Source organism: Dicentrarchus labrax, unplaced genomic scaffold (assembly GCF_905237075.1).
Source record: "Dicentrarchus labrax unplaced genomic scaffold, dlabrax2021, whole genome shotgun sequence".
Classification (NCBI taxonomy): domain Eukaryota; kingdom Metazoa; phylum Chordata; class Actinopteri; family Moronidae; genus Dicentrarchus; species Dicentrarchus labrax.
In genome coordinates, this window is record NW_026136710.1 from 5,674,087 (window position 1) to 5,746,175 (window position 72,089).

General features: G+C 40.0%; 1 protein-coding gene across 2 annotated transcripts; it reads left to right on the forward strand.

Annotated features, from left to right (window-relative positions):
- Positions 1-1,609: 1,609 nt before the first annotated feature.
- On the forward strand, positions 1,610-21,393 carry olfm1b (olfactomedin 1b). Of its 2 annotated transcripts, none has more exons than XM_051411728.1 (6): positions 1,610-2,149; positions 8,789-8,938; positions 9,688-9,843; positions 11,949-12,168; positions 16,387-16,493; positions 19,218-21,393. In XM_051411728.1, exons 1-6 carry the CDS (start codon positions 2,084-2,086, stop codon positions 19,890-19,892), a joined length of 1,374 nt encoding a protein of 457 aa, XP_051267688.1. In that variant the 5' UTR covers positions 1,610-2,083; the 3' UTR covers positions 19,893-21,393. The 2 variants fall into 2 exon arrangements, with proteins under 2 accessions (XP_051267688.1, XP_051267687.1); XM_051411727.1 differs by lacking the exon at positions 1,610-2,149 and adding an exon at positions 6,615-7,364.
- Positions 21,394-72,089: the final 50,696 nt, after the last annotated feature.

The window sequence follows — 72,089 nt, forward strand, 5'->3', positions numbered from 1 at the left end:
CACACACACACACACACTATGAGTGGAACAAAAATTGATATTCAGTTATTTTTGTTTAACCCCCAAACTTAAAATGAAAGGCCCTGCACACCCCCACAGGCGTTTTCACTTATTCTGACTGATGAGACCCTTTGCTCGCAGTGAAGCTGTGGAGGGAGCTATAATGGGAATTATATTAGGTCACCGGACTCCTCAGTAAGAAAGATGAAGATGTGATTTGTCCCACCCTTACAGGTGTAACAAAGCTAACATGGGGGTCAGGGAAATGTCAATCAAACTCTGCACATGGCCTCGCAGCCCTGAAGGGTTCTAATGAGGCAAAATACTTTTCACTATCACTATACTATCACTCTAATAACTCCATGCCTCCGGCCTAATTCTAATGCCTGATTTTCATAGGTATAAAGTCATACATTCAAGTACACTTAAGTGCTTGAACATTTTTGAGGTACTACTTTACTTGAGTATCCTCCTTTCATACTACTTTATACTTCTACTTAACAACATCAGAATATTCTTTATTTTATTTTATTCTTTATGCCATCATATTTGCTTGGCAGATAAAGTGACTACTACTACTACTTTGATCAAAACACAATATAACCTGATAAAACCTGCTTGTACGCATGAACAAATGACATAATGGGTATTATTCTGTATCCAGTGATATAACAGTATAATTTCTGTCGCCTAATGAATTTTACCTTTGATACTTTTAGTATATTTTGCTGTTAATACTTTTGCACCTTTACTTAAGTAAAATTATGAATGCATGACTTTTAACTGTGTGTTTATAGTGCTCTATTGCTTTTACTTAGAAGAGTTCATTAGTTATAACTGGGCAATCCAATGGAGTAACCCAATATTTGAAAAAAATAAATAAAACAGTGTAAAAGTGGCTCTTATGGTAGATAAAAAATGATAAAGTGCCCTCTAAGGTGGTGAGATGTGCAAAAAAGCATGATGTAGTGCACTAAAGAATGAAGTCCGGTGTGTTTTATTACAGAGGTGTAGTCGTATTTTAATCTTAACCTGGGTTTGCGACTGTTTCACAATAAATACAGCCCCCCAGACAGCCACCACAGTCCAGCACAACCACATACGCTCCAAATAACAACACTGGACCACGAAAGATCCCTCTTCCAGGGTTATAACTACTGAGGATGCATGCTTTTTTAATCTCTTTTTATTATTTATTTATTTTACATAGCTACAGTATTGCACGATGCACCTTAAAAAGATTTGGCATGGGCTTTTTGTGGCGGTCACCTTTTTGTGTCCCCTGCAAACAGTTCCTAGTGCACTGTGCCACTTGCAGCCTGTTTTGTGTAGCCTGTTTAATTGTGATTTCTCACTTGGCAACATTTTCTCTAAATGCTAATCTGCCTGTCTAGTTGCACGTGTTTCCTTAAATTGCAGTGCATTCAGCGTAAACAAGGTTATTATTTATTATTAAATTGTTTTGTGGAATCATTTGTTTTAAATTAAAAAAAACAAACAAAACGAAACTAACGAAGAATTTATGTTGAGGCAGCATCCCCCCCCCCTCCCTACAGACTTACAGCAAATCATGTACTGAAGGCGTTCTCCCTCCTGTATTCTTGCCAGTTTAAATCTCCCTCTCCCGGCGATGCAACTTCCGTTTTCAGAACCATGTACAGCGCCGTCACTCTCATTTTTTTCCCATCGAGAGCTTAATACGGCAGCTTGAGGCGGGGAGGTAAACTTTTGGCAATATCAGAGTGAAGGTTTTATAGCCGGGTAATACGACAGTGTTTGCGCGTCTTTAGCCCGATGTTGAGCACAGTCCGTCGCAGCGATAAATAAGTGCGGCCACGAAGACCGAAGGGGAGAGGCAGCGAAGATATAGCCTCCCGATATGAACTGAATATGCACAGAGACGATTCCGTGAAACAGAGCTTTCCGCTGCTGGGTTGCTGAGGGATCAAATAATAATAGTAATAATAAAAAAATAAAGAATCCAGCGAAGAGAGCCGGGGAGGAAAGGACTGCTGTGCGGGGGGACGCAAAGGGACTCGATCTGCATGTGAGACCGCTGGTCCACACACACCGGAGGCAAGAGATGCAGCCTGCGAGCAAGCTCCTGACTCTGATTCTCCTCATCTTCATGGGCACAGAACTCACCCAAGTAGGTTTTCTTTTTTCTTTTTGGTATCTTCCCTTTTTGTTTAACGCCATTTTCCATCTCTTGTATTTAAAAAAAGAAGAAGAAAGAAGCTAGAACCAGCCTGTTAATTGGCATCAGATTCCGCTGAGAGATTACCCGGTTACCTCGCATAAAGAGCCCCGGTGAATTAGCCCTCTACCCCGCTTAAACAGATTAACGGGTGGGATTACATGATGTGAATACATTGTGCTTGACGGGCGCGGATAGATCCAGCAGAGAGCCCTATTCAGCGTCTCCACCGCAAACGGGCCAGATGTAAGGGGATATATTGCATGATCTGTCAATTTCCTCATTAGCAAATGGTCAGATTAATTCAGCTGCACCGTTATTCTAATGCAATATGTTGCCTGTAGCTTTCTCTAAAAACAAACAAACAAAAAAGGCCATTGTTGTATTGTGCTCTTAAATCACGGCTCCACAATCAAATGCAGTGTCTCAAAGAAGGTGTTTTGAGCATGCTCAATGACCACAGTGTGACTTACTGTTTGAGTGCGTGAGGGGGAAAAGAACATTTAGTCCAACAGCTTTAAAGCCACCCAGCTCAGGAGTGGTAAACAAAATTACTGGTCAATAAAATGCATCCCTGTGATTCTTTAGTGGAACTAGTAATTACTTCCTGCTCTCTAAAAGGCCATTTGCAGCAATAGATATAATAGTTAGTGTTGCATTAAACTGTTGCCATTATAAATCCTTACAAACAGTATCAGAGCGGGGTGGTGGGGGGGAGTGAGGAAGTGAATGTATTTCTTCCCAGGCCCTGCCACCACTGGATTGAACAATTTGATGGTTTAATTGCCCTTGCTTGAGCAGAGAGACATATTTCATGAGCTTCGCTGTCGTGTGAATCCAATTGTGGTTGGTAATTGGAGACTAAAGGAGATTTTTTTTTTTAAATGTGCTGAGGTACTATCAATAAATTAATCTCTGTTCCCAGTGTATCTATAATATACTGCACTCTGAGTGACAAACTCAATAAAATGTGTTGGAAGTAGGTTGCTGCGAACCCTGCTGGCCCTGATAACCAATGTGTTAGAACAATATTGATGTAATATCGCTTTGGCAGAAATAAGCCAGCAATTGATTTCCGCAAATTTATGAGAAATGTCAGTGTGCTGTGAGCGGGGCGTTTTTTATTCATGGAGCAACAGCTTGCTTTTGACATTCACATGGAGTTTGATTTGTAATTTGATCCAAGCTGTAACCTTACACACATACAGTTATTACAATTTTTAGCTCCCTACACCGGAGCATCAAATGTGCAGGCTATAATCTGAACTGGACATGCAGTGCAGCAGCAGTGCGCGAAAAAAAATGCTGACACAATGGAACAATGGGGCTATTTGCACTGATTGATGGAAGCCATCAGTCTGAGGAGAGAGGGAAAGGGAACGTGTTTCACTTTGGGTTTCATGACAAGTCAGTTCGGGGTCCTGCGCGGCGCAGGTCAGGGCCCAGCGTTAACAGTGACAGTCTTTTCTCTGATGGCCTGTGTGTGTGTCATCCGTTTGAAGGTAAGTCGATATTAGTCCACAGACTTGCCTGTCTGCTCGCTTCCAGGAGAACAGAAACACAAGATACACTGACAGGCTCTATTTATACTGCCCCTGCTATAGAAACCTACAGTACATTTCACTGTAGGGAGGAGAGGCCTCTCCACATCTCAGATATAAAAAGTGAGAGGTGTATCTAGAGAGAGAAAGATGGAGAGTCTGTTAATGCCACGTTACCCGTGAGGAGAAAAAAAGGCCATCCAGGCAGCATGCCCTCGACCTTTGATGCTGGACAATGACGCTCCCTTAATGACCGCATTAACTACCTTGCTTCAAAAGTCTCACGCAGTTTCAGACAGTGTGGCGCATATTTTCTTAACATCTGGAGAGAGAGCAGGGAGACACCTGATTAGTAGCTCACTCTACTCTTCCATTCCGCCCTCATTTATTCACCTCTCTATCCCCTCCGCTGAAGGATTTGGCTACTGCCTGGCGTTCACACAGAGAAGAATAGTAAGCAGCCAGAGCGGCATCTGTTCCTCACCTAGTGGCTCCCCCATGGCTTCAGGCCCACATCCTAAAGCATCTCACAGACACCTGACAGAACAGATGGCACTGCTATAGCCACCCCTTTGACACCAGGCAACCTACATACCATAGCTTATTTACTTAATTACTGTAAAACACACACGTGATCAGGTTTTAGATTTGTATGCATGGACAATTTAAATTTTTTTTTAATGAATGTGTGAATTCTTACATTAAAAATCATCTAATTCACATGAAAAGACCAAAATCTACTTTGCCAACACGTCCACAGCAGGGGAACATTTTGAAACAGTTAGGGGTTTTTAATGTATAAACCCCCACCCAAAAAAATCAATCTGGTTTTATGTGAGAAACTGAAGATGGAGTTGAGCTGAATTGCAATATGCGTGGTGTGATTGGCAGCTGGGGTTGAAGCTATTTATTATTCAGTATGGTTGGTTGAGTGACGAAGCAAGGGTGGGGAGAGAGAGAAAGTGAGCAGAAGAGGAGTAGGTGGAGGTACGGTGCATTTTGTAATTCACTCTCAGGCTGCAAATGGGATTTTTCACTACTTCATGAGCATTTACTACATTGGATACTGAGTGTGTCAATGTGGTTCTCCTACAATCTAAACACCTGTTCGCTGTAATGCAGTACAGTGCAATAGCCAAGCCAGAAATACTGCTTCAATGAAGCTTTTTATGCTCTATTTCTTATGTTTATTGGTCATTTCTGAGGCTGCCCTTTGTTGTGTTTTTAGGATTATTATTATATTGCGTTATTGTCAGAGGTGCCTGCTTGTTTGTCCCTCCAGGCACATCTACACCTTTCACCCACTCTAAATCAGAATGTGTGTCCTGTATTATAAAGTGAAAATAACTTGAATAGCTACAATATTATACAGCTAAAAACACCACAGGCTACATTCTCAAAAAAATTGTAATTTGATAGAAACCTCTCTTACACATCTTATTTCTGCAGGGTTATTATATCAGACTGCATAACTGATTATTGTGCAAGTGTTTTGCACATTTGAGATCTTGTATACAGAATTATACATCAATACTTCTGCAGCCAATGCAACACTGTGGTTTTAATTTACACAGTTACGATAAATCACTTAAATTGTCTGACTGTCTGAAGACTGATTGACTAATTGATTTTTTCACTGAGTCAATCGTCTTTTATCAGTGCACCTGTGGAGTTCCTCAGGCTGGTGGATTAAATACTGAGAGCTTTATATGAGACTGACTTTTGATCATTTGTTTCACCTCTACTGAAACCAAATTGGATTGGATTCCACCTGTGAAGCTTAGAACACTAACTGTATCCATTTTAAAGCTGTGTCATTAGAGACTAGAGACCGCTGTGCTGCACTGAACTGCACCGTATTACACGAGACTATAGACTGGACTGTGGACAGCAAGTACACAGCGGTGAGCTGACCCCTGCCCACACTCTCGCAGTAATCTGTGGAGCCATCACTCCTGTGAGCTCTCACTTCAAAGGTCATAAAGAAGAGAGGGAGATAAGAGAGACAAAAAGAGGGAGGGGAAAGAAATAAGAGAAATATGGAGGGGCAGTGAGTGTAAACTTCACTCACTTCCATCTTTCAGTTTACCAGAGAAATGCATTATGGAGCTGACAGAAATAGCTGTGGATGTAGAGCCACTCTTGCTATTCTAGGGAGCTCATGTATCATGCAGTGCTGCAATTTAGCCCATAGGCTGCAGCATTAGCCTCTAAGCCCGTTGTTGACTTAGACATGACAAATAATGCATTTGTCCAGAGCCTTAGAGATTTAATTCTGAACAAAAATAGGCATCATTTAACTGCACTTGTTAATGCACCCACACTGTTTTTGTGTCGAATACTGATATATCCAGTGCATAAACATGGGATTTAATCTTGTAAAGGCAATACAAATGGAAGAGTTGTTTTTTTAACACTGAGCTTTTTTTTTTCTAGATTTAAGAAGATTTATATATGTTTTTGAATGTTTTGTGCCGCTTCCATGCATATTAAAAGCCCTTCAATTTGGATTGCAGCAACGCCAAAATCAGCTACACGATGGCGCCAGAGTCCCACGAATTGAAAGCGCATCCTCTGCTTGAGCTCAAGGCTTCCAGCAGCCCCTCAATAAAACATATTCGGAGTCCTTAACGCCCGACTCTCACTGAAATGCGACATTCTGCTAAAGTGTGTTCGTTTAGACATGTGGGCTGTGTAGCCATACATTACACTGGTTGTTAATAGTTAAATGAAAGGCCAGCTTTACCATGCACGGTCCACTATGAATGAGACTCCTGTCCTTTTGGGGCAGTGGAGAAAGAAATGTCACTGTCCGTTTTAAATAATCCCTCAGCACCAGTGTCAGCCGACCTCAGCCGCACTGCTCATTGTCATTCCCTCTGGGGGCAGCCTAGTGTCGGGCAGCTAAGGGCTGAATCAGGCGCAATCCCAGATTTTACCACGAACGGACCCCAACCTGGCTGACATCATTGCGTCTGGTGATATAGATAGATCCGTAGTACCTCCTCCTTCCTCCTCTCATCCATTTGGAGCAGCCTGTGTGTGTGCAGTCAGTGGCACTTAATCACAGAGCGCACCAAGGCAGGAGGCGGACCGTCGGGCGTGAACGAAATAGTAACGGTGCACCGGAGAGGCAGCAGTGTGCGGGACAACGCAGGGAGAGGAGCTATCCACAGGACGTTTTTTCAGCAGCCGCTCTCGGTTGTTCCTCGTCTTCCTCCTCCACTGGATCAAGTGTTGCAGGTTTTATTTTATTTTTTAAAATCTCCGTCCCGTTTCGGTTGTCTTCTCTCTCTCTCGCGTCCGACTCGTTCGCCGCCAGTGCTTCGTTGGAGATGTCCAAAAAAAGACCAGCCGAGCCGGAGTCCCGGGTGAAACAGCAAGCTTCTCTGGGCAACATGACTCGCCTCCCTTGTTTCTCACCGGAGTCTGTAGAATGAAGACGGCTTAAATAAAGTCCGGAGCAAAGCGCAAAGATGTCGGTGCCTTTGCTAAAGATCGGCGTCGTGCTCAGCACCATGGCGATGATCACCAACTGGATGTCGCAGACCCTCCCCTCTCTGGTGGGGCTCAATACTACCAAGCTCACGGCGGCGCAGGGAGGGTACCCAGACCGGAGCACCGGAGTAAGTGCGCAAGTTTCGCATATTTCCTGCGGCTGGTTGGCTTTCTCTCTGAATGAATGAGTGAATCGGCTGCTTGCACTTTAATCACAATCCAAAGATCAGCAACACATGTACACTTATGGTTCATAATTAAGAGGAGAAATTCCGGCAACGTGATGCGCTTGCAAGGCGCATGCAAAAGTAAAAAAAGATACTTGGAGAGGCATCATAGATACGTTCCTCCTGCGTTCTGATGTTGCTCCAGCTGCCGAGGGCTGCTGTCTCTGTCAGTATGAGTTGCCTGCACTAAGTGGAAAGTTATCGGTTGGTTCTTTTCTTCTGGTTTTGATATAAGTAAGAGATCCATGGTGGCAAATTAGGTGGTTGGCATGACAAATTTCAAGGCAATCTTTTCTCTGTTTTTTTTTTTTTGTGTGCCTCCTCTGAAACAGCGGGAGTCCTCATTCTTCCTTTCACCGTCCGTGTGAATGAGATAGAGTCAAGATGAAGCGTTTCTTTGTTCCTCTGTCGGGCTCCTGGCAGATTCGGAGCTGTTTATGTGCGAGGATTAACATTGCGAGCGCTCTGTCAAGTGGATGTTTGCACTGAAATCCAGAACAAAGGATGTTGAAGGCAAATAAATAAATAAATAGTAAAAGCAGAGGATGCAGTGAGCTGATATTGACTCAGTAATTTTGAATGAGATATGATTATTTAATGGCTTTGAGGAGAGTCCGGCATTTTTATGTCACTTGTGAGATTTTATCTGGTGAGCTATAATAGTACAGACTGAGTGCACAAGACAGCTGCTTGATAGTGATTTTCTTTGTCTTGTCAGCACAGAAAGCAGCAGACTGACAGTTGCTGTGACTGCTCTTTTTGGATTTTTTGGACACACTCCTCACTAATTGAATAAATCAGCAGTGTTTTTTGTTTTTTTTTATTGCTGATGCAGTGATGATGAATATCTTTTTCTCAAAGTCACTCTCAGTTTTATCTGATCAGCAGGTTAGTAACTGGAGTTGTCTTTCTTGGGGGGGAAAAAAACCCTCTTTCTGACGTCATACACGTCACACTTTACACACTTTTACAACGTTCACACACCCAACCCACTGGATAATGCCAGTAGCTTCAGCTGTCTTCATTGGCTGCATCTTTCCTTTGTGTGGCTGTAAGATATCCTCTCTGATGCTGCAAAACGGGTGGAGCCTGGTGGTTTGTGGTGGTAATGAATTCAATACAGCGTTAGCATCAAGCATGCACAATACACTTAGGAGCAATGTGTCCTCCTCCATCATGTCCCACAATGAGGTGTTTTTATGGTAACATGTCCACCTTCTGTGTCTTTCTGTTTTTGTCTGAGATGTTTTTCCTTGCTCCGCTCTCCTCCAGCACTGCTGTTCAACTGCCCCTTCTTCTCTCGTTATCCACTCCTTCATCCTCAGGTGTTGCCAGCAAACCCAGAGGAATCGTGGCAGGTGTACAGTTCAGCCCAGGATAGTGAGGGAAGGTGTGTCTGCACTGTGGTGGCGCCCCAGCAGTCCATGTGTTCACGGGACGCCCGCACCAAACAACTGAGGCAGCTGTTAGAGAAGGTAATTACCGCTTAACTCCTCAGCAACACATGATGAACCGAACAGTCAAAGTCATTAAGTGCCCATGGTGACTACCTTTACTGCTTTTACCTACAGTACTTAACACAGAAAGTGCGCACACACACATAGACTTACCCATGTTTGTGGTCTTCCAATCACCTCTCTGCCCATTGGACAAGAATAGGAATCATGCTCTAATGAGCTCCCTGGAGACCCAACAGGTATCATGGGAGGCAGCTATACACTCACTCACTGTGAGTTTCTATTCTACTGCACGCATCCAAAGCAACACGTCTAATGATGCAACCCGGCTCAATACCCATAGACCGGTCACAAAAGGAACATTTAAGCACATTTTATGACCAAATACCTTCTACCCAAAGATGGAGATAACCACCAACTAATGTGGAGTAGCTCGCTGATTCACATAAACTGGCAAAAAATACAGACTTCAACAGATCTCCAATGAATGAATAGATAATGTGCCAGGTTTATGGAGTTTCTGGAGCAAAACAGTTTTGGAGAAAACAAATGTCTTAACAGTATGTATTCTACACTTCCACCATGTGTCTGAGGCCCTGACTAGTTGGCCTGATGTCAGAGTTTGTGAATCACTGCAAGAGGAATGCCAAGCCAAAGCAACATATTGAAAGTCTGTTGCGTTTTCTCATGCTCATTGCTCTAATTAGACCATTAGAAATAGAGATGTATTTCATTACTCAGTCCAATGTACCCGTATGTCCCCTCAGGTCCAGAACATGACCCAGTCCATCCAGGTGCTGGACCAGCGAACCCAGAGGGACCTGCAGTACGTGGAGAAGATGGAGGTCCAGCTCCGCGGCCTGGAGACCAAGTTCAGGCAGGTGGAGGAGAACCACAAGCAGAACATCGCCAAGCAATACAAGGTATGGAACCAGGTCTCGAGCCATTGACCCAACTGCCATTCTATCACAGCTGCTCTGTAGCCCATGATACATGACACAGCCTTACCCATTTTGTGTTTGTGTGTTCCCATTGCCAAAAACAACTTACCACATACCCAGAAATCCATACTGCATGCATAATCAAACAGGCAGAATAATTGGATACATAAACCGCAAGAATTCATTTCCCTATTTCACATAAGCTCCCTTTCGAAAACCATGTGATGGAATCCTAAATCAATTCGGAAATAAGGAGATTTGATAAAGCATTTTATGTTGATCACGAAGAGTGGCACAATGAACACCAAGCTATCTGCACATGGGACACACATCTTTAATCTAATCTGATTAAAGAGCAGACACTAAACCCTTTTTCCTAAAGGGTTTACTGTCCAATCAAAATAAAGAAAGCTATGTTGAATAAATATCTTGCAGGTATGATAGGGTATCATTTGGAATGTTTTGAAACTAGTGCTGGTATATTTGTTTCTATACCAAAAGTTTTTTCTCTATAAAGTGTTTTTTATCTAACTAGGACTGCAAATAACAATTATTAACACTATCAATTCATATGTAAACGACTCTCTCAGTTCATTGATCAATAGTGAAAAGATTGTTAAAATTCCCAATTTGAAGTCCACGACAGAAAAGCAGCACATTTCCACAATTAAGAAGCTGGGATTGAGGAATTACGAGCATTTTTGCTTTAAAAGTGACTTAAACGATTAACCAATTATCCAAATAGTTGTCAGTTACTTTGCTAATCGTTTAATTGACTTAATTGTCCCAGATCTCCATTTAACAAATGCTAAATGTTGTCTAAGCACAAGCAGCCATAGAAGAACTTCCACAATCAAAGGATAAGAAACCAAGATTATGAATTTGACATTTGATGCCACCTTTAAGTACTTCAAAGTTTTTGCTGGTCAGATGGCACCAAAATAATTTTGAGGGTCGATAGCTAGCCCTATTTGCAGCTAGTTCCACAAGTGCATTGCTTCAGTTAGAATTCTTATCTTCAGCACTCTGAATCAAAAGCAGCTTCATTGCTTGTATCATCTTACCTGCACCAGCACAGTTGTGTGATCCCATCATCCGTGCATGCTCACAAACCTCATGCATCCAACGCCCCATTCAGTGCATGTGTGCAATTTTTTGTAACATGTCTTAAGTGCATATATACTAAGTGTGTGTGCGTTTGTTTGTGTGTCTGTTAGATAGGTTAGCAAGATCTAGCCCCTGTCAACAGTTTGTCATTTTCTTGCTTGCAGGGCTAACTTTAAGACATGTAAAGAGAGCCACAGGGAAGAAGAGGCAGGTCAATTCCAGATTCCCCTGAACTGGGCCACAGTACTGAGAGCATTTGGGCGTCAAACAGTTATTTTACCTTTAGCACCATTAAGACTAAGAAACCCCACCCCTCTCCCAAACCAACCCACCACTGATCTCTTCCTGCATGTTACTGCTGTCAAAGTTTTCCATCTAAAAGCTTTTTTCAAACGTAAATACATTTATTATTATTACTATTATTACTATTATTATTATTATTATTATTTTTATTATTATCAATTGCTGTTATTCATTTTATTTTCTTTTGGCTTTTGTCTATGCATATTTGGTTACTAAACAAATCTATACGTAAAACTATAGACGTAAAATTCGAGACACTTTGTTGTGTGTGACATGTAAAAGCATGTAACCCTTAATACGATGTTGCATTTTAAACGATGATGACCAATAAAGAGCTTTCCCAATTGTTGTCGGTGTACCGAGGGCTTGCTTTTTAACGGCTGGTCACTGCCAGGGGACGGAGCCACCTGCTCTGCTCGTCCAGCGGGTGGAGAATATTGCTCCGGGTTTGTTTGCTCAGACACACACCTGCACAGACAAAAAACACAGCTGTTCACACACAAACACTGAACATGGACACAAACAGGGGGTCATCATGTCAGTGGAGAGGCAGGCTAGAGTCAGAGTAGTCAGGTTCAGACAGGTGTTTTGTTTTTTTTCCCCTTTTCTTTTTCTTTTATGGACAGTCTCCTTTTGTCGCGCATGACACTCAACCGAGCTTATTCTAATCCTTTCAGGCCATAAAAGCGAAAATGGAGGAGCTTAGACCGTTGATACCAGTGTTGGAGGAGTACAAAGCCGATGCCAAATTGGTATTGCAGTTTAAGGAGGAGGTCCAGAATCTGACGTCAGTTCTAAACGAACTTCAGGAGGAGATGGGGGCCTATGACTACGAGGAGCTCCACAACAGAGTGTCAAATCTTGAGGAGAGACTCCGAGCATGCATGCAAAAATTAGGTAGGCACAGAAAGTTGTTGGCACACACTTTGCTTCAAACACGTGCATGCACAAACACTCCCACTGACGTACAGTATGTTGTGACTGACCAGAAAGAGATCCTCAGGCATATTCACATGATTCAGAACATCACAGGAACATTATGTGTTGTTGCGATACTCTACCAGTCAAATGCATATTACAGTCTTATAACACACTTGTCATTTACACTTTATGGTTTCCAAATTGAACGTGCTTGCCCTCTAACTGACTTTGCCATTGGTATACTCTTATTGTTGAGATAAACCAATTAAGAAGTCCATTAGATGGCTATGCATGCACTCATAGAACTGGAGTTACACATCTTCTGTACTTTTTCCTACAAACAAACAAAGCACTAGTGCTGAAACCATTGGTCGATTGACGAAAAAACCTGTTTCATAATTGATTAAATCATTCAAGTCATTTATAAATCAAAAGGCTGGGTTGCCGCCCCTTAAATTTAAGGATGTGCTGCTTTTCTCTGTTTTATGTGATTGTAAATTGACTGGGATTTTGTGCTGTTTATCATACAAAACAAACTATCACTATTTTATGAGAATTTATAGAACAAATAATTAGTCGAAAGATGAATCGATGAGGAAAATAATCATTATTGGCATTCCTACACGGCCCACCTTTTAAGTTTTAGAATTCTGGAATCTATGGTAGCATCCCACAAAGCTGGCTTCCTGTAATGAAATACATGATTAGGTGTTAAATATGGCTCCACAGGTACACACACTAACACACCAATGTATAGCATACAGAGGAAGAGAGCCATTGACAGCGTTCTCAGCTTGCAAGTTCCTATCACAGGCTTATCTTTGCTTTTAGCCCCTGTCTCTGTCTCTTCACACCTCTGTCACAGACCGCAGTGCTAATAGATGCACACCCACACCACAGTGACTAAGATACAAGAGCAAAGACACTTACATGCCGCACATCTCAGGAATATTGTGTCCCTGTTTCAAATTATTAACAGCGCAAGATGACAGAAAGAAAAGCTTTTGGTTACAATGCCTACTGTTCTTTTTGAAAAGCTAGTCCAGACACAGTGATTGGATTTAAATTGAATATATAGAGTACAAAAGTAGACAATCAATCTCAGCTACCCGGTTCCGTCTTCTGTCTGTAGTTTTCTTTATCGGTGCATACAGGTTTTTACTGACTACCTCTGCTTTCACCTTCCATACTGGAGCAGGAGTCTTGGCCATATTTTCACTCAATGCACATCATCGCTCCTCACATCAGCGGTCAGACTTAGGAAAGCAGGGAACTGCGGGAGTTACTCCGGTGTGTGCGAGATCACACCAGATAAAGGAGAGGTCAGCCAGCGAGGGACTGGCTCAGGAAAGAACAGAGGGTGGCTACTCCTTTCATCTTCACACGAACGCAGAGGCACTCAAGCATAGTGCACACAAATACACCCCAGCACACTCCCGTTATTGAGATTAAACTTGTGAAGGTCACTTGCCAAATTTGCATCAGCAGATCAACAACAGGGGGAGGGGAAAGAGAAAAATAAGAGAGGGCTGGAGAAATTTGAGTATTGAGTAATAGACAGAGCGACGGGAGAAATTGATAGAAGGTGGTAAGGGGGAAGGAGAAAAAGTGATAAAGTGAAGGCGAGCGGGAAAAGTGAGAGAGAGTAACTAGGGTCCCTGCAGAGCTGTCCTTCAAGCTGCTTTGTGCCGGAGAGACTAACAGCCCGGTGGCTGCTGGGACACAATGGCCATCGATCAAGGGGACATGCCAGCTTGCTGGGCAATAATCAAATAAATAAATCACCATGTGTCGTGCCCCGGCAATGTGGAGGCACAAGGAGCTTCAGGCAAATCCAGCTCCTTCGCACTGAAATGCTGATGAATGGAGCAGGAAAGTCATACCAGCACATAAACCCTTCTGCTACCTGCTCTGCAACCATTGTTCTCACCTTTCATTTCCTAGAGAATAGAATTACAGGGCATAATGTTATAGCAAGGTTCACATGGCACAGAATCAATAGTTCTCTCTTTACAAACAACCTCACTGTGTCTTTTTGTGAGTTTTCCCTCTCCCTCATCTCTATTAAAGAACAATGGGTCTATTAACTTTTTTTCTGGCTGTCGTTTTAAAGCCAGGTTTGAATATTACTCTATAACGTTAATTAAATGAATAGCTCAATAAGCTAATAGTGAGTTTAAAAAACAGCTGTAGGTATTTATGCTTCTTCAATACTGTGTGGGTGTGGTGACTAATTTGCTCAACAATGGCCATCAGAATAATTCAAATGTTACTAAATATAATAAATAATTGGTGCAAAGAAGTATGTGACATCACCTATTTCCAAATGGGCCCCACCCACTTCAAACCAGCAATACGAGCAATACAAAACTGCTGGCTGGGCAAACTTATTTGGCGGAGAAACAAGCTGTCAGTTGTAAACATCCGCTACAGTTTACAGATCGATGTCCTGGTTCAACTTTGACCTATTATACTTGCCACAGTTGTTTGCACAGTTCGTCTGTGCAGTGAGTGATGACTTTAACAGAGCTCAACCAATTAGCCGATTAATCAATTAGCTGATTGTCAGGAAATGAATTGGCAAATTAAGCTAAAAGAAAAAAGTTCGCTGGTTCCAGCTTCTCAGATGTGAGGTCTTGATGCTCTTCTTTGGGTTTTAGACATCATGGTCAGACAAACTGAGACATTTTAAAGTGTATTTGAAGATGAAAATGATGAGCAGATTAATCATTGCAATGTTCCCAGATCTCACCAATTACTTTGGTGAGTAGAGTGTTATCATAACCAATACAAGTTATAGCCAAAACTACAAAAATAAGACCTGTGTTGAAAATATCCTTTCAAAATCAATACTCCTCCTGCGGAAATGAATTTTCATTCTATATCTAAATCCTCACATCAAAAAGCTGATGGTGGTTTTTTTTTATATCAGCTCCAGTTCCCATTAGGTTTTCCATTTGCTCTGCCCCTCTGCTTCGGCCCAGGCAAATTCAGGCCAAAAGGGGATTAGACCCTGTGTGCATCTCCAGAATGCAGATCCATCAGCGGGCTCCCTGTAATAGTAGTGTCATCTAAAGATAGAGGCATGATTAGAGAAAAGAAATAAATAAATCAATGCCCAATGTATTACAGTGGCCTCTAATCCTACTGTGGGTTACGTAAGGGACTCAACCCCCACTGGCAATAGTAGATGCTGCTCATGTGACCATTTGTTTGTCTCTCGGCCGCCTCTGAGGTGTGATGCCCACACATACTCACAGGCACGACATATGTTGCACATAGAGACACACAAACACATATGCAAACCCACAATTTTCATTATGTAAGTGAAAGAAATTTGACCAGATGAGAAGGCAGATAGCTGAACGAGGTTAGCGGAGGAAAGGAAAATCAAATCTGGATTGTATGACAAATTAAAATGACATTTCACAACAACGGAGAGCGAGGGAGATGATAGGGGTTTAAAAGAAAGAGGTATGATGAGTGTTAGAGTGAGGGGTTAATGGATGCAACACTTCATGGAGAAGGATGCTAATGAAAACTTAAAATGAGCCATCGTCACAGTCCCACTATTTAAATTAGCATTTCAGAACGACTCATTACATTCATGAGATAAAATTGACTCATCTAATTAACCTTTGTCTTGCCGAAAAATCATCGTCTGAAGAAACGGCCTGTGTCTAAATAAATGGGTGCGCTGCAGCAGTGTTGAGAAGTGTTGTTCTTGGCTAAAATCGTTGTCTCTCATTTCTGTCTGTGCTCATCAGAGAGGATACATTAGTCTGGCCAGCTCTCAGTCACGAGGGCCACAGAGCCCAGTGATAGTTTTGTCAAATTCGCATTAACACCTCAATCAACACTAATTAACACTACAGCGGCTTACAAGCAGCACACAGGAGCAGAATACACAGAGGCTCTCCCTTTCCTATTCCCTCTTCCTCTCACTTTCTCACACATCCACACAGAGAGAGTAAAACAGGCATTAGCATGTGTGAACTGAATAATAAGCACCTCTTACACAGTACATTGCGCAAAGAGAAAGGCAGAGACACAGCAACAAGCTGGACATCAACTCCCTCATCCATTTGGATTTCAAGCAAATGAAACCGAATACCTTGTAAAAGATTTTGAATTAGACTAAATACCCAAATGGGTGTTGCTCTAGATGTTCCTATCTCGCTTCTTTCCTTGCAGCATGTGGCAAACTGACGGGCATCAGTGATCCCATCACCATCAAGACGTCTGGATCCAGGTTTGGCTCCTGGATGACTGACCCCCTGGCGCCTGAAGGAGATACACGGGTATGTACGGCTGTCACACAGTACTGATGGGAATATAATATTGAATTCACAGATGGGTATCAAACCAAAATGTGTCTGTTGCACAAACTGTCATTACCATCAGCTGAAAATTCTTGCTCAGATTTGTAGTTATTCTTTGATCATTTTATGACTCAAATTATAATTGAGTCAATTTGAGTCTTTTATTTTATTCAGGGGAAGTTGATAAATTGCTAAATGAAAGAGCTTTTGTAGAAAAACATGTAATTTTTTTCCTAATAAGGTACAAAAATAGTTGTGTTGTACTTAATCTTAGGTATCGTATCGTATCGGCACTGGTCTTATTCTTGAAGCCACAATCAATCTATTTGTGGTAGATCGAATAACCATGTGTTGCTTACAGTGACAAACCCTCTCTGAAGTTCCTTTCAGCTGTAAGGAGCAGCTGATAGTGCTGTTTTGTGGTGGGCCACACTACCTACCCTGCACCGAACAGCAGACAAAGTTAGCAAACAGCTGGTGAACATAGTGGAGCATTTAGAGGCTAAAGAGACAAATATTTCCTTCAGGAGACTAGATCTGAGCTACAGGTAGAAGGAGAGTGAACTTTAATCAGGTGTCCAGAAACATCATTCCAAATAAATACTAATGTACTTTTTATGGTGAGATATTTGCCAATGTTGCTCCAAGTGGCCCCCAAAAAATCAATGCATTAAGTGCCGTTTAAACTAGTTATATGATCCTCCAAGTTTTACAATACTGTAATATTCAGTTTGGAGTATTACATTACCAGATTGTAGCTATATATATAAGCTTGTTTCAGTTGATATTTTGAATTATATTATCCTTAAGTGTTTCTACATAGCTTTTAACTTTCATAAAACCCCAAATAGCAGTTCAGTTTGCTGTACTGTAACCCTCCATATTTGGCTGTGCTTTCCATCTCCTAATTTAAATTTAGTTGGTGCCTGCTCAAATGAAAGCTGTGGACATATTTACTTTTTTATTCCCAGCACATTTCAGTGTTACGTTACGCACTCATCATAATTTGAAATATAGAAATCGTCACATAAAACAATGTAATTCATAATCCTTACATTGTTTTCACTGTCCATGTCACACATAAAAAAACAAACACAGCTTAAATGATGAGTTGATTTTTTAACATTTAAACGTAATGTTTTAAGCAAAAATGCACTGGTTTCACCTTCTTCCATGTGAATAGTTTATGATTTTCTAAGTCTACAGTATGATAGCAAACTGAATTTCATTGGGTTTGAAACTGTCGGTCAAACAACACAAGCAATTTCAATACATCATCCTGGGCTTGGGAAATCGTGATAATAGGCAGATTAGTCATTAATTAAAATAAATGTTAGTTGCAGCCCCAAAGTATTTAACATGCACACTTTGGGGCAAGAAAATGAATGCAATCACACTGGCTGGAAACTTTTATTGGTCTCTTATCTCTTTGTTCAAGAGACAAGTACCTAAAGATCTGCAACACAAATAGTTTTCCTAAATCTAAAGAAAGAGTTTACCTTGATCGTACTGTATTTGAAGGTCAACTCTCGCTGTGAAATATAATAACAGTCGGTTAATTGGTCACTGTCCTTTTATCAGCTGATTGCGTCTGATTTCCCTTTGCAGAGTGGACGTCTGTTGGCTCAATAAATGGGTTTGCTTTCATTACTAAAACACATTAAAATGAAAGGCCAAGGATAAATCTATATGGTTTTAACGGGAAGCTGCCCAGCGGACAAGCATCAAGGGAGGGAGCTGGGAATAAAGAATGTTTATTTGTCGGCTAAGGATGAACATGCTCTTTGTGCAGCAGCTTTATGAGACACATTAATAGGAGACAGAACTCTCAATGTCACATGGGAAGAAAAGGGATAAAAACTTGAGAGGAACTTCAGCATACAGTACACTACAGTAGCTGTGTAAATTTGCAGTTTGCTTCCTGAAGGCTAATCGTTGTGACAACAGAGGCTGTATAATGTGTATATTTTAGATTCTCAGCAGCAAGGGCGAAGCTTACTGCTGACTAAGATTATATTTAAAATACTGTAAAGGCTACTTTTTGTGTAGAAACTAATACATTTTGAACAGAACACATGAAAGATGTGCTGCGTTTTCAAAGGGCAGAAAAATAAGAATGAGTGTAATTGACGGGAGCAGACAGGTCTGCTCCATTTCTTTTTATCTCTCAGTTTCCTTATGTTGTTTTTTGGGGGGCCCTTGGAGACCTGCTTCCTTGATGTGAATCACTTTTTAAGTCAATCACAGCAGCACATGGAAGCTGGTAGGGGAAGGGCTTCAGGTGTATCGGCCCCACTGAGACTAAAGAAGTGTTTGAGCCTCTAGCAGCTCCGGAATAAGAGCTCTCTGCCCACCACCGCAGGGGCCAGCAGGAAGCAGGGCCGAAGCAGCTGAGACAGGCCTTTTATCTGGAATGACGGGCCTCATCCCCGCGGGGCCGAGCTCGTGCCACCCCGCGGCTGTCATTCTGACTGTTTGTATTCAGAAGCTGCCGGATCTCAGCTTTGTCTGCTCCTGGAGGAAGTCTCGGCACTAACTTAATTGGGATGCTTGTTGACAGTGTGATTTGATTTAATCGGTGTGTGATCTGCATAGAAGATTCTGATAGCATGCTGACGAATGATGATGATAGAGGTTTCTATCTCTAAAGTACTGCTGTGTTAAATCCCAATTCCTCTTTCTCCCTCTTGTCATCATGTTTAGGTCTGGTACATGGATGGTTATCACAACAACCGCTTCGTGCGGGAGTACAGGTCGATGCAGGACTTTATGACGTCGGACAACTTTACGTCCCACCGGCTGCCCCACCCGTGGTCAGGAACTGGTCAGGTGGTCTACAACGGCTCTATCTACTTCAACAAGTTCCAGAGCCACGTCATTATCAAGTTCGACTTCCGCACTTCTTCAATCAGCAAGTCCCGGCAGCTTGACTACGCCGGCTTCAATAATGCGTATCACTACGCCTGGGGTGGCCATTCCGACATTGACCTGATGGTGGATGAGGGAGGCTTGTGGGCTGTCTATGCTACTAACCAGAACGCCGGCAACATTGTCATCAGCAAGCTGAACCCCAACACGCTGCAGATCATCAAGAGCTGGACCACCAACCACCCCAAAAGGAGTGCCGGCGAGTCTTTTATGATCTGTGGTACGCTCTACGTCACCAACGGCTACTCAGGAGGCACCAAGGTCTACTACGCTTACTCCACCAACTCTTCTACTTACGAGTACATTGACATTGCCTTCCAGAATAAGTACTCACATATCTCCATGCTGGACTACAACCCACGTGACCGCGCCCTCTATGCCTGGAACAATGGCCACCAGGTCCTCTACAATGTCACATTGTTCCACGTTATCCGCTCAGAAGAACTGTAACTACGGAAAATGGATTACATACATAAATACATATTGTCTGTGTAGAGATCTCCCTATATACAAAAATATATCTACGAAAGAAAAAGACTCTATGGCAAGACCATTCTATTTATAATATCAAATAACTTTTACTGAGAGACTGCATCAACAGTGAATGCAAAGTGGATTGAATGTGCATATACATGAGACTGAAAAAAATCTAAAATTGAAGGGTTTCATTCCAAAATGTGATATATTTGTTATAGAAAAAATTAATTTATCAATTAATATCACAAACTCACAGATGATTGTTAGAAAAACAGAACTGTTTTGTAAATAAAGGTCTTAATATGACTTCTAACTTTAATAGTTTCCCATAGTAGACTTTATTTTAATAGCTGCCATCTTTTTGTTAGAGGTGTTTTATTTTGGAATGAAACTCTTTAATTGTTTGCCGCATAGAAAATGATTGTAAAAGTAGACTAATATATAAGATTTAAAAGAACAAGAACAGATGCCAAAAAAAAAACATCACGCCTTTTTTTTTAATATGATGGAATATCAACCTAAGCTCATTCCTGTGGCTCCGGTTCTTCTGCAGAAACCCTCCCAGCTGAACTTTTCTTTTGGTCAATGGGGGTCCTGAAAACGAAGACTGTTGGTAATAAACTGTTGGATCCCCAGGTCCCATGGACAGACAGAGAGGTGGGGGGTCAATCTTGTCAGAAGACTTGATAGCCTAATGGGTGACGTCTGTCATATTGTTTTTATCAAGTACAGTAGCAAATCAAAAGTCTGTAGAGAAACAGCAAACAACAATAACAACATCCACTAAAAGACCTGAAGGCACTGACTGTTGACAGCGCTGTTTTTTGAGATGATTTTCCTGTGTTAGTGACTATGTGTGAAAAAGGCTTTCTTTGCATGAGTGTTTTCTATCACTCCGGTCTGCTCTTCTGAATGTCTTTTGCTGTATGATACTATTAAAAAAAAAAAGGAGGGAGGGAGGGGGAATGAGGTAGAATACCTTTGGGATTTGAGGATTTGCAATAATTATTAACTTTTTTCCTGCTTCTTTGTATTTAGTTCATGTTTTGTTTATTTCTGTTTCTTTGCAATCATTTTATTTTTCAAATGTTCTTGTATCACTGTAACTGTTGGCACCGGTTCTGCCTCTCTGTATTTGTTTATTTGGACTGCGTGGGAGGAATCTATCTAGCTCACATCTCTCTGAAGAAGAAAAAAAAAATAATAACAGAATGTATCAAGTATTGTATCCTGGGAACCTGGTCCTCCTATCATCAATTCACATCATGCGCCTGTAGTAGGGAGAGTTTTCTTTTAGAGGATAATCCTGTCTCATGTCATGTTTCCCCCCCACTGCTAGTGAAGGATAATGCTGTTTAAATGTATACCCTTGCCGAGGGCAAAAGCTTTTCACTCTTTTTGCGCTTTGCTGGACATGTGTTGTATCTGAGATGAGATAGTTAATGATTCGTGTCAATAAAACAGAGAAATCTAATGCTTGGATTGTTGCCTTAAAAGCTACAAGCTGCCATGTGACGGCACACTTAGTGCATGACTGTTGTAACTAATGCTCTTTTTTCCCTGCCTTTTGGCTTTATGATTGCACAGAGCGGACTTTCTGTCTCTTTGTTGAGTTTGCGGGAAAAGAGTATTTAGCTTTTAGCTAAGGCTAAGCACCTTTTCAATGAAAAATATATTTCTCGTACTAACGAAAAGTTTTAATTCATAAGCAAGTAAGCTTGGTGTACTGTAGCTTTTTGTGGCTTATGTTAGCAACCTTCCGTAGAAGTTATATTGGCTCACTTTAACCTTTTAAAATTGCATGGCAGCATTTGATACTAATCACTAGATATCAAAAGGTTTTATTCGTTGCTTAACATTTCTTTTAAATTACAAAGGTTTTATCTGTAATTTTCTGACAGTGTTACAACTGGAATAACCCTCGTTTGTGTTTCTTCACTACTTGACATTTCTTTTATTTGTTTGTTGTGATGTCTTCTTCTTAAGGCAAAACTGTCTTTTTTTTGTTCACTCATCAACAATTTTCTCTCCTGCTTTGTTCTCCACTCCATTTCACTTACCCCCACCACCCTTTTTTCCCCCTCCCTTATCCTCCAGCCAGTCTATCTTTCCCGCTCTTTGTTGCTCCCACTCCCTCACTGCCTCTTAGTCCTCTGATGTTTCAATCGATGAATAAATGATTGCTTCTATTTTCACTCCGAGTGCTTGGCCAACACAAGCTGCTTTGCTCCCCAGAAAGAGTTGGAGATAGAAATTGGGAGACGGATAGACAGACAGACAGAAAAAAAAACACACAGGGAGAAACATGTTCAGCGGAAGGTCTCACAGCGTATGACACGGTGAGCTGTCAGTCAGCAGCTGAATATATTTGCATCTTTAAGCAGTGATTGGCGCATCGAGAGACATAACAGCACTCCCTCTTGTCCCAGTTCCCCCACCCCCAGCACACACACACACACACACACACACGCCTGTGAACCTGACAGTTGCATTTCATTTCATCATTTTCCATGTCGGCTCTCTCTTTTCATTTCTGCACCAATCTCTTGTTTACTGCAGACTTAAATAGGTGCAGTAAGGTAATTATCTTGTGCATACCTTGCCCTCTAAATGCCACGACTACCGCAGAAGCACTTCTGGGAGTAAAGGACGGACACAGTGAGAGGTTTGACCTTGCTTGGGCCAGCTGTAAGGTGCATCATTCCCCCAAGGACAAAACCACTTATCAGTGATAGAAAGCTAGTCTGTACGTGCCAACAATAGGCTCGCCAAAATGTTGCATAGCATCGCAGTTTACGCCTCACATTGCTGCACAATATTTGATGGCATGCTGTCACGACTGTAGACTTTTCCCCACACAATATTACATAATCTACTTTTGCAACTGATTCTCTTTGTACAGTTAAAGGTTGAGTTATATAGCCTTGAAAACTGACTGACCACTAAAGCTGACACAAACTGCGAATTGATATTCAGCTTAAATAGGAACTATTATGCTCATTTCCAGCTCTATATTCTTAGTCTGAGACTGCACTAGAGTAGCACTTCAAAAACATCCTTATTTATCTTATACTAGCCATTCATGCAGCCCCTCAGATCATCCTCTGTCTGAAACAAGCTGACTCTTTAAGCTTTACCATACTGGTTATTTCTTTCTCTGATTGTGTCTGCACATAGACACACACAATGCAAATACCGGCATTTTTTGCCAGTGTATAACATTTAAGAAGATCTATTTGCAGAAATGTATAATCATATGTATATTTTGTGAAATCACCCGAAAATAGGAATCATGATGTTTCTTGTTATTGTATAATGAGCGTTTTATATCTACAGACATTGCAGTTCGCCTTTCATGGTGTCTGCCATGTTTCTATAGTAGCCCAGAAGGGACAAACCAAACACTGGCTCTAGATAGGGGCGTTTTTGTGCATTTCACAGCCATTGTAATTTTTCCTTTGCACTTGGAACGGTAAGGTAAAGCGATGGAGTTACAATCTGCAACTACACCGCTAGATGCCTCCTATACGGCGGACCTTTAATGCATGTAAAATAATTTGAACCATGTGTCTGTGGCATGAAATATCTATTCAGAGAGCTGCGTTTAGATGTTGTTGAATACTTGACTTGAAAATGGCCTGCAAACTGCAAAAAAAAAAAAAGGCGGGGTGGGGGGGGGGGGAATCATTGCTACTACAGTATTAAAGCTTTTAGTTTTGATTATTCCATTGCAACGAGAAGTTTCATCTCAAACCCGACACACTTGGTTTGGTTCCCCCGTTAAGTTCTGCAATCCACCAAATGGTTAAAGTCTCATTTAAGATATAAAATCCTGATTAATCCCTAACTGTCAAGAGAACCAAAGCAGTAATAACATTTTCACAGCCTAGGACCTCCCCACACTCAAGCAATTACTGTGAGCCCTTTCAAATTTAATGCAAGATGACACATACCGACAGTTTCTTGAACACACTCCTTTTTTTACTGTTCCATTACAAAATTTTCCATTCAGATTCATCACACTGGCAGGGGAGCAAAACAGAAATAAAGCCTAGGTCTCACGTTTTCATTGTAGCTGGGAGCAATCTCAGAGCTAACTATTACAAGCCCGGTGTGGTTTGGAATAACAGCCAATAATAAATCAATAGAACCATAAAGAATAGGACTGAGAGAGAAAAACAACAGCAATAAAGACAATTCATTTTAATTATGGTGCAATAAAAAGGCAAAGTAAAAAGAACTCAGATGTCCCCCTCTGCGATTCTCAGTGCACTGGTTTAGTTTACAATTGTGTCCTTGTCAGCAATTCAAACACCTGCTCTCTAACAAAATGACTCCTTAATTAGCATTTTCTTTTAATGTACTGTTCTCATAAGGGCTTGTGCATTCTAACACACAGCTGTGTGTACCACATAGAGACACCACACCAAAAGCCAAACTCAATCTTTGTACTGTGCACAGAACTAGATCACAATCCAGCTTTCTGCAGGACATTTACAAGTTCACTAGTTTCCATTGCCAAAGCATTTTGGAGGAAATGTAAATACTGCCTGGATTACATTGTGTGGCAACATGTTTGTCCAATGCAGGAAGGTTAGGGTAAGACTGTAGTTTTAATTAAATATTAAAAATGTCGTCTTGTTATGTCGACGATATTTTCAATATTTACACCTGCATTAACTGAAACAAGCTGTAAACCCAACATTGACATTGTATCACCTTGTTAGCAAACAGTTGCTTATTTACACATCCAGCAGGCACTCAGCAACATTAATATTTATTTGGAGTCGTGTTCTGGGCCATGTGATAAATGCAAATTCAACTTTTACTCTGTTTTTAGCTCTGTTTTAGTCGCAACCAACTCCTGAGGGAAACAGCTGGCTCTTTAGTGGCTAAATGCTTCAATGTTAGCTAGTTCCTAACTCTGTCTGTCTGCTTGTTGATACCGGGCAGGTAATATACGGGTGTTTTAGAGCTTTGCTGCAGAAAACAGCTGCCTGCTGCTACTATTGGTAGATTGACTGATGAGAGAGACTAAACCAAAAAGTTGTGGAAAACCACAACAATGAGCTGAATGCACTACAAGACTCTGCACAGAGATACTTTGTGGATTCATTACTGCAAGCGGTCCCTTATATATACAAGTAGTTATTTGATCCATGGTTAATAAAAAATATAATAACTTTAACCAAGACCTCATTCTTTCTCTTTCTTCCAGTGTGTCTATTGTTTAACATTTAGGAGGATTTACTGGCAGAAATGGAATATGATGATCATAGATATCTTTCTTATCTTTTCATTATTCTATAATCACCTGAAAAAAAGAATAGTTGAGTAATTGTTACCTAAGAAGGAGCTGTTTTTATTCACAGATGCCGTAGGTCGCCTTCCGTGGAGGCTTCCATGTTGAATGCCAAATCATCAATGGCATGTTTCTACAGGAGGTTAGAATGGACAAATCAAACACCAAACCAACTCCTTCGCACTTGGAAGGGGGCGATGTAAAGAGGGAGTTTCAACCAGCAACTACACCACTTGATGCCACACACTGCATGCACTAAACACTGGACTGGACTGGTGCTCAACATGGCCATGAAAATGCTAATCATACCAATAGCTGTCAGAAGCTGTTAGTGGGAAATAAATAGTTCAAATTCACAATTAGTATTTTGTAGATAAGTTTATGATGAATATTTTCTCATTATGTCAATAAAAACAGAATCTGTGCCGCATTATATTTCTTACAAAACTTATTTCCTAATTCAAATTAGGTGTATATGTCACTTTTTTAGGAAGCAGGTTGACAAGCCTTACTGTCCTTGGGTTCAGCCCTTTTAAAGTATAACTGTAAACATATATAGGAGCACTGAAGTCTGCTAGGTCTGACCTATTAAAATTGCACTCTGTAATAAATGCTCAGCACAGCAACAGAAACTACTCAATTACACATCAGGTTTTTTGGATCTAATTCTTCCAGACCTAGGAAAGAGTCTGCTTTGAACCTTTAAACCCCTGACTGCCTTCGGATTTACTGAGGACTAATGAGCAAAGCACTGTGAACATATTTCCCACCATTTCTATACCTCAGTTAAAAAGCTTTGGGGAATGTGTGTTTGTATAGTAATGAGTGCACAGTTTGTGTATATTTGCAAATTTTGTCTTATGTTTATGTATTCTGGTGTGTAACTAACCGTAACTGTGCTCCATCAAGCATACAGTACACTAACTTTCACACTTAAGTGGCCACATGTAGCGATGACAGTTGTGCCGCATACAGCATTTTGCCCGGACAATATGGGTGGTCTTATGCCAAGGGTCAAGCCTTATGTGTGTGTGAGTGTACTTGCACATGCATGTGTATTTGTGTGTGGGTTTGTATTACTAACAAGCTGTGGTGACAAAATGCATGCCATCTGTGCACACGGGAGATTTCACACTCTTGTTCATGTTTGAGTTGTGCCAGTATTCTCATCAGGGACACTGGCCAATCATCACAGGGAAGCAAGGAGCAACAAGCTCCAGCCTGTTAGCCAGTCACATGTTCGCCACACTGATTTTCAATAATATATGGTCTCCACATGGGGAGAAAGTGTTGTTTGTCCTTAGTACTTGTTTGAGTTACATCTTATAATAGTCAATTTGGCATATTGGTTTTTCCCAGCCTGAAAATGTTCTATCAGCTAATCAATAGGTGTTTTTTCATCTTAAGAAATGTAGTTTCCCCTTTTTTGGCATGCAAGTAAAGTGTATCAGCATCTTGTGTAAGTAGATAAGGTGTGTCATTCAGACAAGTCTTTTGTAACTAAATCTGTGAGAAGCAATTGAAAGTTTGAGATTAGGATCTTCAATGACTTTAAATTAGACATTCGGTGAGGTGTGATCCAGTAGAGTATCCTGTGAATGGTGACTCATGGGTTCTGATTCAGTACAGCCATTTCTAATCCCTGCTTCCAGATGATTTGAACACAGGCTGCGACAGAACGATGAATTATTCAGTATCGGCTGTTCACCTGGAACGAAGCCAAAGGACAAAATCAAAATGATGTGGGTGATTGAAATTAAAGAGTGGCGTTGACAAAGAACAATCTCCCTTCCTCACTTGTTTCACAAACCAACATACTTTCTTTTATTTTTCACTACCTGCGTGTGATAAATGACTTAAAACGGAGCCACACAAATTCCTCACCTGTGGAGAGACTCATTACAGCTGTGCAGTTTTTGTGTCTTCTCAGATTTGTGACTGTCTGGCAACTCCACCATATGATGTCAATATCACAATTACTTTAATACCGTAAGGGCCTGCTCACATGGCATACCCAGCTATTGTCAAATATCTTCAATTTGGAAACTAATTCAATGCTGTGTCCATCCATTTGCCTCAGCTGCTGTCCTGCAGCAGTCCTGTCAGTGCAGCCTGATTACTCTGTTTCACCTGACACCTCAAGTCCCAGCAGGAACAGAACTGCATTAGATGTAAGCGGATCAATACCTCCAGGGCAATTTTCCCCTTTTGCACCATCAACGCATAATTATGTTCTCAACCTCTCCGCCTCAATCACATGTACAATCTCTGACCTGCACTCTAAAGGTTGCATCAGATGCATAAGCACCTCATGCTGCTCTTTCTCATCCCTCATAGAATCGTAATCGCGTTGCTTGTCTCCGTCGCCGACTCCCTGCCACATTTTATCTCTCGCCGTCTCAGCCTCAGTCATCAAGAATGCAAATTGGGAGTGACAGAGCAATCGTGAATTCCATCACAGAGAGAGATAGAGTGAAACTGCTCTGCCAAGATCTATGGGAGAAAGTCGGCCAAGTGTTAGTAATTGACCTCTCTGGCATTTGATATTGTGTGTCATTTTGTGTGCATGTTTTGTGACTGGTATTATCTATAAATCTCTAAAAGTTCAGGGCATGAATCTCAGATTAGCTTCCAAATCATGACAAGCATGAGTCCTTATTCTAACATGAAGATGATGCACAATAAATCAGCCTGAAATTAGATCTACAGAGCAGTGCAGGTTAATACTTATCTACTGATTCTTGAACACCAATCAGCATTGACCGATGGACTAATCCTTAACCAATTTCACATTCCAGACTAAACCCCACTGATCCCCGTGCATACATCTGTGCAAATGCACATGCATAAATTGGGACATCCACATGTGCTTATGTGTGTATGTGTGCAACGATTAGACCTTCTGTGGTGCAGTTTCAAAACCCCGCAACATCCACACACTGCTTAACGCAGCCCTATACAGCTCTCCCAGACCCCCATCTCTGCCCTCAGGTGCACTGAGGCAGAGAGCAGAATGGAGCAGAGCCGTGTGCGGTGACAGTGACATCCATCGCATGCAATGAATAATCAATGAACACCATCTGGTGCATACAACAGGGGAGCACAGCTCCAATCGTTTACTCCAGGATGTCTCTCTCTCACGCTCTCTCTCTCTCTCGCTCTGTCCCACACACTTTCTCTCACTTTTTCACTGTCTCTCTCACCTGTTCTCTCACCCTCCCTTTCCCACTTTTCCCACACATATTACCACTACACAGTTACTGTCTCGCTTTCTCTCATCATCTCCCCGTGTTTTTTCCATCTACATCTCTATGCCCTGTTCTGCACCACCACCACCACTCCCCATGCTCCTCAGTGGCCTCTGTGACAGGCTAGTCATGGTATCCCTCATTCTAATTCAGCAGTACAATTCCCAGGCAGCTAATAAGGTGACCTATTGCCCTTTAAAGGACATCCGCTTTTATGATTTATAGTAACTGAAAAGCTTATTAGAGTGGTCTAAAAGTAGTGTAAAAGTGCTCCAATTACAGGACACTTAGTTTAGGAAAATAATTTCTTACACAGAACTTACAAAGGTTCGACTACAACAGTTATCTTTTTATCCTCCATTCACCTTTTCTTAATTTGACAGCTTTTTTATTGCTTCAGAATTTAAGTAATAATACCGGTACTACCAGCCTTCAGCAGCTAGGTAGATTTGCATTTCACATTTGCATCACATGCTGTCTAACCTCAGACTTATATGCAGCGACTGTATCTAGAGTAGCTGTCTGGGCAGGTCCATAACTCCTTTTTGGTTCGGCTTGGCACTCTATTTAGGGTCCTGTATTTCTTCAAGAGCTGCTGTCTTGACTTGCTGTCATCTTCCCTAAACCCTCCACTGTCACCCATCCTTCAATTTCCTCTCTATGGACGCCTCTATCAAACTCATAATTTGGCATATGCAGCCCATGGGGTTAAACTCATAGATGCCTAAAGAATTCTAAGCACAAAAGTTAGTTTGAAAAACAATGTGAATGATGTCTTTATACTTGTTATTATAACAATAAAACAAGGGTTAATTTGTTTTAGGCCAAACAGAAAACTAAGAAGGCCTTCTGTAGTAAGAGACATTAAACATTTAAAGAGTTTGGAGGGTGGTGTCTGTGGTTTTTAACCTTCCCAAAATCAAAAAAACAGGAGCAGAGATATAAGGAAGGGATTAAACAGATGCCAGACAAGGTATCAGGAATAAATGGATGACATGGGCTCACGGTTGCTTCTGCGGAGTCCATCAATTCCTGCATATGGACAACATGAAGGGCACTATCCTGTTTATACCATGGTCACTTGCCCCCCCCCCCAAAAAAAGTACAGGGTACTGACTTGCCCAGAGATACCCTTTATACCATCCAGTATAGTCCTATAAAACAAATCCTGGTGATTGGAAATGTGTGACTTGCTTTTTGTTGTATTTAATTCTTAATTGTTGTTCTTAATTGGTGATGTTGTTGAGCATTTATCCCTTCAGAAAGTCTGTGTCTGTGGCACTACAGTTAATAACAAACATTTAATAAAAAAATTACAATTTTGAAAAGTAAATCCGCCACTGTTATCATTGTAAACCTCATATGTGTAAAAACAGAAAGCTTAGCATAGCAATGTTGGGTGGATCGTAGTGAATGGTCAGCTGATTATGTACTGCCAAACCTCTAATAATGGCTCATCTCACACTCTTGTCCAACACTTATTGTAGATAGCGTTTTTTCCAATAAAGAGGGCTGCACATTGATGAAAATGCTCACAACTCCCAGCTCTCTGGTGTGTGACTAGACTGTTAAGGCCATGCTCCAGGAAATATAGCATCAAATCTAATCTCTGTCAATTTCATTAAGTTCAATATTGTCTCTGAAATGCTGAGCAAGCCTGAAAAACTGGCTGGAGGTATCACTTGATCATCCCTTTGGCTTTGGTAGAAATTCAATAAAGTGTTCAATCATCATTGCAATTGTTTAGACCAAAACATAACTACTAATGTAAAGTGTGTTATTAATGTTAAATTGTTGACTGACAAGTTTTATATTGCTACTGATTTAATTTTCTGAGTAGCATTTCATCAATTAGGTTTGTGCCGTCAAAGCCGTACCAGAGGGGCTGTTTCAATTAAAGCTACAAGTGTTCTCTTACCAAGTGATGCTGGTGAGTGTTTTGTACATTTTTTGTAAGGTGCTGGCCTACAATAGACACTTGTGCTTCTTTGTTTAGTGATACCCTCCTCTGCGGCTCAAGATTTAGTTTAGATTTCGTTCTTATTTTGTTGCACAAGGTGTTGTGTTACTAGGAGGCATTTAAATTTGTTGAGGCTCTATCCGTTCAAGCAAAGCTACAAAGCAGGAGATAGATGAACACTTAGGAAAGGTGCATATGCATACAAATAAGAAAAAGAGAATTAGGGTTGGCCAGAGATATCAAACCAGTTGGAATGATCAGTCGCCCAAATTGAAAGATGTGCAAAATGTGGGATGGCAAGCAAAGGCTTCATTAGCCCCAGGGCTGCAGGGAGAACTCTGCCAGCTACAGCATAGTGCACTGAGACTTTTGTGAAGGCTCATCAAGTCAGCATGCATAGAAAAGGCTTTCATTTCATTCTGGTACAGAACAGGTGTAAATGTAATTTACACATGAAAAATATATGTTTTGGCTTTTTATTAAAGAGAGGGAAAGTAGGGGTGGAATATTGCAGCCCAGCTGCGATCTGTCATGCAGACTGTTCAATGTAAATACATGTAAAATGCAGCCTTTATATGTTTAAGCTCAAATAAAACTTCATTCAGATGCAGGTCCTTCTCCAGTGTTTTGCGCTCGTGAAGGGAAACTGCAACAACTGCATTTGGACTGACTGAAAAATAGATCTGCTTGTATAAGTTTAGGGTGGGAATGTCTGCAAGCTGCAGATATACCCTTGTTGAAGAAGCTGATAGTTACACGGGAATGTCACAATAAAAAATCATATAATTGTCCAGTGTGCACCCATTTAGTAATAGCAAAAAAAAATCCAATCACATTTATTTCTGGCAGCACATTTTCTTTAATACATCTAGGCTTAGATTAAAAAAACAACAACTAACTTATAATGGACGGAAGCATAGATCTTAACAACCTCACCCCTCTGCTGCTTTCAAAATGAAATTGCAGTTTTCTATATATCCTATTAGTTTACACTTAAATGACCCCTATCTGCATCATGTTCTGCCCTAAATCCCATTTCACCAGTGAATACATCAGATTAAGGAAGCAAAATGCTATCAAAATGTCATTTTTTGCCCTGAGTGTGTCCCATTATCCAATAAATGTTTCCTCCTTTTCTTCTCCTTCTACCTCCTTCTTTATTTCATGACCCAGGAATTAATGTACCATATTGCTGAAATCAAACCACAACTTTGTTATCTCCCTTGTAGCAGCTTTATTAAAATCCTTTTAAGATGTATTTTTATGTCATGCTGCCCAAATACAAGCTACTACACCCAAATGTTACACTCTAGTAACAATGAATGACAAGCATTTTTTGGTCACAGTAATGGTGCAGGGTTGGCACAGGCTCTGAGACCTAACTAGGTGTTCCTACTCTATAAAGTGGAGATTGAAACAAGGTGTTACTATAGCCTTTGTTGTAGCTCAGTAAAACAAAAGGCTATTGAACTGTTAGTAGGGTACCTTTTTGTTCTGCAGTTGGCTAGGACATGGTCTGTATTTGATCTTCATTTTGTTTAATGTGGACTTAGGTCACCAACAATAAAGTAGAAGCCTCAACCAATGGCCTGTGGTTGACCCCACTTGCATTTTGTACTTGTTTTCTGCCTACCTGACCTTTCGCCTGTTTCCCGAATTGATGGTTGACTGCCTGTCCCCTATTAGTTTCCCTGTTCTGTCCGATTACCTGGTTGACTTGGTCTTGACTTTTGACTCAAGTAAATGAGAACTGATTGATTGTCGGTGTGTTGTGTTTCTCGGTTCACTCTTGGATTTCCTCTGAGCCATTACAGTCAGAATGTATAATTCACTGTATGATTTACAACCATTGGGCGGGCTCACAGCAGCGTTTGAGTGTGTAATACACATGACAAAGCTGTCCCTTTGTTTTCTGAACAGCCGTTACTGTGAGCTGGTCTTCTGCTGAGTGCCAGGTACTCTCCCAGAGAGACAAGGCTTTGCCTTTAATTAATTTCCTGAATGATTGAGCACAGTTTAACAGTCATTTCCTAGCTATCCAGTGGTGATACCGATGAAAGCAGCCAAATTGAAGGGAAAGGCTGTTTCTGTAAAAACGATCCTATAAATTAACCTTGACTCTATTAGTTCTGTGAGTTTTTGTAAACACTGCTGTGCAAAAGGGGATACATTAAGATGACAAGCTCAGGATAAAATAAGTTGCACATGGTGATCAGTTGTTAAAATGGTAAATAGAATATTAAAAAATATGGCAAGTGACAGCAGATCCAAATGTGTGAATTCACTGAAAATGTAGCCAACTGTAAAAGACAGAGCCTGTCTTTATTGCCGCTGAGGAACTATGAATGTCACCCTGTGACCCGCCGGGACTTGTCTTTTGTAAGGCAGAACTCCCAGAAAACACCAGGAGGGACTTGTCTTGCCCCAAAATTCATTGGGGCGAACTGCTGAGTTGTGCCTCCATTGGCCTGTGCAGACTGATCTGGCACACAGCCCCTCAATGGCTGGCACACACAAACCAAATATGGCTGGAAGACAGGAGAAGAAAAACAGTCCTTCGTGTTTAGGTAATCCCAAATGTCCCATTGGTCTGAAATGATTTCAGCTTGTGGTTCTTGGCTGGAGATTATGAGGGGAGGATTTTCAGATACCTCGCCATCTGATTGCTTATGTTCTTTACGGGATGAACTGATCCAGACGCCACCTAGTAAACACTACATCACAATGGCCCATCATTTATATCCACACACGTTAATGAGACAGTGGCATTTTTTTTGCTATTAGTTACAGAAACCATACTCTGCTTAAAAAAATCAAAACGGACTCACCACTTTACCCCACTCCCCATACAATTAAGATATATGCTGCTTTTAACTTCCTGTTCTACATTTCCTCTCAGTTGGTGCACTTTTATCCTTCTTTAATTAAGGCAAGTTAAGGGACACCCCCCACTGCTCCCTGGGCTGAGAGCTGCCACTGCTGCCGACCTCTATGTTTAAGGAGGAGAGCGATGGCAACAGGGTAGTAGGTTGCTTTTAATTAGCTGGGTAGCACATGAATCAATTATTTTTTTCCTCAAAATATAAAAAATGCAAACTCAAGGTTGCCCCCTCTGTCCTGGTGTACCTGCAGTTCTGTCAAAACTACAATGTTAAGCAGTCAATCAATGCCACCAAGTGCTGCAGTTTGGTGAATAAGCAGGGCCACCAGATATTATTTTGCAATTAAATTAAAAAAAGTTTTTTACTGCAGTTCACCTTAGGCCGCCACAAAAAATAACTTTTGTTATTGGGCAGAAAAATGTAAAACATGGTTTTACTTCTGCCTTACCTTGTCAGTTGCATGTTTGTTATGAGGTTGTTCCTGTTTGTTCCTGGTGAATACATCCTGTTTCTTTGGCCTTGGACGAACAGGTTTGACTAACCAAGCAGGATTTGACTCTGTATCGCCCACACAACACTATGTCCTTGCAAGGCTGGTGGTGATAGCCATTGGCTGGTAGGCCTCTTCTGTATAAGGTCAGCCTGCTCCATTCTTGGTAAAGCCAATTCAAGTCTTATTTTGTTGTATGGTTGTATGGCAAAGTTCCCGGTTTCTTTCTGTCTCAGTCTGGACACTAAAATCAGATTTCAAAGTGTCTTTTGTGTCAACACAACACATGACAAGCCTCTGCTTTGCTGAGTTTCTCTGGTGAAACGGAAGAGTTCTGCATCACGATTTGATAGCAGGATTGTTTGGAAGGCGAGATGATGGATCTTTATTTCTCTCACTTCTGAATTAGAAAGCCGGATAAACAGTTTAAGTAGTTACTGACGCCTAGGTCATCACCCCAGCAACCCATGAAGATAGGTTGGTGATGTCTGAACACACAAATCCATAGATATAGACAACGTATAGGCTGGGAATGCAGAATGGAGAGAAATGCGGAATACAATGAGATTTGCTATTTGACCACCACGGCTGATATTTAACCATCATAACTTCTGATAGGCTATTTCAGAACCATGATCAGACACAGGTTAAAAAAGTAAGATCGACTAAACTAGCAAGCGTTCAACATTTGACATTCAGTGTTGCTGAAAGCCCATACAGCCACACAGCCTACAAAATCAAGAAACATAATCAACCCACACATGACTACAAATTAGGCTTCAAGTCTGCAAGCAATGTGTTTCCTTCCATTAGACTACTACAATAACCAAGCAGACACATCAGAATAACAGAAGCAACATTATGTTTTAAAAAGACTAGATATGCTGCTCCTTGCTCACATTTTCACCAGTTGGCTAGAAAAGCTAACAGCTGGACTCTGTCAGACATGGAGGGTTGAGCGAGAAGAAGCTGGTGAACACATGAGGCCATTAGAGTACCCTATCCTATTCCTACACTAAACCACACTTACTATACTACACAGCAAGACAAAAAGAACAGGCTGCAAGCTTTTAAAATTCCCGGTGTTCGCCTCAGTGTGGCTGGTGGGGGCCATATTCAGGGGGTATTAATGGAATCATCAATAATACAGACAGGCTATGTGGGCCCAGGGCAACTGCATCCTCCTAGCCAGTGCTCGCTCCGCTACAGCCTGTATTATAAGAGCACCAGCATCTCAGACCAAAACAATGGTCACTACAACCAGACTTTATTGAACCAGTCATTTTACCTACTTATGTTTTTGTAAAACTAAAAACTTAAAACTGAATAGATATTAAGTAGAACTCACCAGACCTGTCTTTGTTGTTCTTCCAACAATCACCAACTCTGGTTTGGTCAAAATAAACCCTTTAATCACTAAGTTAGATGAGAAAATAAATGCAAAACAGGCTGCTATGGCTGACCTGTAACATTAGCTTATCCTTGGGGACAAAAAGCTGTCAATATTCTGTAAAAATTGTTATTTTTGCCACTGAAAGGGAAAAGTGTGTGACATTATGAAAAGGATCCCTACAGAGATATTCTGTTTAACCAGAAACATCTGTAAATTTGCTATTACTAATGAAAAGACTTCATCCAATTCAATTCAACAAAAGTTGTAATTTTACTTTACATATCATCGTAACTTAATTCAAAGCGGACAGAAACAAAATAAAACTCACCAGTCATCAATACTGTTTATGTTAGTCTTTCCACTGTTCCAACAATGACCATCTCTGGTTCAATCTTTATTTTCAGTGACATCGATAAGAAAAACTGAAGTCTCAGTCGTTCTCCTCAGTTGGAAACTGAGGGACGCCTATGCACTAACATGCATGCACGGCCAGACCTGATTGTCTAAACAAAGCACAGAGAGGCTGGGATAGCAACACAGGCAAAGGGAGTGTGACATCATTCCCTGCTCAGGACACCACAACTCCCCTATATCTTTACATAGCATATAGCTGTTTGCTGCTATATTAATGTTAAATGTTTATTAATGTTTAACTTTTAAGTTTTAGCCACAAAAACTTATTGTTTAAAGTTAGGGGACTTTTGTTGTTAGGGTTTATAATAACAATGGGGTCAAGGTCAGGAAACAATCATAGTCATAAGAATTAAAAACTGATTGTCAGGAACAGGAAACCAAACAAAAATTGACACCAATGCCAAAGTCTGACATTTTGTTGACTCTTCCAGCCACCCCCAACTGCTTCCTCTGCAGACTTTGTGAGCCTATAACATCACACTTTTTCCTCCTTTGCTCCTGAAGAACAACAGTCACACTTCCTACAGCCGCTATAGGGCTTTGCTTTTAATTAGCTGGGTAGCACATGAATCAATTATTTTTTTCCTCAAAATATAAAAAATGCAAACTCAAGGTTGAAACCCCTCTGTCCTGGTGTACCTGCAGTTCTGTCAAAACTACAATGTTAAGCAGTCAATCAATACCACCAAGTGCTGCAGTTTGGTGAATAAGCAGGGTCACCAGATATTATTTTGCAATTAAATTAAAAAAAGTTTTTTTACTGCAGTTCACCTTAGGCCGCCACAAAAAATAACTTTTGTTATTGGGCAGATACTGATACAGGGCTGATACTGTCCTTTTTCTTGGGAGGAATGTAGAGATGGGAAAGATTTCCGTGTTTACGACATGCAAGTGTTCACATCTTTGGACTAGTCAAGACAGTGGAAGACTGAAGAGCTTGTTGTGTGGTTTAAAAACTGAGTGCACTGACAGCGTAACATTTTGGTGACATGGTGCATCCTCTTTGTTTTTTCAGGCACTGCTGTAGTGTAATGTACGTGAGGTCACAGATAGGCTACAGTAGGTACTGTACTGGAACGCATAATTCAACTACTGTGCTTGAAAGCATAAATAGACAGATGACATGTAGTGTAGTGTGCTTACTACTATAAAGGAAAGAAAAAGCATTATCTACCCAAATCAACAACACTGAAAAAAAGCTAACATGTGCTAAGATTAATACATACAAAGATGTAGTGGTGAATCAAAAAAAAAGTGGAGTAAAGGGCATGTCATAGCATATCTGTATCCTAATCTACAGATTTAGTTTTCTGCACTTCCGAGTGGAAATACAATATACAGTATTTCCAACAGAATACATTATTTAAGGATTCAGCTGTGCCTCAAATAAAAAATTTACATTGATTTCGGAGATTAGATCTTTGGAACATGTGCCTGTTTATAATGTGCCACAGTGGAAAGAAAAAGAAGCACTTGGGAGTGTGAAGATCTGCAGACGGATGTGTGAAAACTGAGACAATTCACAGAGGACTAACACAGGAAATGAGCTGACGGGATGTACAAGAAACTAATGTTTGGCTGCTTTTCGATTAGTTCCCACTTCCCTGAATGCTATGGTGCAAATTTAATTTCGGAAAAGCAATGGGTTTAGGTTTTAATGGGCACCAGACCATGGATGTTATTTGGTAGCTTTTTAGCTCAGTTTTTTCCCACATTTTTCCCAACACCTGTAATCACTACAGTACATTTGCCCTTCTCCCATGCTCTAGGGACACAGAGAAACTGGTCTTATCTCAAAGAAAGGAGTACATTAATGTGCAACATAGCTTGGAGCCAATGTCTCCACTGAAACCTCGGACGACCCCAGACAGGAAATTGGCAGCACCTTTTTATGGCCTCATCTAGATCGGGCTTTATTCCAAAGGCAATACTCTCAGAACATTCTCAAAAACATTTTATAAAGCAGCCACTGCATTTAATTGATACAGGTTTCTTCCACAAGTCAAAATAAAGTAGCTCACATCCAATATACCTACAAAAACAGTACAAACTGTTTGAAAAGACTCAGGTACAGGTGCAAGCTCAGTGACTTTGTTGACTCCACGGATATGCCTGCATTATTCTTGTAGCATCTGTTTTTTTCTTCTTAGCACCATTCAAAGACTAACAAAGCGGAATGAGCACAAAAGGCATTTTTGCCACAATCAGGCTCATGCAAAGTAGAACAATCATAAATTTCTCTTTTTGCCTCATTTCTTCCTTTCATTTCGTCCCCTTTTATCAGCAACACAGAAATCCTGGAACCTACATTTCCTCTTCCCATTAATAGACGCCAGCACTGCTCCATATGCAAATTCATAACAAAAGAGCTTTGGATAATCTAAATTGCCCATTTATTATGAGATTTCTCACATGATAGCATAGGGCGAATTGTTCAAATTCTGAAACAGAGCAGCAGATGCAAGTTCCTGTTTCATTCTCCAACTATCTCTGTCCTGCTTGAAAAGACAGTGTTTTAAGATTCTACAACAAGTAAATGGCAAATCTTCAGAATGACAGAAATCAAGCCTCACTAGTCTTTTACTCTCTGTGGAGTCATCTCACTGTCAGCTGTACTGGGTATGGATTTCTGAGTCAGGGGCCTGGAACGACATAATGATATATACACAAAGCAGCTGACAAACAAAGAATGATGGTGAGACAAGGTCATGTTTTCTGTCTGGAAATAGGACATCTCTGTCTCTTTACACAGAGAAAAAGGGCCCTGAACATGGTTGGTTATACTGATTGTCTGTCTCAGCTGGGAGACTGTATCTTGGAGCAGGGCAGAGCTTTGCACTGTATTTTACAAGGATATTAATCAAGGGTGGGTTAGTAATAAATGTCAGATTTGTCGCAGTTGGATGAGTGAAGGTGATCAAAGTGGGTGGTCACTGCAAAGCACAAATACTATAATGAAATAGATTGTGAAATTCATAAAGCAACAAGCCCAACAACTTTTAACTTTGTAGGGACCCACTGCTCATTACATTAATTCCCTGCTGTCTGACCTTAAAGCACCTGCAAACTTGGCTACACATTTTAAGTTTTAAATATGCATGTCTACATAAGCAATCAAAGTTAAGAAAAAAATATCTTTAGCTGTTATTTATTAAAGCCCCTGAAATTCATTCTAAACTCTATTTATTTCTCCATAATGTTAAAAAATTCATGATTTAATATGCAACAATCAAAGTATTATTTATTAAGTATTTATTAAGTATTGAAAAATAACATTTAAAAAATTCAACAGCTGTTTTTTCCTCCTGCCCCCATTACTCTAGATGATCAACAGACCTCATTGTGAGCAATTTGCATTAGAGTTACTTTTTAATAAAAATATTTTGTATTTTGCATAAACTTATCCTTTATACACATCTTACCTCAAACGTTATCCTTTCCTTGGCCAATACCTACCTTCAACACCCCAGTTGAGACAGAAACCAACAGATCAAGGTAAATGCAACTGCGGTGAAAACTAATTATGCCTAATTGTATTTATGATTAGAGTTTCCATATCAGCTTGTGTGTTGTTTGCACTGATTATATTCAAGGTTTAAGTTCATGGAGCAGACAGTGCAATTGAAGTTGTGGTTGATTATGTAGCATTCTTTAGCTTTTCTTGTAGATGCTGTGCTCCAACACCAATTTTACATATCAAAGTAGCAGGCTACTATTGCATATGCAGGCTTGGGGAGTAACAAAATGCATGAACACCGTTACATACACGTGATGAATCAAATTTCTCTACTTCATGCAGCATGGAGAGAAGACCTCATCATGGTTGATTAACTACGCATTGTCAGTCTGATAATGTAGGAGTGTAATGAGAAATCAGTGGAGTACTTTTTTAACAGAAATGTCTCTCACAATCGACTTAATTGTTTTCTCAGAAAGAGGCTGTTTCACAACCATCATCTGTAACACATGACGGTAGTGATAAATCCTGAGATTCATTTAAAGAAAGTAACAAAAGTATAAGTCCAAGTAAACCCACACGTATGCACTGGTGAAGTACATGTGAGCTTGCAAATGTACCTGTAAAATGGAGGGGGAAGTACAGACAATAAATATTCTTACACCTTCTGCACATATCCAAGGATCATCCATCTTCTTTGTTAGATATACTGGCTCCCTCCCACTACTTCTCTGTCTTCATCTCCTCCCCTCTGAGCTCTCACCATATCCACTAATTAATCAGGTCATTCATTTTATCCCAGAATCATGAATTATGAATTTCTTTTTTTCCTTATTTCTTTCTTCGAACATGCTCTTTTTCACACACCAACTACACTGGGAGAGAGACCATTCTGTGTATATCCAAAGAATATCTACTTTAACACTAGTCCTGCAGCAGAAGTCATGTTTTATATGTTCACTATTACAAAGTGAGGTCAACACACCCAATCTCATTTGTTTGTTCTATTTCATTTTCAAGGAGGCACATTTCCTCTCCACATCAGCTGGGAAATAGGAGAGAAGCAGCAGGAGAGAAAGAGTAGGTGGGGGTTGGGGATCTGATCAAAAGCATGGCGTCTTATACAGCACATGAAGCTGTTTCATCATCTCTTGATCCTCTTCTGACACCTCATATGATGGGGTGTTGGATCTGGGGGAGGTGTGTGTGCGTGTATGTGTGTATGTACAATAACGGTGGATGGTTGAGATGATAATGCTGAGCCCATACAAATGTCAATTCCCTTGGTGATCTTTAACACCGTGGTTTCCTGGAGGTATTTCTGTCTCATGGCAGTGTTTTGATTTGTTTCATATGACTGGAGTTGTCTGCCTCTAAAAGCCAACATTACAATAAAGCACAAGCTATAGCTAAGTGAAACTTAAACTTAAAGTATTATGATTAAGATTTTTAATTAAATCAACCCCCATTTTGATATTATTTACTATACAATTCAGCATTTTATCTGCAATAGCCATTGTATAATCAACTCTTTACAGTAGTTTTTATTGTTGGTGGTGGAGTCCACTATTGCCACAGTGGAATCAAATTGATATAAATATTGACTAAGAAAACACAGACCTGTCTGTGCCTCTAGAATAACTCAATCATTTTAAACTCATCAAGAAAGACAACACATTTGCAATTTAAATAGCTTTACAATGAGTTCCATGTAGCTGGAGCTAAGAACATGAAGTCAATACTTTAAATTCAGTTTGAAAAGAATAACAAAAATAAAATAAAATAAGTTTTTGTCCATCAAACAGGAAGAAAATAGGACTGCAGGTCCAGAATTGTGTGATGGATAAATAGAGATTGAAATAGACTGGGGCGTATGACTACAGGTTGAATCCCAATTAGCAGAATTGGGCAGCCACAAAAGAGGTTTGGATATCGGAACTTTCTTATGTGAAGTAAAATGAGACAGGAGAGCACCAAAGAGTCCAATTATCTGTGTCCAAATTGCATGCGCTTTTGAACGTGTACCTTGACTGGTAAACTTGCACTGCACAGTTGAGGATTTGGCCTTCTAGGCTCACCCCAGGATAGCAGCTACAGTGTGCAAATGTAAATTTAATTCACTTGACATTATACTCTCTGTCAAAAAACGGTATAGTCAACATATATATGACAATGTTTTTCAAGTACTGTACGCTATTTTCTTCAGCTAAACGTCTTTAAAACCAATTCAAGCTCCTCTAGAAGAACTCAAAAGTATTACTTTTCTTTTATAGATTTTTTTCATAGATTTTTCATATTGTTTTGATGCTGTGAAAAGGGATATATCTGACACCAAGTCTCCATTCTTCATAAAGGCAAAAACATTTTTTGTCAGCTATTTTAGGCTATGCTAATTTAATGAACAAATGATCAGTTTTGTAGTATTCCCTTAAGCGGCCGGCATTTATGTAATATGTCAAGAACTTTATTTTACTGTACATTACATCTGTATAAAATGGTCTGAAAACCTTACTCAATTTAAGATAGAAGCACATTATTTGTACCTTAATAGCTCTATACAGTGTCTAATGCAGCCTTTAACCAAGTTGTTAAAATGAAAGAGAAAGTTATATAGTGGGGCATAACTCAATTCTACGTGTTTATTGCAGGAGTACTTACTATAAAAGGTATAATTTAATTCCATCTATGTTAAAATGTTATTTACTTTTTACATAATTATAGAAGCAGAACCTGTGAACTCCATAAAAAAGCCATTCACGTGTTTACTGCTGTGTTAATTGTTTTGACTCTGGCTTGGACCATCAAGCTCCACACAACTTTCGCAGCAGCGAGGCTTTTATCCATAACTAAATGAAGGGATCAGATATCACCACTTTCTCTGCCTTTCACTGGAGTTTAGATGGTTTTATTGATTACTTTTAGAGTAATAAAAAGGTTGAGCCAGCTTATATTACAGAGCTTTTAAGAGAGCTTGTAACTGATTATGTATGGAGACATTCATCTTACATCTCCAGAAAAAAAACTCTCACAAAGTCGACATTACAAACCATGATAATTGAAAAAATTACAATGTGAAATATGATTGGTGCATGTAATCTAATTATGACAGTGTTATTCATTGTTATTAGCTTTGAAGCTAAAAGTGGGGTCAAGTGTCACCCGTCACCAACAATTTTATTTGCATGCATTTGCAGCAATTTAGTATTTCACCATAAAGTTGGTGGACTTGAAAGAGACAGATTATGATCCAAATTGATGCAGCAGAGGACAAGATGTCCTTTCATTTCCTAGTATGAGTCAAGCTCTAAAAATCTTACATTTCCCATTCCCTTTCATTATACCTTCCTACCAGTCTAATGCGTGCATTTTTATGCCAGTTTTCTGTTTAAACAAGACTAAGAGTCTGAAACCCTGGTAGCTCTGTGAGGCTGGACACTGTGTTGAGTTAAATGCTAGGAGAATGTCAACATGTTCACAACTGCTGTGTTTTCATCTAAATGTATTATGACAATTTAACTGAACTTCGGTTAAATCGGCAAAGGAAAATGCGAATGAAGACTTGTTCTTAGTTTTTTCACTAACCTTTTCAATTCTATACTTCAAAATGTGCAAAAAAAATATGTTGATAATGGAAATAATAATAATGAAGAATGAATGAATAATGTTACCCTGTTCACCATCTTAGTTTGCCATGTTAGCATGCTAACATTTGCTTATTAATATTGCTAATTGGCTAAGTAGAGTATTTTGTAATACAACAAAGTATTGGACAAGTTTGACCTGATGATGGCGACAGATTAAAAGTAATGAATTCATCAAGGTAATTACAATTCATTTTTAGGGGGACATTGCACTGATCAAATAGTTGAAGACATTTCATTCAAAACCACAAATGTCAGCCTGATGGTGCTAGAGGAAAAGTCAGGGATCACCAAAGTCATTAAGATTCTTCCTCTTGATACCATCTGTCCAACCAATAGTTGTGGTGGCACAGGAAAAGTCAGGCGAAGATAATGGGATTCAACCTCTGGGGACCCTGAATGTCTGTGAAAAATATAATTGCAATCCATCCAATAGTTATTGAGTCTGGACCAACCGCTAGACTGACATTGCTATTGCTGAAAATACGTATGATTCAAATCGATGCAGCAGAGGACAAGAATTGTATCAAAATGTACAGTGGAGGTCAGAAGGAAAGCATCTGCATAATACACAAATTGTAGAGAGCTTTCTAAATCTCCCAGATGAATTATGTCATCATTAGAGTTATTTTCTCAGACTTTAGAAAACAACTCTGATGATGTCATCAGAGTTGTTTTCGAAGCTCCCTCCAGGGACACACACAGGATACTGTCATTCCAGTCTGAGTCGTACCCTGAGGGACATGTAATCTGACCTTCAAATCTGATCAGGCAATTCTAATGTTGCTAAGATTTCTGTACTAAAAACATATCCAGATTTCATTACATGGTTTCCATTGTGACTTTTTTTTAAATCCATAATATTGTTATTATTAGGCTTCCTCTTTATGTCATTCAATTTATTTTACAGTGATTATAAATATGTTGGAGCATGTAGTCTTCGCCTGCAATGTATCATGATGCTATAACATGAAGTGTTAGGGTTTAATGCCTGAACACATTTTCATATTACATAGCAATGTCAGCAAATGCAAAGTAATAGGATCATAATTGTCCCTATATTTTACAATGGGGTGTCAAATCTGCTGCTCACCTCTCCATCAGGATGGAACAGTGAGCATCTTCATTTCTAATAGCTGTGAATGATTCACTCCCAACATAAGAAAGTCTATTTTCGGAATAACAAGGGGGAGGGGGGAAGAATCAGAGATTCTTCTCCCAGTTATTGAATAATTTACAGACCTTGCCAGTGTACTCATTAAGGCTCTACAGTAGGCAGACAATGAAGGGGGTGGGTGGGGGGATGCTGTCAAATGGAGAGGGAGAGAAGAAGAGGGATCGGCTATTTGGTAAGACTGTCGTGAGGAGAGGGGAAGGAGAGTGAGCAAGGGGGATGTTAAATACATGAGAAGAAAGAAAACGGGAACAGAAAATACTGGCATATCAAGGGAGCTAGAAGGAAAAAAATAGTTTCTGTCAGTGTCATGATTAAAAGATTTATGGGAGCTGGAGGGGAGGGGGGCTGACTCTTCCCACAGCCACTCTTCCTTTTGTCTTCTTTGAACTTGGGATGTGTCGACAGGCTAAGGGAGTTTGGTTAAACCCGACTGATCGCAGATATGAGGTGCCGCTTGGTCTTTGAATTAGCAGGTCCCAGAACACACTCAGAGGGGAAGGGAGGAGAGAGGAGACAGAGAAAGATGGAGTGGGTGAGCGGTGAGGGAGTAGAGGCACGAGGGACCAGAGGGTGGTTGAGGAAAAAGGTGCAACAGAGAAGGGTGGAGTCAGAGTATGAATGAATAGATAGATAGATAGATAGATAGATAGATAGATAGATAGATAGATAGATAGATAGATAGATAGATAGATAGATAGACAGACAGACAGACAGGTAGATAGATAGATAGATAGATGAGGAGTTGGTGGTGGTGTGGGTGGGTGAGAAAAGCTTTTACTGGAAGATCATGATGTGTTATCCCATGATCCTCTCTTGTCTCTTGTAGCACTATTCTCTGCTATTTACCAGGCTTGGCAGACTATAAAACGTTTCAGTATACTGCCTTTAATGTTGGAGTACTGTCATTAGCCAAGTCCACATAAAAGGGCAGATGAAATGCCAACACTCTTGGCCCAAATTACCTCTGAGAGTTTACTGTTAATGTGTCTGTTGCTGCTCTAGTCTCACACAAGGCGTTCAGTGTGTCATAAGAGGATTTTACATATCCCCCCCCCCTTCTTCTTCTTCTTCTCCTACTCCAGTAGCTCTGTGTTCATGCTCTGTTCCACAGCTCAGCATATATACTGTAAAATATGAAGCACCCAGATCATGACAAACCACCATTCTCTGTGTGTATCCCTGAATATTTCATAAATGGCACACAGCAGATGTTGTTGTAAAGCGCATCAATATTTGATGCACTCTCTGTCTCCGTTTCTGATATTTTGTATTCCGGTGACATTGGCGACGGCATTCATGTTAGCCTAACAGCCACTGTGGTTTAGTCTATTATGAAGCATTAGGTTTGAGTCGTGTTCTGCTTGCTGGTTAATGGAGAAAACAAGTCACAACATTGTGCGAACGTTAGCGGGATGATCAGTGTGCCTGTTTGCAGGTGGCTAATTAGCAAGGCATGATTTTTTTCCCCGATCCCTCATTCCAGCGTGTCATAATTCTCAATGAGTTCCTTTTAACTACACCCTAACAGTGTTGATTAATTTCATCAGAAATTACAGTGGAGGTTGCAAGGAAAGCATTTGCATAATACACAAATTGTAGAGCGCATTTTGAGTCACCCAGATGAATGGATTCAAGTTGGCAGAGCGAATGGCTATGAATGAACATGAGGTACGATTGAAACATATTTCCAAATGTCAAACTATTCACATTTTCTCAGCCTGTCTGGGAATGATGCATAAACTATATTTGTCAACACTATCACATATGCCCTGGCATGTTCTAATGCCACACACTGCTTGTTTTGGATTAATACAGATTAGGAAAGAGGGGGAAAAACCCAATATAATCTGGATTACCAGCAGCCTCATCCCCTCTGGCCATGGCAATTCCCTGGAAAGTCAAAAGCCTGTGTGCAATGGCATTTTCTTTGACCCATTTGCAGCAGTGGTGGTATTGCAGGATGAAATATGGAATATGAATGAGTGCCTCCTCCCACAAGAGCTTCCATTAGAGATCACTTAAGGGGCCCTGGTCCATTATTGAGAGGTTGCAGGGGGTGTGAAGCGGCTCTCTTTGAAGTCAGAAGTGGTGGTGAAGTACATGCATTAGTTGGAGTATGGCATCTCTGTATCATTATGATCAATGTGTACGTAAAAATGGCAATGGCTTACAATAACTATCATTAACTAATTAGATTTTTGTATGTTACATTAAATTGGATACCCTGAGTCTGGCGCATAGATAGAAAGACAGAGAGACGGCTCGACAGATACAGGTACATACTGTAAAACATGAATTAATAATATAACTAATTTAAATATTGTCTGTGAAAAGGATTGTAACTCTGCTGTCCTGATATGTGCATCTCTGCTCTGAACACATTGTCTGGCCTTACCCCTCTCCCCCACACATGAGTCAAACTGGCAGCCCTTTCTCATGGGAGGAGCTGTTACATAGCATCTAAGAGGTTATTAAGGCTAGTGTGTCTGGGGGAGGATGAGCTGAAACTGCAATGACGACCAGAAGGCAGCAGCAAAATGGCCTCTTTTGACAAGGCGCTGTTCCTCTTAGAGTACAGCAAATCTAGCTTCAGGTGCATTGTGCTCCATAATAGTTGTAACCAATAAGCTTGTAGTTTGTGGTGTGTGTGTGTGTGTGTGTGTGTGTGGTTGTGCATGATTTACCTCAGGAAAAAAGGGATTTCTGTTCCATATTTGATTTCCATGCCTGTGATCATTACATTTTCTTGTTGGTGGGGAACAGCTTAATCCCTATTTCTGGTGCGCATTTCATTTTGTCTCAGTGAATCAAATATATTAGTTTTCTGACAGAAGATGGTGCAAGCTATGTCTAGGAACATGTTAGAATCTAGATACCACAAAATCCTATGAACTGGACCTTTAAAAGAAAGCAATAAATAAACTATTTTTGTATGTAAGTATTGTAAACTCAAAAGAGAAAAGGTTGTGGGTTTGAACTTTAACTCCCATAATAAATGTCAAACAAAGACAAATCCAACAACAACAAAAAACTAGTACAGGGATGCAGATGCCATATTTTGTCAACATTAAATTGCTGTGCTTAAAGGTCTCATTTATTGCTATGACACTGACAAAGGGGGATTGCTAAACAGAACTCATTACAATCTGTTCTATGTAATATATCAAAAAGTAGATAAAAAGTTTCAATCCCCATCTCAATTTGTTTTTGTGCATGTTTATTTGGGTTTTAAGTGGAAAATGTCTAGTTTGATCCTAAATCGCCCCTCAACCATTGTTTCATCATCCTCCGTTCCAGCTGCAGTAACGCTCACTTCAGCAGGAGAGTGGTACCCTCTGCTCTCATAGCCCTCGGCAAACTGCTTCAATAACATTTTGAACTCCTTTTTGATATAATTGGTTTATAGGATTCTAGTGCTAACATGTCTGCACTTTGCTATACAATCTCAAGAATCTTGATAACTTTCAAGTTTCTGTTCTTCTTCTGGACTAAGAAGACCAACTTGTTCATAGTTCAACATTTTTCCTGAGAGTCACATGAAAGAAATCAACAACACTCTCATGTCTGTAGCCTATGTTAAATATGAAGCTAGAGCCAGGAGAGCGCTTGACAACAAGAGGTCAGCGCTCTCAGCCAAGAAACAGTCCAGCACATAACCACTAGGGCTGGCCCCTAAATGTCGACTTAACTGTTAACAGACTCTTAGTCCACCCACTTTTCATAAGTCGGATAGTTGCAGAAAAAAACGAGCTGCACCATATCAGTGGGATGAAAGTATCAGGGGATTGATGCAACATGGACTTTTTCTCTTGTAACATAGGGAGTCACTTACCAGTGCACTATTGCATATGCTAACTGTACTAGCTGCTGCCACTAGCTAGTTAGCAGTTCTATTAACTCAGAGGACGGGGGGAGTTTGAACACACTGGCGTAGGAACGGAGGACGCAGTGGGGACTACTTAGTTCCTAATTCTTACTTAATTCAGAAAAAAAAGGGGGGGGGGGCAGAGGGGCACTAAAGGCTACTGTTTGTTGTTCACGTTTTCATTAAAAGAAGAATAAAGATTTAAGGTAAATATTCACAGATGGAGCAGGCAGTGCTAGCATCTCGTCTGTATTTATGATTGAGAAGCAGAAGAGGAGGCTGCTGAGCTGAGGAGGCGAATGCAGGCCAGGAGGAGGAGGAGGAGGAGGAGGAGGATAGAAATGTTGCTGAAGTCGTCTGCTGCGTTGGCTGCAGCGGTCTGTGTGACTGTGGGGCACGAGGGGTCTGTGAGCGGACAGGCCGGCCGGCTTGCTAGCTACCCCCGCTGGTTCTTCTGGAGCTTCTCAACTCAAAAGTTAGATTTTTATGTAACTGCCGATATTCGCAATTTTGTGGTGAAATGACGCATGAAAATAGTAAAAAAAAAAAAAAAAACTGGCTAAAGGCTTCTGCCTCGCAGTCCACCGCTTTTTATTTAATTTTTGCTAATGTACATCTGGGCATTTCTCGCATACACAAAATTCTCATACTATACAGTCACACTACATACACACTTTGACATCATACTTAGTTTGAATAGTATGTTAGTAAGTGTTTTTGAATACAGCCTATGTCTCCAGGGATGAAGAGTAATTGAGAGTGATAGCTGTCTCCCCGTGCTTGCAGTCTTTATGCTAAGCTAAGCTAACCAGCTGCTGGCTCTAGCTTCATATTTGTATGCAATATGGATTTCCACTCCCATAAAACTCCCTTTAGGTCAGTTTCAGCTTTGCACAAGTACTCAGCTACTCCGTCTAGTTGAGGCCACATAGTTAACATGAGCTAGATATTTTTTAAGATGAATTAAATGAAAATGACACAGTGTAAAAATATATCATATCATTCAAATAAAATTAGTCATTAAGTCATTCTTGCAAATGTACTAACACTTGAACTTTTTTTTGCCATTAAAGCAAAATAAGGGGCTGTCTCACTGATTTATGTGTAATAATTAGTCAGTGTTATTGGCAAGCAGGTATTGGTACAAGCTCAAGTAATGTATGTGCAGCATCTATAGTGCATATACAGTATATATTACAGTATATACTGTTCTCACATCTTAATTTCAAATACATTTAGATTTTCCTCCTTTCTCTGTAAAATGCAAGCTTCATTTCTGCAAGAGCACTCACAGGGGATCCATACATCAGAGCCTGTGTACTGATGTCCGAATTATGAAGACAGATATTATACAGTTACTTGATTATAGTTGGATGAAGGATGTTGTCAGTTTCCATTTCATGTTTATATCCTAGTAATTTTCAAATTTACAAATAATGAACAGGGCATTTGGAAGAAAAAAAAAAAAATAAAAAAAAACTAAATTTGATCTTGAGCAGTCTGGAGATAATTACTTTCAGCAATATTTATGGTAATGAACTTGTGGTTATGTATAATTCAGTGTCATTTATTTTTTAAATAGAGGTCCAGGGTTGCCCTGTGAGTGACTGTGCTGACATTAAATAATTGCTTTATTAAAAGAGAAAAAAGGATTTAATGATGATAGCTACATAAAGATGTATTATTCATCACAAGACTGTAATTTTCACATATACGAACATGGACTTTATCTTCAGATGTATCTCCAGTACTGATGCACAATGTGGACAGAAAATCACACACTATTACTGTACAAGATGTTCTATCGACTGTAAGACCTCACTATTTGAAATCAATATACTGTCTGCTTGCATGCTACAGTTTTCTATACAGGAAGATGCAGTTGTTGGCCATTAGTCCTAATGTGCAAACAACCAAGTGAAACTAAAAACAATGAGCGAAGATTTTGCTCAGGCAATATGACCTTGCTCTGGAAAAGTTCAATACTCTCTGACTATTTACAACAAAACTTTTAGTACCTGCAGAAGATTTAATAGCTTTGGTTGAATGGATGAACAAGACTAAGAGTCTACAGCTATGCTAGTGGCTCTGTGAGGCTGTGTACAGCAGTGCTTTTGTGTCCTAGTATGCTTACATTTGCTAATTAGCTCTAGGACAGCTAAGGCTAATAAGAATGCAATTTATTTTTCTGATATTTAGTCATTTAGTCAACCAAAGTATAGGACAAGTTAAGGAAATAAAGTTATTACGATTCACACAACATTCTGGTGAGAGCATGAACGTCTGAAACAACTGTCATGGCAATCAATCACACCCTCATGGTGGTGCTAGAAAAAAAAGAGTCTCATCCTCTGGAGACCATGTTGGACCATGACCAAGTTTTGTACAACATTTCATGGCAATCCATCATATAGCTGTAGAGATATTTAAGGTCCTAAAATGCATGCTAACAAACTATAGCTCATTTGCTAATTTTGACAAGATGTGTCTAATCTCACATCAGCTTACATTTTGAAAGCAAATGCCTCTTGCTAACCTGCGATGAACAAATGCGATGGAAAATCAAATAGTCAATCAATTTATGAAAAGAATAAATAAAAAAACTGCACAAGCAACAGAAGGGCACCTTGTGGTTTGAGTTAAATTGCTACATTCTTGCAACATATTGAAGAAATAAACTTTTCTTAGGGAAGCTGACAGCTGGAGAGCAGTTTAATTAATAAGACCACTCACAGTTTCAGTTTGTCCCTTATCATATCACAAACTGTACAGTACAAATTAACCAGCACAGCCTGTGGACAAATCTGTGTGACACCTCCAGAAGGCGCGGCATAATTGGAGCAAAGACAATGTTGAATTGATTCCAGTAGTGTCTTGGTTTCGTAACCTTTCATCAGTTGGAGACAATTTTTACATCGATACTCTGGGAGAAACCTGTATATAATTGATTATGTTCTGTGATAGCATCTGTTGATCCAAGGTCAGTTTCAGTGGCTTTGTTTTTCACAAACATCTCTCTGAAACTGCACCCCACATTATTAATACTGTACATACAAAAAACATATTCAAAAGTTATATGTTTTAAAAATGTAGGTCAGATGATTCTCAAACACACACACACACACACACACACACACACACACACACATTCACCATGTAGACCTTTTTAAGATTCTCTTAGCTGATGTGCCCAGTGAAAACCACTGAAACAAAAGAAAAAAAACTTTTCCACCATTTCCTTTTACATTTTTAATATGCAGTTTGTTTTCCCTTTCTTCTGAATTGTTCACAGTTTCTGAAATTATACATTATTTTCAAAATTCTTAGTACAAAAGATAAACAAAAGCGAAATGGTAAATTCTCAAGCAATACATATTTGTCAGTGTCTGTCTGATTAAACAAGACTTTGAGCCCTTCTCGTGGCTCTGTAAGGGGTGAGGCTGTACTTCAGCCAGTTCTCAGTATTAATTATTTTGACTTCCTTGTTCACTTCTTCAACTTCCCCTTGCTTGGATAAGTCTGCCTTTATTGACTGGTTTTTACCCTTGCCTGTTTTTTGGACTTAAATAAATGAGAACTATAACTCTTTGTGTTGTGCACTAGAATTCAAGTTTAATTGGTTGGCATGCTAATTAGCACTAAACAACACCAAAATTGGCAGCATCACCAAAATGACATGAATGGGGACAGGAATGTGTGTACCATGAATAGAACTACTGGAATCCATCCAGTAGTTGTGGAGATAGATAGCCAAAATGGTGGACACACTGACCGACCACCATAGCAATTCCTATAGAGCCACACAGCTAACGTTGCTAACAATGCACACACACACACACACACACACCATTAAAATGAATAGATTTTACAATTTGGACACACATTTGGTACATTGTATGAATTCCATTGCTTATTACAAGGCCTAAATCAATTTCAGCTCCACAAAAGATTATCACACTGTCAAAGACTTTATGGTGCAGTTAGCCAAGTGCATGGTGGACTACGTGCCGTTATATCCCTCTCCACTGCCATGATCCGGAATATGAATAGGTAAGGTTTACATAATGGATGTTAGTACACACTTTAGCATTTAAACCAGTGTCAATATTGTGACTTGACTCTGAATTGGCCTGCAGCTGGTGTTGTTGTCTGCCTGCACTGTTCAAGAATGTTTGCCCCTCAAGTCTCTATGACCCTGATAGCACTTTTGTTCTGCACAATTTCCACATAGATTAAAATACTGTGAAACCTCAGTTTACTCTGCTACATGTAGTTGTTATGCATTCAACTGCACATATTTTAATGAGTACAGTAGCATTATGTAGAAGTTGAGTGAAATTGCACTCAATCGACCCCCTTATATTATGTTATTACAGCTTAACCTGTGTTTTTCGCTGAGAGTCAGGCTGTGTCAGTTTGGCTGAGTGATATTTTACCATAAATAGCAATGATACAATGTATTGCTTAGTGTTTTGTTTTGCAGTCTTCTGAATAAAAAGCAGAAACATTGGATTTTGGATTCATGTTTTGGTATTTGATTTTGTGGGCACATTTTCTTCCACACTGGTAGCTCAGTATAAGGTGCATAGTAAAACCTGAGTTATTACCCTGGCGTTTATTACTGGTATAATCCCATGTGTGACTCTCATCTGTCCTTTTAACAGATTAAGACAGATTTAAAAGTTCCATTTGGAGTTTTCATTGTAAACAAAGAAAGTTTTGATTACACTTGCTTCACACCAAAACAGATTTAAGTTTCCCCTGAAGGTGTAATAAAACATTTCCAAAGCCTTTTCCTGAATATTTAAAAAGTTCATTGTTTACTCTTCCTCTCCTCTTTTATTGCTGTATTGCTAGCTTTTACAGCACATAACCAACAAAAGTTTACTGCAGAAATGGATTTTACGTCACCCCCATGCCTGTGATGAGCATGTGTGTCCTTGTGCACATAATAGTAAAGCTCGGTGCAAACAATAAACGCACCACCTCATCAAAGCATTACTATACAGCGCAACTAGAGGTCAAAAACTCCACAGGGTGCCTTAAACAGACCCAGAAAATTGAAAAAGGTTGTCAAAGCTACAGTAATATGGGCCGGTAGATCAAAAGCACAGCACAAGTGCATCTTTCTTAACTTGCTTTTGGCCCAGTTCAATTAAACTGAATGCTTAGCGGGTAGAAAATAGCAGCAATTCATAACTGGAGAGCAGAGGATTTGTTTGGGTTGGGTTGACGAAATGGGGTGTTGTCTCCTCTCTGACGTATCTATATTGCCTATATGGATGAAAATGGTATTTGCCATGTGGATGAAACAAAGGCTCCTGCCTCTATTTGTTTCAAGCCGAGCCGATGTTTTGTAGGATGCTCAGCTGAGCAGGAAGGCTCAGTCAGCAGGGTTCTCCTGGTGCTCCTCTCAGCCGCCTCGCCTTTCGTCTCTGCTGCCTACCAGACTGACACCTAAAGTGGCACTAATTGGCATGGGCTCTGACAGCTATCCAGTGTGCCTGCGAAACTTTTAATGACACGCCTTACACCCAGCAGCATCCAGACTGTCTTCCCTGTTACGGGAAGCCTGTAAAAATATACTCAAGCTGTGCATCCTCACTGGCAGTATGTTCCCTCTTGCTTTCCCTTTCTTTTTGCTCTTTATTTCTCCCTTTCGCACAAATACAGACACACTAGCCTACACTAACACACACTCACTACCGTAATGTAACCCATCGAAGCACAGATGGGTGCTGTCTGGCATGAGATGACGCATAGACCTAATCATTTATTTTGCTAACTTCTGGGCCGAAAATGAATTATGCATGTATGAAGGGGACTAAAATATAGCACATGCTTATGAAATGTAATAAAACTCGCATGCAATTTAATGTGTATTACCTCTTTTTTCGTGTGTGTATGGACCATAAAGCCTAATCTATCTTTATATTCCTTTTAAAGTCGTAATCCATATTTTAAGGTTCCTTTCTTGAAAGGATTTCTGCACAGTAGAAGAGAATACCCCATTTATCTTCTGGAATATTATATTTAAAAGAAGTTGCTCTGTAAATGCAGATAGCATTCATCATTAATCATGTGCAGGCTTACTTAGGCATGCATGTACCAGCATATTAACACACAAACAAGGATACCTGGGTACCAACACAAATACTGTACATGCTCAAGTACATACAAGTGGAAACACAGAGAAGGCAAATATAGAAGGAGACAGACTTGGCCTAATTATTTCTCTCTCTTTCTTCCTCTGTCAGTTTCCTTCTCTAATACTCCCGTCGCCTTTAATCTAGCTTTCATACTCCCACATTCTCAATATCACCCTCAAAGTGTTAGCACTCTGCAGCACTCTCCCTGTGTCAGTCACTTAAGCCTCTCACAGCTACTCACACTTTTCTCTTCTTCGTCTGACACACAGACAGTGAAGCAGAAAGCAAAGTTTTGGGCTAGAGATTAAATCCAGTCAGCAAAAGGCTAAGGATGGTATCTCAAACATTTCCTATTCCCTCCCTCCCCACGGACAACAGCACAAGATCTGTCTGACATACGCCGTAGCATTTCTGCACATTGGGAATGAGTTTCTATTTACTTATGCTCTGCTATATATGAGGGTACATATCATTTCAGCTCATGAGATGGGGTATTGTTGCAGGAGAGGGAGACAGGAATAACCACTGCCGGGGAAATGGAAAAGAGAGAGAGAGAGAGAGAGCGAGAGAGAAAGAGCAATAATACAAGAGGGAGAGAAGAGAGGGTGATGGAGGAGAAACAGGAGGTCCTCAATCCACCACAGGTGCTTAAATTACCTCCTTCCTCTCACAGCTGGCCTTGGTTCAATCTGCAACAAATAAGAGCTGCTGGAAATTGTGAGGTAACACCATTTCTCTTTCTCTCGCCCTCTCTCTCTCTCTCTCTCCCTGGTCTTTACATTAAGCCTGCTCCGTGGCATTACTACCATGAAGTCCCTGAAGAAGGGAACGGGAGGTAAAGAGCTCTCTCAGCAGGGTCACCTTGTGGCCGCTTTGTGTCAGCTGGTGGTAAACAGGCCATGTTGCTGTATGTGAGGAGTCCAGCTAGCAATAGGGGTTGGCAGTGGTGGAATAAGCATTCTGGTCTTTTAGTACCAATAGAAATGAAAAATTTGCTTTTTTGTCCTGCATTTATCTTACAAATATATTTTAAAAACCTTACAAGTATTGAAAGTAATTGCAATTCAGATAAAGGGCCCCTGTTAGTCTGATATTGTTGTTTACTATTGTTATTGATGCATCAACATTTTAATGATTTAAGTGATGGTGGTCATGCTAATTTGGACTATTTTATAAAATGTTGGATATCTTAATTTATAGCACTGCATTGTATGTTTCATGCGTCTTAATCTTAATCAGCACATTAACTATGGGTCATGTAAAAGTACGTCTTAATTGGACTTGAGTCAATTTATTTGGTTTCGTTCCATCACTGAGAACAAATATATATTATAAATTGTCATTTGATGCATTCCTAACACCAACATTCATTCCTCCACCCTTGCAAACTGAGGTGCAGGTTTCTCTCTTAAGGATGAGGCTAGTGTTATTCTATACAATTCTTATTGTCAACAAATCACAAAAAGACCAAATATAATGCTTTAGTCTGTCTCCCAGTACTTTCCAACTTTTCTACCCTGTCTGTGGTATCTAAACCACATGTGTTCCCTATAAGAATATATAACAAGTAAAACACAAAATATGTAGTTTAATTTTTAAAAAAGGCATGGTATTTCCTAAAACCTGGGCACTATGTAAGACAAACAGGATAAAAACTGTGTATTTGTTGGGAACTGTTTTCATCTCTGGATTAATATGCAGAAGTGAATAACATTTTTTAAAGCTGGTTTAAAAATGTTTAGTTCAAAGTCAGCTCATGTGAATATATTAAGATATTAAGTTGAGTCAACTACTGCCACTCATTACAGTTGGCTCTTATTTTACATTGCTACATTTTCTCAGTTTGAAGAATCACCTCTTTATTCGACTGAAAGATTTTACAGCTGTTGCTTCTGTAGGAGATAACTTATGAAGACAACAATTTTTAAGCAATTCACACTGGGATGTTTGCAAATATACTAATTATGTTTCATTAGAAAACTTAATTTGATGAGTTCAATTAACTTTCAGCAGTACATTCAGTGCTCAAACTGAAATTGAAAACCGAAAACAAGAAACTTTGTATTGTTGTTGAATAACTTTTAATCAACTTTGAAATTAATACAACCCATATATTTCCAGGAGCAGGCTGATGAGTGTAGTATTGACTCAAAATAAGCTGCATGTTAATTGTAATGAAGGAACGTGTCTCCCAGTGCAACAGTGTGGGTCATTGATGTGTTTTCGAACAACAATGAAGGATGTATCAGGATTTGGTTACACAGGCAAGTACTTGGTAGTAGGATCAATTCATTCATGAGATTTATTGAATACAGTAAATACAGAATATTGCCAGCCTTATTCTTTAACTGTGATCTATAGCTCAGCCTTTCGTGAACTCATGGCTGTTTTACATTTATGTCAAATGAGTACATTTTTTGTGTATGCTAAAACTGGTGAACACTGCATTTCTTTTAGATTACTGCTCATCATTGTGGTGTATTTTCTTCAGAAATTGCAATGTGTCGTTGACAGTTCTCTTGAAATATACTCTGTTTTGTCGAAATCCCATGTATTGATATAACATCATTATTATGAGCATCATACTCCCTCTGTGAGCGTACCGCAGTCCTGTATTGTAAAATCGATGCTGTAATCCATAAATGCCCATGGTGTAAACAGATTATGAATGCTGTACATCTTACATATACGTCATCTTACATTACGTATCATCATTACGTTCACATCCACTCTGTCCAGTCTGGTATCACCATGAGGTGGAAGGAGATGAGACTCACAGAAGTCTGTAGCTATCCAGAAGTCGTGTTTCTGTCTTCGCCCAACTCAAATTTCAACATCTCTTTGTTTTTCTAAATCTGTCCCCACCGATGCCACAACACACCCAGTATCTCTTTTTCAATCTCTGCTCAGCAAGGGCGAGAAATATTGATTGTCATGGGGTCCTGAGGACTTGGAATTTAATTCAAAAAGTCTTCAGATAAAGCTGCTCCAGAACCTGCATGATTTATTCTGTCTCTGACTTGGCTGTTGCCATTCAGCTCCAACTAGTCCCATACTGTATGTTCATAGAGTTTTGTAGCTGAAGCTAAAATCTAAAAGTTTGGAATCAACAGCTGTTATATGTGTAGAATCTCTTAGTGTGTGCCTGTCCGTGAATTAAAGGGTCTGGGAGCACAGAGACCTTCATCCTCATGACCAACAGTGAAGCTCACAACCTTGGATTCAGATCAAACACTGCAGACTGTGGAAACAAGGCTACAGCCCTCCAGCTCACTCGCCAAAACAACATGCACACATGTCTGCAAACACAGAGGCATGATGTGGGGATAATGTGCACATACACCCAAGTCTCCAACATTGCAAGCACAACACTCTCTGATAAAAGTGAATTTTATATTGCAAAAGATCATTCTAAGGTATTCACTGAGCTGTGAAATGGTCATATTCGACTGAGCAAGCACACAGAAATGCATGCACATTATACACACATACACGCGCTAGCACAAACTGCGTATTTGTATGTATTTGGTAATGACTTAATGCTGGCAAGCTAAGGCCATGTTTCCACCGTCTGCAAGCAGAAAGCGTTTGATCTGACTCCAAGGTTCCAGCAGGCTTTGAGGATGGAGGTCTCCCTCTTCTTGGCCAACCTTTAAAGCCACATGCTCGGTAATTAACATGAAGCACCTTCTACATCACGTCACCTTAGTTGTGGGAAAAATAAAATATATGAAACTAGGGCTGCATCAACATGAGCATCATTATTCCAGTGTTTTCTGGCCTTGCGAGCAAAACACCAATGTTAACAAATGTGACCAGAATGGTAAGCACGGTTTGTTAGCTGTGGTTATTTTGCTTTGTCCCTGTGTACCGTGTCATTATGGCGGGATCAGAATTGCATTTTGTGCTCGAGATGGAACATAATGTGTTTATCTGAGATCGATGGTGAGGCGAGGTTTAATATGCGGTCCCTAGAGTGGGGAGTGCAGTAACGCCACTGGAGGGGAATAAAAATACCGATTTTTTTTTTTTTTTTTGAGAAACAGAGAGGCATGAAAGGGGGAGGAGGGGGAGAAAGGGTGGGAAGAGGAGAGCAAAAAATGCTGAAACCTAAAGAAGGAGAGGGGATGGACATGGAGGAGTAAAGTTTTAAGGTACGCTGTGGAATTAATAGCTAATAGGGGCTATTAAAATGGTGGGAAAGATATACTGTGCAAATATCCCACACTACTTTATATTCCCCAACATATTTTCTAATTCTTGCAGTTGCCTTGTGGCTCAGGTTTTTGCACTGCTGCCTCAAAACAAAAGCATTTTGTTATCTTTTATATTCACTGTGATCCTGAATAAATATAAGTAAAAAAAAAGAATGCAGCTGTCAAAACTGCTTGCCAAAAAGTTTACCATATCAATATTATAAAGTGAAAAAAAGCAATTAATGCAGGTTTAAATGTATAGTTTAAAAGAATAATTAAACATTTTGGGATATATATGTTTACTGTAGGCTATATGCTTTCTAGCTGAGAAGATAGATATCTATCAGTTAACTATGACACTGAAGCCAGACACTGGGAGAGAGGGAAAAGATAGATGAGCTTGGGAGGCAAAAGCAAATCAAGCAAGGACTGTTAGATGTCACTTCCATCTGGAGGTGCCAGTCTGTCAGTGTTCATTAGTCCTCAGTAGACCCCGCCATACCAGCAGACCACCTGCTGGCCAACAAGACAACTCATGTTTAGAGGAGACGCAGAACACAGCCGGGGCTACAGCCGCCAACTCGACATCTTCTCTGTCTGTGTCTTTGAAAAACTATTGAAATTTGGTATAACTGAAGTGGAACTGTCTACATGTACAAAGAAGCACCAGACAGTACTTAGCCTTCATTCAAAATTAAACAGAGAAAAGTGCCACTTTTGTCCACAGCACTGAAAAACATTCTGTAGTATTCAGTCCATAAGACCAGCAAATGAATAATACAGTCATCAAGATTGTTGGGCATTAGTGCATTACTTAGTCATTATATTATTGTGGTTACTTGTCAGTAGTGTGCAGTGTAAGGGTTTCCAATTTGAAATTCAGAAGCTAAATTATATTTAACTTTCACATTTGGGGGTCAGTTTGTTAGATGGCCAGTTAATGTTAGTTTTCTGCGTTCAGTGGACAGACCTGTCCAGGATCTGTTAGTTTTGCACAGGGGCTTGGGCGTCGTAGTTCAATTCACAATACATATATTTTTTATTTAGAGGATGTAGGAACCACACACTTGAGGAAGGGACTTTACATAGACTCTATATGAAGTTTCCGTGGGCTAAGCTAGCTGCTGCTGGATGATCAGTAAATGTCTCCAAACTGCAATTTCTAATTCTACATGTATTACATAAAAGATATGACGCGTGGGTGTGAAGGATTTGGAGTTATTTAAAAGTCCAGTGTGTAGAATTCAGTAGCATCTAGTGGTGAGATCAAAGATTGCAACCAACTGAATACCCCACACCTCACCATCCCCTTTGAAGCGTGCCGGGAAAACTATGGTGGCTGTGAAACAAAAGGCCCTATCTAGAGCCAGAGTTTGATTTGTTGTTCATTCTTGGCTACTGTAGACACATGGCGGTTCAACATAGCGGACAAAAGGCCCCACTCAAGAGGCCCCACTCCATCTGTGGATAAAAATGATTCATTCTAAGGGGAAGAAAACACAACAATTCTGATTTTTATGTATATACACTAATGAAAACCTACCTTTGAATACTATATTCCATTTGCCATATTATGTTGATAGAGTCCCCTAAACCTTACACTAGACCTTTAAAGGTGCCTTTGATGGAACTGAGTAAACATAATGTAGTAACAAGTAATGTAATACATTACTTTTGCTGCTGAGTAATTTGTAAAGTAATGTAATTATATTTAATTGTGTCATGACTAATTGATTACAGTTTTCAAGTAACTGGCCCAGCACTAGTCATCAACACGGTGGTGCAGCGAGTCAATTTATTGACTCTACTTCACCTTCTGTTTGTCATCACTGTCATTGGAGACATTCAAATTCAATTGACTTTCCAAGTAGGCTCAGGATTTATGAACACACAAACATAGAAGGTAAGAGGAGTGCTACTGCTCTCAGCCGTGACCCTGGCCAGTCTTACCACACATACACACACATACACAAAGCTACAATTGGTTATTGATCTCCAGATCATCGTCCCAATGAGGAAAGCTGCTGATGACAGCAAGCACATGCACATGCAGGGTGAGTGTGTAGGCATGAATTTACAAACACATAATTTTCTCAGCAGCATCTTAATCACGTTTCATATTTAATCACACGGCAAACTGCTTTGATTAGAAAATTGGCTGTTTTGACACTGCATGAGCAAGAGAGAGACTCAGAAAGAGAGCTCTGCTGAGGTAAGAAAAATGTATTCCCTGTAATGCAATTTGCTTCCTTACTTCTCTCTCTTTTTCTTTATTTCTCATGTGCATTGTGTCTCGTGTGAGCTTTGGGTGAGAATGGAGCCTTACGATGTTCAAGCTGCCTGCTCCATACTGTGATATTTATATCTACCCAGAGAAGCTTTCTTTTATGGCCTGGAAATCAAAACTGCACATGCAACATCCTGGGTTATTTCTCTTCTAGTGGGAGCTGAGACCTGCCAAACGGCTCTTGTGTGTCTTCAAACAGGGTCGGCTGGCCAGTGGAAAGGCACTGAAACAAGCGAGAATGTGTTCCCCCAGCCTCCTCTCAGTTTGTGTGTTGGCAGGGTACATTAGTAAATGAGCAGTTGACCATTAGTTTCCTCTAAATGGAAAGTAATGGGTCTTCCTGGAATCTACCCAACACTGACCAATTTCTGCCAGTGCTTCAAGCTCTATTTACATACTGTGATTCCTTTGCTCTCCTTTCTTTGTTTTTTGCTTTGTTCATGAAATGAACTGCAGTACAATTATAGAAGAGATAAAATTAGTTTCTTTAATGTTCATTCATAGTATTGAGGCTTTTCAAGGTGCTTATTTTTATCTCAGTGATGATCTGTCCAGGCCACAAACTACTTTATTTCTTCTGTATTTTGCTTTTGTACTGTTTTGATGAGCCGATTTGATGCATTTGTGTTCGGTTCAAATCCTCTTTGTTCCTCTGACATCATCTTTGTGTTTTACATCCCTCTCATCATTTCTCTTCTTTTTCCTTCCCTGCTATCCATCCCGCTTTGACACCATCTGTAAACATCCTGACGAGCCACACACCGGAGCAGCGAGCCCTGATTGAAAGCGCACGACGAGGCGAGCAACAGTTCATGCATATCGAAGCAACAAAGATGGATGTGAAATATAGCCCATCATAATGAACTTATAAATCAGCCGCTGCATCGGAACTATATTTGAATCTATCGCCCTTGTCATTTTAACACATCTTGTTTGTTGTTTTACAATTTTTTGCCATGTGTTCTATTTTCGTAAAGGTTTTGTTAATTCATCTCAATGTCAGTGTTAAGTTTTAATGTTGTTTCGTTTGTTTCCTTGCTTGTTATTTGATTCTTTTAACTTATTTTGCGGGTAGATGTCTCGCCTACACACATTAAAAATGTATCTTTTCTCGCTGCAAAGATAGTCTAAAACCAAACCAATAAAACAGCAAACAGAGTGTGTCCATTCATAGCTTCTGCAACATAATTTAGGTGCCTATTGACAGACTCAGGCAGGTGTTTTTTTCCACACTCTCCCTTGCCAGGAGCATGCTTTTGAAAGGTTATTATAGCTGTTCTCTGATCGATGCAGAGAGTGCCATGGGCAATGTAATGATCCAGCTGTATCTCTCCCCCCCCCGCTCGCACACACACACACACACACACACACACACACACACACACACACACACCCTAATCTTGCTTTCGCCTCCCCCAACTGTACCCTCTCCTGCTGGAGGACAGCATGCTGGACAGGTCAGGAGGTTAAGAAGGGTTGTTATCCATAAATCTACAGAGGATTTTAAAGTCAAGAGACGCTATTATGATATAAGCAATAGAACGTGATTAACATAAATCCTAGGCTCAGAAGTAGACTGTGTGTGTAATTGTAGCTACCTTCATTCTTATTGGTCCAAAAAAAGCTGATCCGACAAAACCACTGCAAAACCTCAATAGGCTGTAAATCCTATGCATCACATTTGTGTTTTGTTGCTACAGAAATAAAGTACATGAGAGATGTGTTGCTGTCGGTAGGGAATCAAAAAGGGAACATGTGGAACTTCAGTTCTGAATGACTGAATATTTTCATTTTCAGAAAAGCAGACGTTGTGCATCAGCTATTTTCCTGCTACTCCCCAAAAGCCATAGTCTCTTGACATGTAGGTGTGCAGAAAACCACTCATTCAATATATCAAATCTGAGCTCTGCGCTGGCAACGATCACCCATATCTACATCACCACTATCAACGCACACCTTGGCCCTTTACAGGCCTAATGTGTGTGCTGATAAAATGTTCAGGGCTGCTGAGAACTGATGAGGTATCAGCCTGCAACAGTCACAGCCACATTACTTTATTGTAATTATGATAAATCTCCAATCTGAAATACCTGCTTGTTTATGCAGCTGATGAATGAGTTGGCTTTAATTACTTATTGAAATAGAGTGTTTTTTGGCATGTTTTAATTCTGCAAAAAGCCACATGAAAAAACTGATAATAGACTTGATGCAATATGGCAACCACAGTATGAGGTGAATGCTACAGCAGGAAAACAGCTTTTCATTTATATTACCTGTCCAAAAACACAATCCATGTTATAAATCTGATAAGTCAACAGATGAGTTACTATATATTTAATTTTAAGAAAATTACATTGCATCTATATGACTTATTTCCATGGACTGACAGAATATACAGTGCTCTCATCTCCATTTGCTTCAGACAGCAAAACAACAATTTCTGCAGAGCTGGCTCCTGGGCAGAAATCTCTAGTAATGTGTTTACAATAGCTGGCAAGAAAGTACAAAGCCACAATCCAAACACTTATTACCAACTGGGACCTACTGTAAGGTCAATTACAATACATGAAAGTCAAACTGTGTTTTATTCTGCTCCAGAAAACTATAATGGAAACAACATTTGGAGGAAAAACTAATCACACTCAAAATCATAATACTAAAGGAGTGAAAAGAAACTGTTAAAATAGTCGAACGTGGCACTTAATCGTGCCACAGAACACCTTTTGTGATGTGTGTAGGCGTGCATGTTTGCTGGGATGGACATATTAGGGAGACAGAGTTGAGGAGCAGGTCCTCATAAAAACACATCTCCCTTTCGTCTACAAAGACCTTTCTGCTCTGCATGTCTTTTTCATGCTCCACCTTCGCTACCTCTTCTCTCTCATAAGCTCTCCTGGGGGTCTGCACAGCCAGGAAGCCATAACAAATCCATCCTGAAGGCTTTCGACACTCAAGCCATCATCCTGCTCCAACACCACTCCCATCCACCAGTCACCTGTCATATTCCATGTGTAGGTGGGGGGCAGAGAGTGCAGGGCAGGCTGTGTGTCCAGAGTGTATACATGATAATAGTGGCAAAATGCCAACACTAACATGACCACCACATACATTGTCTCTTGCAGCAGTTGTTGATCACTTCTGCCCCCTTCCAGCCAGTTAACAGAAGCGAGGAGTCAGCAGTCAATGGCAGTATAAAACAGTAAAGCAGAGAAAATAGGTATTTCAAAGATTTAAATTACCATAATCATGAGAGGAGCTTGAGCAAACAGTCATAAATGTGCACAAGAAGTCTTAGGCTGATGGGTGCAGTAGTATGTGAGATTAGCATTTGCAACCAAATGCATGAGCCCATTCAGGGCCGGAGATAATAAATACTATATTTGCTTCTTTGAAATGATTAATAATGTCCAATAACACATTACACAATTATAAAAGTCCACAGATGGTTATTGCTTAATATAAATATTCCTCTTTATGAGACTAAAGGTCTTCACTGGGTATAGCGATCTCACTCCCATCTTCCATCTCCCGCAGTAGCCTGGATGTTGAGGTGGCTACAAACCCTCTGCAGCCTACCTCCACTGGTCGGCCCCTCGCTGTCCAGCCTCGTTGTTGTGCATCAGCTGCAAGCTCTGGGTACCTCAGCTTCTTGCGCTTGATGTACACACGCTTGAGCGAAGATGACAACAGGTCTGGTCGCAGGTTGGTGGACGCGATTTCAATTGGGAAGCACAGCTTTTGGTTTAAGTAACTAAATTGTGGTTAGAAAATCTCCCAGTGGGTTACAGAATGTTGATGCAGGAGGAGAAAAAAGAACTTTCAAACATTTAAATTCTTAAAGGCATATAAACAAATTATGTCTGGAACTTTCTACAGCTTTAAATTTGTGCTCAGGAAATTATAATTATGCTGCTGCTGTTTTCCACTGCTTATTAACTGATAGCTCATCATGCCGCCCTGGAGTTGGTGTTCTCTCTCTATTTGTTTGGCTTGACTGCAATTTCAGATCCATGCACATCAGGACTGGGCAGGTCCTCTGTGGGTCCTGTTCGGACTGGGTCCAATATTTTGGAAATTCTTGGATATGTAATAAGCAAGATTTTGGAAATTTACACGTGAAATATCATATCCTTTTCTGAACAAAGTCGTGTAATACTCATTGAGTCTTAATGGGCACTGTTGGCAACTGTTAGTGTGGGTATTGGTATTGACCCAGTGATGCTGTTGCAGAACTTTCACCCAATGTTGTTGATGCCTGTTTAGAATCTGCTGATAACCTTATGTCTTATCCTGATATACGTGCTGAACTGAACCTTACGTGCACAAAGCATACATTTTTGAGGATGCATACAAACAACACAGAATGCAGGGTACTTGGGGTTGTTCAAAGTCACTATATGCAAGGCTTCAGGGCTAAGCTGTAACTTGTACACATGTAAGGGTAGAGATATACAGTACAGCAGCACTGATTGGACATTTCCACAGGCCCTACAGTGGTTAAACATGCCTGATTGCACACAGACAACTGGCTATTGGAACGGATCGATCAAGTGCAGCTGGAACAAATCACACAGCCAACCCGTCTCTAATCCTCTTCTCTCTGTTTCTCCTTCACACCCTCTTCTCTCTCTATATATTCACCCATTTTAACTTCCTGTCTCATTTTTCTCCCTTTTGTCACTTGCCCCCGAAACTGTGTCCTCGTCTCTCACACACAGTATTCACCTGCTCTTTTTACCCACCTCACCCAGCCCGCTGTATGCATTACTGCATTACCCCTCTCTGCTTCAAAGTAATTCTCATTTTGTTTTAATAAGATAGATTAGGGAGAAATATATATGAGGATGGAATCTAGGACAAGACCTCTCTGATAAAGTAACTCTAATAATATGCAATATCACACTCATATAGTGCCAGCACAAGTGGCATTATCCACAATCACTCTTCCAGTGCTAATGGAATCATTGATGGATGTCCCAGTTAGCCCCACAGAGCAAACCTCAGCTGTAACAGATGACCAGAGCATATTAGACATTTGTTGGCCCTTTTGATTTGTTTCTCTTCGCGACAGATATTGAGTTGTGAGGTTTCTTATTACACATGCTGCAACCACCTTAGTACCTCAGTTTATCTCTAGTCTCCCCCTCACACCCCCCTTTTCTGCAGAAGACATAATGAATATCCCAATTGACAGCGTCTGGGCAGTAATTAGTGTAACAGTGTAGCCTCATCTTCTGTGAAGGTTATTTCTGAAAGGGATATGTGTTATGAAATCACAAACCATCCTCTGTCTCAACCTCATGTCAACCTGCCAATTTGTAAGTAATGAGAATCTTAGCTGGCATTTCTGTTTCTTCACAGTCAAGAAACAAGTTTTTCCTATTGATCCCTTTATTTATACAGTCAGGTGTATACTAGCCAGGAAAAACAATTTTGGAGGTAACCAATTTGAGAATGAAAATAGAATTGCCTGCTTATGAGTTACCCTCTAGCCAGTCCTGTTTTAGTAAATTCATGCCCTCTTTTTATTACTGTGTGTGGATTATTTCTGCAGAGGTTGTGCAAGTTAATTATTTTTTCTGTTGTTTTCCAAAAAACCTGTAAGTTAATTTTCCTCATCAACAAAGTTCCAAACTGATTTGTTGACATAATTGCAATGCAGTTTTCTGCAACTGATTCAATTAATGTAAATTGCCTATTAGTGTAGTATGTTAAAGGCAGAGTTATTTTTGGGAAATACCCTTATTTCATTTCTTGCCCGGTACTAGATGGAAAGAATGACACCTCTCTCATGTCTGTATGCTAAAAAAAAGTACAGCATGGAGATTATTAGCTTAGCTTAGCATAAAGATATATTAGAATTTTTGTGCATCACTACTTCATTACATCATAATATATTCTAAAATCTATTTAATCATGAGAGGTAAAACTGTAAAGTCAAAAGCATTCAGACATTGAAAACTGCTGAATTTACTTAAATAACTAAAACACAACTTTGTAATTAGTTTTGAACATGTGCACAAATAAAAGGAAGATAAACTCTCCTTTTGAAACAAGAAAGATCTATCCTGCAGCTGTGTTACCAAGTACAAAGAAACTACAATTCATAGAAACCTGATAGAACATAATGAGATTTGTCTGCTTGCATAATTTAACATTTTCTCCTGTCTATTTCTGGTGGTTGTGATTGTTTGCTGTCAGTGAAGGGAAGTAACGGTGGCAGATTCTTCCTACTCCTGTACAATTACAATAATTTACAATAAGCTGCAATCCTTTCCACTATGTCAATGCTTTATTAAAAAGTGAGTTGGCAACACGTAAATGCCATTACAGTCACTGGACAGATCCTCAGCTACACTGCATAAAAAACACATCTGACAGCACCAAAAAAATCAGACCTTACATCTTTCAAGTTATTCAGTGTTGAGTAGCAGGTGATAATTTAATATTAAGAGACATACAGGATTCCCTGTGATTAGCTAGTCTTTCACAGTTATGTCTGAAAAGCCAATTGTCACCAGGTTTGTGCTTATTTCACCAGGCAGCAGAGGATTCATCTTTTACAGCAGAGGAGCAGAGCACCGATAAATGTCTTAAATTATAGTTGTGCAGACAAGAGCACAGAGTTCCGAATGTTATAAAACATTTTCCACTGTGGAGTTATACCATGCCGTTTTGCATACTGAGCTTGTGTTTCAAAAGAAGAGTCATTTTCCATTTGGGTTTTAAAGGCTTATCAGGATGCAAAAACCCAACCTGTGTGTAGCGATCAGGATTCCCCCCCCCCCTTACATGTCACTGATAAATCAATAGTAAAGCAATCAGCAAATAATGCATGATGTCGCTTTTTCAAAGTGCTTTATAACCTATTAGCTTCATCCCGAATATCATTTCGTGGGTCAACGTCAAGGTGAAGTTATTTAGTCAACAATCAACCTGACAGATGGAGCGGTATAATAACTGAATTGTAATATTTGGATGTCTGCTACCATTAGAGCTGGATTCATTCATTTTTCAAAGGCACAGATGTTGCAGGTTTAGGGTTGATGAACTTCATTTTGCTCATTAAGTGTCTTTGTTGAACTATTATTTTTCAGATATTACTCATTTACTCAGTTATTGACTGTTTTCTCATTAATTAGCTCCATCAGTCATGCAGTTTGATTTATTGACACAAACCTCATTGGTGTTAGTCCTTGAAATGAGTTAAATATTGATAAGATTTGGATATTATTCGTTTTAAATCTAATCAATGCCTTTTGTTTATTAGTTTTTTAGCCAGAGATTGAAGCCTGTATTGACTTTGGTGATCTGACTTGCGCACTACTATGTGGTTGACAATTTTGTTTTTTTGTGATATGTCTCAATAATTATTTGATGATTTCCATAACTTTGGTACACATATTGAAGTCCGCCTCAAGGTGAATAATAATAACTTTAATGACTCACAAGGTTTTGTATGGCGCCACCAACCAGTCAAATATGATATATATATATATATATATGGACATGGTAAATATTTTACTTCCTGTTCATAAGCGTGTTAGTATTGTCAGTGTGAGCATGTTAGCGTGCTAATATTAGCACTGAGGTTAAAGGACCACTGTGCCTGGGTACAGCCTCACAGAGCTGCTAGCACGGCTGCAGACTCTTCTCTAAACATCAGTGTACCTACAAACCATGTAATCCAAAAATGCACAGCTATATAAGAAACTGTTGTAAATATTTCCTGTGTCCCTTGGTGTGAGACTTGTGTGCTCTAATGGCTGGAAAAGTAGAGGAAACAGAAGACATTTCCACAAACAATTTCCCCAAGAATCATGTAATACTGTGGTATCGATCAGCCAGCCTGAGATTACCACTTTGCCATGCCTATACCCTTGCAAAGCTCCAGATCAATAGTGCTGAAGAAGCAGATAAAGATAGCCCAAACTATCACATTGCCGAACCGAGCGCAATCTAAAAATGTTGAGAGGAAAAAGCAACAGGGCATTCCCTGTGGCTGAAATAAAGCGAAGAGAAACCTAATCCTCCACTGAGCCACAGAGAGACAACAGATTTGGAGCAGTCTATCTGAGAGGCGCTGGATCTTGCTCTGAAAGAAATGTCAGTATGTAGCAGATTCATCATGTTTGATTTAATGTTCTAATGAGCTTCATTTAAAGGAAAATAGTGTTTTTTATCTTCCCTTATAATCCATAAGTCATTCATTTAAAAAATACATAAGCTGCTTTGTGGAAGCAAGAAATCTTTGAACAAAAAAGGCTTTAAAGCTAAAAAAAGCTTCCTCTCATTAGATGTAACTCTTGTGCAGAGGACCAAGTCCTTTGCATCTCATTTGTATGTGGAACAAATGAGAAGAGAGACTTGAGCAAACGCAAGCTCTTGACTCTGTAACAAAGGTAAAAAAGAAAATACGAAAGGCCTAATCATTGCACACTTTGATGCAGATTCATGATTTTACTGATCCTGAATGCAAACTATATGCAGATGACGAGAACCAACGCTAAATTTTGCAACATCCCTCCTCTATCACAATCTTAAAGCATCTGTCAAATGTGCCTACTACAGGCCATATGCTCACATAATTAGACCTAGAGTCTGATTTGAGTGGGGTGGTTCTAGCCGGTCCATCTTTATCCTTGGCTGTGGGACAGCATCAGGTTCATACCGGGTTACATCTAGACTTTCCTCTGGTCTCAGAAGAGTTCCTCTCAGGGAGTGAACTGCTGAGTGATGAATAAAAGCACAAGCATGATTCGCAGTCAGTGCTGTTTTCATGGCTCAGATGAAAACGATAAGGTAGAGCAGCTTTGAGAAAATCTCATCATTAGTCCTCTCACAGGCCAGGATTTAATTATCTACACATCCAAATCGCCCGCTTCCCCCTTCTCAGCAGATTATTCTGCTCCTGAAGGATAATAACCGTGATGCCTTTCGCCGCGTTCCTTGCCTGCATAGTAAAACAGCAAAATAAGGATGTCCCCTTCATGTGTGTGTGACTCCCCACATACTCGTCTTGTTTCATTTTCCTTAATAGGGGGATGGTCGGATTGGTTGGTTGATGAATAGTTGTGTGTGCTGCTTGTCGGTGCATGTGCTTGCGTGCGTGTACAAGTGTGTTGGAAAGTCCTAGAAACAGGTTCATGTAAAATTAATCTTCAGACAGAAAATTGACCCAGATGTAGTGGAATCTCATTGTGCCTAACTACATCAAATGGATCCCATGACAAAGACAGAGTGTAACAGTGACAAGAGGAGCTAAACAAGGCTTGCTGATTAAGAGCTAATGGTTCAAAAAAAAAGGAAAAAGGAGGACACAAGAATAACAGAGGGAGGGAAAAGGGAGCATCAACGGTGAGCTGAAGTGAGAAGAAGAAAGTGAAGACAGAGAAGAGAGCTTACACCTCCTTGGAGAGCATTTTAATGCAGCTGCCTTATGTCTTAATGTTGATCACACTGACTCTGGTGGGACCTCATTAGCTCAAGGCAAAGAAATGTGTTCAGCCATCTATTGCCTTGCAGGGAGATACACAAGTTATAGTGTAATAACATTAGCTCATGGCTGCAGCCCGCGAGTACAAATACCAAGCTCCCCAGACCAGTTAGTCTTGTCTGCCTAGTGAGAATGGTCAGGAGGGTTCATTCTTACAGGACATTTGCGATTTCTTGCAACTTGGGTCTTATTTCCATTGTCCAGGCCATCATTTCTAGCGGTTATGATAATGTTGTACGGAAATAATTGCTGTGGTCCAGGTACAAGGCAATATCCCTAATGGCAAGCAGACACCGTATAAATTAATTAAGCAAGACCAATTTTGGGCCCTGACTAAGTTTAGAATCAGGCAGAATTTCCACCTGATTGGTTGTTGTTGACTCTAATTATGAGGAGTGTCACCATGGGTGAAATTAGGGGACCCCAGGGCTTTTGAGCTCTTACACCTCCAAAAACTAGGTTTTGACCAAAAAACCAAACACTGGCTCATAATGGTGAAAATTCTGAAATAAATTTGCAATTAATAAAATTACAATAAATAACTCACATGCAGTGAACTTAGGGTTTGGAGCACATTATTTTATGATTTGATTGTCAGAATTCAGTGGCTGCCTTGCAGTTTGAGCAGCTCTGTAATCCACTTTGCCTCTCATCAGCTGTTAAAAGATTTGTTATAATCTGTAGTGAGCTTGGTTTAATATTTCTGGAGTATCATTTTACATGTTGTGCCTCAGTGTAGTTTTGACTAAGAGTGTGCAGAGATAGAAATAAAACTGAGCTTAGAATAGACCATATTGATTGCATCTTCTCAGCCATCTGCAGGTCCATGTTCTTTTTTTCCCTCTTGATTTCCATTCAAAGTATTGCACAAAGTAACGTTGCCTTTCCCTCTTTTTTTTTGTAAATTAGTATAATTTGGCTTTGCAGAAAGGTGCAGGGTGAATTGAAGCAACTTACAAGAATAATAAAATCATACAGTCTCTGCTCATCTGAAAAAAGGTCTAAAGGGGCAAGAAACATGTTCAGTCTGGTGATGAAACAGGTTGTAAAATAGATTATCTGAACCACTTTATTTGGGGGTACAACTGAAAGTCAGAGAGCCTGATAAGTCACTAAAAACCTCTCATTGTACAGGAAAACTATGTGCCCAAAAATAGTGCAAATACAATGTCACAAGTTAAACCGAAGTTGGTCTGTAAGCTGTGATGGACGTGCACAACACAATTTGGATAATAATTTTATCTTTCACCTTCATATTCTCTCCTAATTAAGTTTCGACTGCCTGTCTTTGTTTTGCCCATCAGCCTCCCTTTTAGTGATGATATCGCCTTCTCAGATATCAGCAATTAATTTGGTGAGCATGATGTAATGCTGTTATTACCAATAGGACCAAATGCAAAAGCTACAAAATAAGATCAAAGTTGTAAAAAAGCTGGAACTATCCTTTAAAGACTTGAGTTCACCTAAATGACTTTTAAAAAATGACAGTGGGCACATTATATTTCTCTCTCTTCGGTATATCAAAGGACTATCACACAACACACACACACACACACACACACACACACACACACACACACACACAACCATGTCTGATCGCAGCTGATTGTCAGTAGTGGTATCAAAGCCTGTCACGTACCTATTTCCTCGATGTGTCTGTCATCACTCATCTGACCCCATTTCATTAGAAGCCGAGCAACATGATAGCTTGTCTCGTAGACCGCACGGTCCTCCATCAGAGAATCAATGATGGGCAGCAGAATGCCTGACTGGTGGATTGTGGTCCAAATGGAGATCAGTGATATGCTGAAACGCCAGCTTGAGGCTTCGAGCTAATGGTTCAATCACTTTTATCATCTCACTTCCCATCATTTTCATGCAGAGCAGGTTTATAGTGTAGTAAGTTAAAAAGGAACATAGAACTGACCATGACAGCTATTTGAAAATCATTTTTGTTTTGTTTTTGTGCCATAAAATGGCTTCCAATAACTTACAATACATCACGGTAGAAATTAATAAATGCCACGCTATGAACAGGTATTGAAAAGTCATTGAGTTAAAGTCAATATAGGCCTGGAGCTAACACAATTAAAGTAATGAGCAGTACAGTTAGCTGACTATAGTAGTGATTAACTAAAAGCTTTAAGCTAAGGTTTTTAAAATTCAAATCATAATAGTGTTAAATGTAACCGGTAGAGTGTTTCATTATTTTT

Coding starts and splice junctions, on each gene's coding strand:
- olfm1b (XM_051411727.1), top strand. CDS start 7,215: ATGTCGGTGCCTTTGCTAAAGATCGGCGTCGTGCTCAGCACCATGGCG. Junction 7,365..8,788: donor ACCCAGACCGGAGCACCGGA/GTAAGTGCGCAA, acceptor CTTCATCCTCAG/GTGTTGCCAGCAAACCCAGA. Junction 16,494..19,217: donor CGCCTGAAGGAGATACACGG/GTATGTACGGCT, acceptor CATCATGTTTAG/GTCTGGTACATGGATGGTTA.